General features: G+C 32.4%; 8 protein-coding genes and 1 long non-coding RNA gene across 12 annotated transcripts; 6 read left to right on the top strand and 3 right to left on the bottom strand.

Annotated features, from left to right (window-relative positions):
* Positions 1 to 1962: 1962 nt before the first annotated feature.
* On the top strand, positions 1963 to 3855 carry LOC146901871 (uncharacterized). 2 transcript variants are annotated; one of them, XR_015022369.1, is made up of 3 exons: positions 1963 to 2292; positions 2424 to 2484; positions 3485 to 3855. It is a non-coding gene; the product is annotated as an uncharacterized LOC146901871 (long non-coding RNA). The 2 variants fall into 2 exon arrangements; XR_015022368.1 differs by having other exon boundaries at positions 1963 to 2484.
* A 2062-nt stretch (positions 3856 to 5917) lies between these two features.
* On the top strand, positions 5918 to 14267 carry LOC146901872 (ABC transporter A family member 7-like). Of its 2 annotated transcripts, XM_085738000.1 has the most exons (18): positions 5918 to 6067; positions 6171 to 6495; positions 6943 to 7022; positions 7153 to 7342; positions 8077 to 8175; positions 8257 to 8381; positions 8899 to 9057; positions 9405 to 9567; positions 9642 to 9767; positions 9875 to 9958; positions 10285 to 10646; positions 11298 to 11498; positions 11828 to 11937; positions 12030 to 12114; positions 12613 to 12741; positions 12849 to 12954; positions 13116 to 13204; positions 13842 to 14267. In XM_085738000.1, exons 1-18 carry the CDS (start codon positions 5996 to 5998, stop codon positions 14139 to 14141), a joined length of 2805 nt encoding a protein of 934 aa, XP_085594126.1. In that variant the 5' UTR covers positions 5918 to 5995; the 3' UTR covers positions 14142 to 14267. The 2 variants fall into 2 exon arrangements, with proteins under 2 accessions (XP_085594126.1, XP_085594127.1); XM_085738001.1 differs by lacking the exons at positions 5918 to 6067; positions 6171 to 6495 and adding an exon at positions 6761 to 6830.
* Positions 14268 to 15679: 1412 nt separating this feature from the next.
* LOC146901873 (soyasapogenol B glucuronide galactosyltransferase-like) lies at positions 15680 to 17500 on the top strand. The gene is made up of 2 exons (XM_085738004.1): positions 15680 to 16090; positions 16328 to 17500. The coding sequence occupies exons 1-2, from the start codon at positions 15749 to 15751 to the stop codon at positions 17252 to 17254; spliced, it is 1269 nt and encodes a 422-aa protein (XP_085594130.1). The 5' UTR covers positions 15680 to 15748; the 3' UTR covers positions 17255 to 17500.
* A 3534-nt stretch (positions 17501 to 21034) lies between these two features.
* LOC146901874 (Galactose mutarotase-like superfamily protein) lies at positions 21035 to 23030 on the top strand. Its single transcript, XM_085738005.1, has 5 exons — positions 21035 to 21253; positions 21342 to 21391; positions 21496 to 21619; positions 21735 to 21833; positions 22277 to 23030. The coding sequence occupies exons 1-5, from the start codon at positions 21070 to 21072 to the stop codon at positions 22894 to 22896; spliced, it is 1077 nt and encodes a 358-aa protein (XP_085594131.1). The 5' UTR covers positions 21035 to 21069; the 3' UTR covers positions 22897 to 23030.
* Positions 23031 to 31656: 8626 nt separating this feature from the next.
* On the bottom strand, positions 31657 to 35323 carry LOC146901875 (putative serine/threonine-protein kinase PBL3). Its single transcript, XM_085737471.1, has 6 exons — positions 35128 to 35323; positions 34191 to 34531; positions 33798 to 33936; positions 33222 to 33358; positions 32844 to 32967; positions 31657 to 32247 (listed from the first exon to the last, which is right to left on the bottom strand). Exons 1-6 carry the CDS (start codon positions 35186 to 35188, stop codon positions 31877 to 31879), a joined length of 1173 nt encoding a protein of 390 aa, XP_085593597.1. The 5' UTR covers positions 35189 to 35323; the 3' UTR covers positions 31657 to 31876.
* A 4626-nt stretch (positions 35324 to 39949) lies between these two features.
* LOC146901876 (F-box/kelch-repeat protein At1g74510-like) lies at positions 39950 to 41346 on the top strand. The gene has a single exon (XM_085737472.1). It carries the CDS (start codon positions 40068 to 40070, stop codon positions 41208 to 41210), a length of 1143 nt encoding a protein of 380 aa, XP_085593598.1. The 5' UTR covers positions 39950 to 40067; the 3' UTR covers positions 41211 to 41346.
* A 2662-nt stretch (positions 41347 to 44008) lies between these two features.
* LOC146901877 (small ribosomal subunit protein uS4y) lies at positions 44009 to 46175 on the bottom strand. Its single transcript, XM_085737473.1, has 2 exons — positions 45689 to 46175; positions 44009 to 44503 (listed from the first exon to the last, which is right to left on the bottom strand). Exons 1-2 carry the CDS (start codon positions 46096 to 46098, stop codon positions 44320 to 44322), a joined length of 594 nt encoding a protein of 197 aa, XP_085593599.1. The 5' UTR covers positions 46099 to 46175; the 3' UTR covers positions 44009 to 44319.
* Positions 46176 to 61846: 15671 nt separating this feature from the next.
* LOC146901878 (microtubule-associated protein RP/EB family member 1A-like) lies at positions 61847 to 65908 on the top strand. The gene is made up of 8 exons (XM_085738691.1): positions 61847 to 62044; positions 62167 to 62235; positions 62326 to 62412; positions 63400 to 63506; positions 63745 to 63878; positions 64017 to 64093; positions 64442 to 64555; positions 65450 to 65908. Exons 1-8 carry the CDS (start codon positions 61937 to 61939, stop codon positions 65624 to 65626), a joined length of 873 nt encoding a protein of 290 aa, XP_085594817.1. The 5' UTR covers positions 61847 to 61936; the 3' UTR covers positions 65627 to 65908.
* Positions 65909 to 68380: 2472 nt separating this feature from the next.
* Positions 68381 to 70299, bottom strand: HVA22A (HVA22 homolog A). Of its 2 annotated transcripts, none has more exons than XM_085738694.1 (5): positions 70069 to 70299; positions 69914 to 69940; positions 69678 to 69800; positions 68810 to 69053; positions 68381 to 68728 (listed from the first exon to the last, which is right to left on the bottom strand). In XM_085738694.1, exons 1-5 carry the CDS (start codon positions 70143 to 70145, stop codon positions 68672 to 68674), a joined length of 528 nt encoding a protein of 175 aa, XP_085594820.1. In that variant the 5' UTR covers positions 70146 to 70299; the 3' UTR covers positions 68381 to 68671. The 2 variants fall into 2 exon arrangements, with proteins under 2 accessions (XP_085594820.1, XP_085594819.1); XM_085738693.1 differs by having other exon boundaries at positions 69642 to 69800.
* Between the last annotated feature and the right edge of the window lie 482 nt (positions 70300 to 70781).

Genomic DNA, 70781 nt, shown 5'->3' on the forward strand with positions numbered 1-70781 from the left:
TATTAGTTTTTATTTTTATTTTCTGTGATTGAGCGATCCAGATTAATCTAATCCAACTCAGTTTAATACAAGTGCACGTTTTCTTTTTATAGAGATCGAGTTATAAATCCGATTGATTTGGTTTAATCCGGTTTAGTCATGCAGTTCACCAATGACCCATTGGTTGAACCATCGACTTCGTGACCTAGTGACCTTACCGAGTCGACAACCGATCCTATTAAAACTATATATCTAACACATTATAATCTATACTATATATAAAGAAAACTAACTCATTCAATACTTTTGGGATGGATTTTTCTTTTAAAAAATACCCTTAATTTTCAATACAAATAACACATGTAACAAATAGATAATAATAAATTTAAATATTAAAATAAAAGTGTAACAAACACAAATGTCCACTTTTTTCCTTTATCATTTAAAAAGTGTAACAAACTAGATGAGTGTATTTATACTTACTTTTTCGTTATCACAATTATACCCTTAAGCAACAATTTTTTCTATAATAAAGATTGTTGTTGGTGTCATTAAAAAAAATAAGAATTTATATTATATTTTTTTATATTATTGATTTCATTGAAATAAATAATCATGGTTAGTTTGATTTGTTATAATTTGAAAACAAAAAACATTTATAATTTTACTTTTAATCATAATTAAAATTTCTAAAAAAACACCGTTCATAATTTTCAAACGTTAGCGTATTAAAAAAGAGCGAAAATACGGGCACGTGAGTGTCTGTCTTTTCGCTAGTAATAATAATATAATATAGGAGTATGTTTTATGGGTAGAATTTATAAAATTTGGTAAAAAAAAATTAATGAAATAAAAATAAAAATAAAATATATCTAACACATAATAATAATATAATATAGGAGTATATTTTATGTTTACTAGCGAAAAGACGGACGTTCCCGTCTTTTCGCTCTTTTTATTGCGCCAACGTTTGAAAATTATGAACAATATTTTTTTTCAACAAAATTTTGATTTTGATTAAAACTAAAAATATAAATATTTTTTGCTTTCAAGTTATAAAAAACCAAACTAACGGTGATTATCTACTTCAATGACATCAATATAACAAAAAAAAATTAATCTAGAATATTTTTTGAATGACACAATTCAAGGGTATAATTGGGATAATAAAAAAGTAAGAATAAATATACTCATCTAGTTTGTTACACTTTTTAAATGATAAAGGAAAAAAACCAAACATAAATATATTCATATCGTGTTTGTTACATTTTATTTAATATTTAAATTTATTCTTATCTATTTGTTACACGTGTTGAAATTTGAGCCAATGAATTGAACCTAACGAGCCGAAACAAGTTGTTCGTGAACTTTAAACGAGTTGAACTCTAGTTAAAAAAAGGTTCGTTTCGAACTCGAGTCGAGTTTTGAGCTGAACCAATTCTTATCGAGTCGAGTCGAGCTCAGATAGGTTCGATTCGACTCGACTGATTTCCAGCCCATACACACACACACACTAAAATTAAAAATATTATAAATTCTTTTTATAATATTACAAAAAATATTATAAAAATTACATGGAGAGGTTTATTAAAAATAAATTAAAAAGTTAATAAAAAATCAAAGTATAATTCTTTTGTCGTTTAGTATATAATTTTTTTTGAAGGAGTTGTGAAGTAAACGTCAAAAAAAGAGTAGTTAAGTATAAAATATTATTTTTTTACAAAATTCAGTATATAATATAATATATCTTATAATATGTAAAAAGAGTTTTATATTTTATTTGAATAATATAAAAACTAAAGAAGTCTAGAAAGAGTCCGTCAAAAAAAAAGTCTAGAAAGAGTTCTATATATATATATATTTTTTTTAGATAACTTTATATATTCATTGTTTTTTTTAAAGATCTTTATATATTTATTGTTAAAAACAATGTTTTTATATATTTATATATATTTATTGTTAAAAATTAAGAAAGGATAGAATACATGTACGCGAGAGGACAAAACGACGTCGCGTTCTTCACTTCTATCCATACCCATTTTCCAGTTTGTCCTTCATCCCTCAAAACGACCAAACCCAATCGTTTCGTGTTCGCTGCTCTTCCCCTCAAATCGATTTTGCTTCTGTTGTCCTCCTGCCCCAAATCGATTTCAGATTTTATTGACCTAACGCCCAAATTAATTTCATTTTCTGTTGTATTCACACCCAAATCGGTTTGCCTCCAAACCCTTTGATTTCGTCGTTCACACCCAAAATCATGATAGAAACGAAAATCTAGCTTTGAGAGTCGCTTGCTTGAGTTTGATTTTGCCGGTAAGGCACAAATCATCTGCGACGGTTGCCTCAATTTATTCTCACGATATGAAATCAATTGATTACTTAAATTTTACATCTATTCTCTTAAATTTCTGAGTAGTTCTTTCCAAAATTTCATGTGATATAAGGTATCCGGAGTTGTTCATGACCCTGTCAGAGGAGACATATCTGGTTGTGCAAGGATAATTGGTAAGTGGTGTTTAGTTTGTTGTTTGGATGAGTTGTTTATTCTGCTCTTATAATGTTCTGTTTGCCTTAGTTTTTGGAGGGGAGTTTTGGATTAAGAATTCTGGTGTGATGATTTTGTGTGGGTTTTTAGTGAGTTTTCATGTTGTTATTGGTGAGTTTTATGTTTTCTGGTGTACTGTTGATGTGGTTTAGGTTGAAGACAGTCTTGTTCCTCATGAAATATTAGGAGCATTTCCGTGTATTTCTTTTTACAAAGTATTGCTTATAAATAAGATTAGTTGTTTCAAACAAAAAAGAAAGTATCAGGGACTGCAACAACTCAAGTTTTCCTCTAATTCTAATGGTTGAAGCAACGACAATTTTCTAAAAGAATTTAAGGGTTGGAGTCTTCCCAACAAGTATAAAAAATACGCTAACAAAAGTTGGTGTGTATTATAATTATGTTAGCATGTAAGTGAATCCTCAATCATTCACATTATTTGTTTGTCAAGTGATTTTAATAAAATATTTTTGCTATAGAATACTTTATTTTTACGTTTGTAATTTATATAATTATGTGCTCTTTTCACCACCTTATATGTTAGTGTTAGTATAATTTATATTCGAAAAGGGTGCAGAGAGATAGTCAAAGAGACTTGAATGATCATTTTATCAAACTCATTAGAGACAAACATAAATTGAGTAGTTATGTAATTTTGTAACCTATTTTGACTTAGGCAATTGAAGGGAATTGGGAGGAAAATGCATGGGTAATTTGTTGTACCCTTTTTAATTTTTACTCTATAACTTTGAATAAAGTCTTTATGGTATGTTTTAAGTGTTTTTAAAATAGACGTATGATGAATATATTAATTATTTCACCTTGCACTCATACAATGTTATTTCCCCTTTTATTTGATGATTTTTAGTTTTCAAAAACTGTTATTTTTTACAAATAAGAAGCTACGGTTGAATTTTTAACCAAGTTCAATATTTTTTCTTACAATTTGGCATAGTGCAGGGACTACGTTAATGACGTTATAGTCGGGGGAATTAATGAAGGGGGTCTAGTTGCAGCGGCCATTTTTATGCTTCAGCTGAGTTTAGTCCACTTGTGTATGTGATAGCATAACAACAGCATGACCATTTTGAGGGCAGTTAAGATGCGCTGAAAGTGCAAGTATAGTTCTCTGCATCTTGAAGTCGAGGTCGTAGAAGCAGTGTTTGTATGCGGCATACGTGTAGTTGGTAAAATAAGGATAGACCAACATGAGTATAATTTTCATACTTCTCCTTGTATCTGAGTTGTATTTTGTAACAAATATATAATATGGTACACATTACTTTAATGTTTTATTGTATTCCAATTATAAGGGATATTCATTATAGCTAGCTCTATTTTCTTTTTGACTATTTTTAGTCTGTTTTGTCATTATAAATTTTATAGACTTTCTAAATTGTGAAATATGCTTGACGGGAGAGCTACTGTGATGATATTTTATTTTAAGATTACCTTTTGCTACACTTCAGAAATGTGGTTTATAAGCTATGGGTACGTTTATTCTTGTACTCATACTTTCAGTTTTAGGCCACAATTAAAAAACGTCGCCTCTAGTACACCAGAAAAACGTCCCTTTTTCCAAGACTTTAAGGGACGATCATTGAAAGTGTCGCCGAAAGCGCGAGAAAAGTGTCCCCTTAGACTATAGGCAACGCTCGTATAGGAGACGCCTGAAAAACGTCCCCTATTGTCTTTGGCAACGATTTTCATAGTTTTGGCAACGTTTTTCAAGTGTTGTTAGAGGCAATAAATGGTGTAGTGTATATTTATTGTAGATTCTTTCTCACTAATCTTGATGATTTCTTATGCAAAAGCACTTTGTATTATTTGTCCAATGTATTAGGGCTATTGCTAGTGTTATGCTATTAATTTGAGAGAGTATGGAACTTTTTCGTAAAAATTATTTTTTCTAAGAGGACTAAATATGTTTTTTGTCCCTTTAAATATTTAGAATTTTGTTTTTACTTCCTATAAAATAAAATCGTATTTTTTAGACCTCGTAAAATTCTCATCAATATTTGTAGACGTAGTCCTTATAAAAAAAAAATCATCAACATTTTAAGTCTCTGTAAAAAAATTGTCAGCATTTTTGATCCTATAAGTCCCTGTAAAAAAGAATTGTCAGCATTTTCGATCCTAGAGATACTAAAGGAAAATGTCACATGGAATGAAAAGTGTGATTAATTTCATTTGTAGGGACTAATCAAAATTCTAAATATTTATAAGGACCAAAAATATATTTAACTTTAATTTTAATGTTAGAGACTACTCAGCAATGCGATAGCAATTGGACTCAAGTTTGTTGAACACCTGTAAAAAAAATAATTGCAATCAACAAGGTAAATATCTGCATTTATGGATCTGCATTCGGACAAGCCTGTAAATTTAAATTGATATGGATGCGGGTATGAGTATTGTAGATTCCAAAATTATTTGAAATTTTTAAATAGATCTATTCTATGAACTAAAAACCATTGTAATCAAATCTTTAAACTATCATATTTTTCGCCATTAGGTCCTTTTATTACTTTTTTTTAGGGAGGTCCTTTTATTACACGATGATTAATCGTTGACCAACGATTGACTAACGACTTTGATTACAAATATTTTTAGTTTAGGAATCTATTTTAAAATGTCCAAACTGATCAAGAACCTACAAAATAATTAAATGAGCATTTTATTTATTTATATTTAAATGGAGTATTATATTTAAAATAAATTTCCTAAACTATTGTTTTCTGTATAAATATACATAAATATTAGAGACTATATGGAAGCATTTTATATAGTTCAAACTTCAAACTATCTTTTTTTATAAAGCGAAGATTAATATTCGTAGAAGATTATGATTGAGCTAGAGACCACCCTATCACTCCCCTCGTTAAACACTCGCATTTGAAGCACAAAGTCAACCTTATCACTTAGTTACTAATTACTATGTCAATCTTATAATGTTGGACTTACATATTGAAAATGAAACCCACGTAAAATAGTGGAATATACATTGATTTTATCTAATAAAATAGTAAGTGTTAAAGAGAGTGTTAAAAAAAATGTTTCTAGCATTCCTAGTAAGAAATAAGCTAGTTTTTTTTATCTTACTAAACAAATCCTTAAGATATTTTTTTTTTTTTGATAGAAAATCCTTAAGATATTTATTAACAAGTTTTCTTTTTTGACAAATTTATCAACAAGTATTTTAGAAAGAAAAAAAAAAGAACATTCTGTGTTGAATTTTTTATTTTAGACTTTTTTAAACATTGACTAAATATATTAGAAAACATATTTGTTACAGCGATAATTTAAGAAATTAATTGATAATTTATTACTAGTAGTTGTATGGTTGCGTAAGAAAAAAAATAAAGTGTTTGAGATGGCTGAAAAAGGAAAGTTACAGTGACTGACAAACAGACACACACATACATTAGAAGCGGGTTCTGTCATGCGTGTCCTTCTCCAACTCCAACAATCATGGCAAATCCTGTTCCTGCTAGCTTTTCTACTCGTGCAAACGCTCTTCTCAGGAAGAATTTAACCTTCCAGGTACGGTTATACCTTTTTCTGTTCTTTCTTATCATGTCCTAACACTTTTTTTCTATACTTTCTGTACTTAACTTTTATAATTCAATTATTCACCTCACCGAAGAAACGGAACAAGAAGACCAACATTAGGCTGACTCTATTCCCATTAATCATTTGCATCATCCTGGTTCTCCTTCAAAATTTAGTTGACAATCTATTGGATAAACCAAAATTCAAATGCGGCTGCGTTTGTACAACTAACCAAACTACATGTGGCGACTCCGACAAGGTTTGTGGCGTCAAGTATTCCGATCAGAATCAAGTTTTAGCCTGTGCTATTCCTAATCCACCTGAATGGCCTCCTCTCTTGCAACTTCCGGGCAGCGAGCCGTGGTATCCACCCGTTTATACCATGCTCTTCACAGCCGACGATCACTACTTTGGACAGAGTATAACTTTTTTTAAATTATTATTATATGTTTCAATTTTCAATTCATATAGACATTTGATATGTAGGGGCGCGTCACCACTTGGTGTATCTGAGTTTCGCCAGTAGGATCTTTAGGAAAGCAAAAAAAAAAGGTTTTAAGTTGGTTTTGAGAAGTAAAAATTAGTTTTAATTAAAAATGAGCTAAATGTTAGATGATTTATATATATTTTGATACATTCACATTGAAATTGATTTAAATAATAAATTTCAGGCTAAATGCTAAGTTTAAAGGCTACAGATCTAAATCTAAACTTCAAGTTAGAAACTAGTATGGAGGCAAAATTAATTCTACTGGTAACACAAATATTTAAAAATCCATTTTATGCGCATAGAATTGCTTTGGCCTCATGTATAAGTGAAACCAAACACGAACTTCCTCATGTTTACTTGCCTTTTCTTTGCACAGTTGTGTCTGACAATATATTCCCAAGTAACGTCACTATGGATTATACTGATATCATGGCTAGTTTGGCATCAAATGTGCTGGTCAGTTTTGTTTTTCTTAGTTAGCAACTCGAAAGCATTTATTTCTTTGTCAAGATTTTAAATTTTACTTATTTGATTATTCATTTTTGTGGATTCTGTTATTTGTTGTAAAACTGTGAAAACAATATAGGGATCTGAATCAACGCCTGACACCAACAATTTTCTTGAACCTGCTTTCACTTCGGATCTTCCCATTTATTATCTACAAACTCGTTGCCCTCTGGACAACATTGCTTTCCCAGAAATCTACCAAGGAGGCACTCCGCAGCAGGATATGGAATCATTTACTTACGAGATAGCAGGCTTTACTGTGGATCAAGGTATGGAACATCCTTGTAATGGCAATGTATGATAACATACATGAAATTGAACCAATAGACGTAGTTGTTGCTGTGCATGCATACTGCTATTTTATAATGGAAATCGACTATTCAATGTGTCGTTCTACATGTTGTCACAAGCTGCGTAGACACAAGATATCCTGGATGTATTTATATGGCAAAAAATATATGTTTGGGTTAACATCGAGATAGGCTCAATGCAATCAATCTCGTGTGTTGCTGTTGTGTTCACAAAGCATTGAAATGCATGCTGACAGAAAACTAAATATGCAACTAGTTTGTTAATGAGAAAATTTAGCCGTAGGCTCGTCACGCCCTTTTCAAAACCTTGTCTACTGCTTGTGAGAAAGGGGGTGTTACAGCTAAATTTAGCTTATATCCCCGGATTGACAACCCTAATGCCCTTTTCAATAACATTCTGCAATCTCAGTTTTGGAGTCTGCGGCTCTGCTATCTGGGATTGACAACATAGGTTGACTTGAACCTAAATCTTCATTTGTGTTTTGAACAGCTTGGGATATAAAAATTAATGTTAAAAATTTGGAAGTGCACAAACTTGCAAAATGATAATGATCTTACTGTCAGTTGTTGCCAATAAGTACTCACTGTAGCAGATTGTTTCAATACATTTTCGAATTATGGGGAGTAGAATGATGTTTTTATACAAAACGTGGGGTTTTGTTAATGGTTGAATATATTTCCCCTTGATGTAGAAATCAGATGTGCTGACGGTATAAATTTATGGCGTGACAGTTCTTCTGTGATCAACAATGAGTTATATGAAGGTCATGAAGACAATCCAATAGTTTCAGGTACTTTTATCATTATGTTTCAACATACATAATATTTGGAAGATAATACTCATATTTATATATTGTTTTCACATTCGACAGCTTTTGATTTTCTAAATTCAAATGAGAATGGATTCAACGTCACTGTATGGTACAAGTCAACCAACAAGGGTGTCACTAATTTTGGTCCAACTGCATTGTTGCGAATTCCTCGTTCTATAAATTTGGTATATATCTAACACTTGTTTTAATGGTTGCATCCTCCTTGCTGCTGCCATCCTAAATCCCTAATAATTGATATGTGTGTGTGTGTGTGTACACAGTACACACATACGACTACGAAACAGTAAACTCAATCTTAGCTTAAAAAGAACATGCAACTTGGTAGCCTGTGCTTTGAATCTATCGGTTTTTTAATTTCGTTTTAACTTTAAATCAATAAATGTAATCGATTCATTAGCGATAGGAATTGATTTGGACTAGCAAAATACTTCTCACTCATTAGAACTTACAAAATGCATAATTTGAATGGAAAAATTTAGTGAAACTATGATCTTGATGGACATGCAGCATTGAGCCATTGACTTACTATATTGCAAAATTCAACACTAATTGCATCAGTAAATTTTAATTACAGAACTTAATTGTATAAATATTCTAACTTTTTATTTAAAAAACGTATGGGTCTTTATCTGTATATTGGAAGATAATAGGGACTGATACCTAGCATCATTATGCATGCAGATATCAAATGCCTACCTGCAGTTTCTGCGTGGACTTGGTACCAAAATGTTATTTGAGTTTGTAAAGGAAATGCCAAAATCTGAGACCCCGCTTAGGATTGAGATAGCTTCTCTCATGGGCGTTCTGTTCTTTACATGGGTCGTCCTGCAACTTTTTCCGGTAAGTGCGTAAATATCTGGACAAATATATCAGCAAGAAATAAGTTGTATGTAATAAGAGAAGTTGACAGAACTGACATCGTATTGCAGAATAGGTAGCTATTGGCCGATTTTGATTTTTTAAATAACTTTGATATTCTTACCTGTCCCTAAATCAGATTTATATGTTTGTAAACATGATGTAAGCAAACATTCTTTTTCAATTTTCTTCTCATTGAACAATACATGATCGGATTCAAAGTCAATAATTGTAATTTGTATCTAACACCCAATGCAAACACAGCATAATAGATGTTTTAGTGTATTTTTCTGTTTAACATGAGTAAGCTCTATACACATTTAATGTAGGTTGTGCTGACATCACTGGTTTATGAGAAGCAACAAAAATTGAGAATCATGATGAAAATGCATGGTCTTGGTGATGGGCCATATTGGATGATTACATATGGTTATTTCCTTGCCTTATCAGTGATCTACATGTTGTGCTTTGTGATATTTGGCTCAGTCCTAGGTAAGAATATAACCATTAACTAGTTGTTCTTGGCATTTTCTCGTTCTGTCTAATGCTGCTGACTTCATTTTCAGGATTGAAATTCTTCACCTTGAATGACTATAGCATCCAATTTGTGTTTTATTTCATCTATATAAACTTACAAATTTCAGTGGCAATTCTGTTGGCTTCCTTTTTTTCAAATGTTAAGACTGCTACAGGTTTGTTGATAGCTACTTCAAGTTGTTTACAATAGCGCATTATTATTGTTGATAGCTACTTCAAGTTCTCAGATATCATTACTGACTTGTATTTTTAATATTTGCAGTAACCGCGTATATAGGTGTCTTTGGGACCGGGCTATTAGCTGGATTTCTTCTCCAATTTTTTATTCAAGATTCGTCATTTCCAAGTAAGTTATATGATTGAAGAACGAGACCATTCCAAGTTGTTCATATGGTTTCCACAATGATTAGAAGTTTCATCTACATAAATTTTACACCAGTCTTCTTTATGTAAACTTTGTAAATTCTGTGTGTCTATAATGAGATCACACACCTTGTATTTATAATGGTTTTACAATAAGTGCATTGAATGCTTAATGAGTAAGAACTAGCCTAGGAAGGAGTATACTCTAGGAGTACTAACAATCAATCCAGGAAGTTGTACAATTAAAGGAATATGTAAAGATTCTTAATTTTAACAATATGTATCTTATTTCCTATGCCATTTATTCAGGAGGATGGATCATTTGTATGGAGTTGTATCCCGGATTTGCTTTATATCGTGGTTTGTATGAGTTTGGACAGTCTGCCACCAGCGGCAGTAATATGGGGACTGTTGGTATGCGGTGGCAGGATCTGAGTGATAGCGCCAATGGCATGAAAGAGGTCTTAATTATCATGTTTTCTGAGTGGATCATAGTGCTTTTTGTTGCTTATTACATCGATCAAGTATCGTCAACAGGAAGTGGAAAAAGTACTATTTTCTTCTTGAAAGGATTTCTGAAAAAACCTCTTTCATCATGCAAGAAGCTCAGTATTCAAAGGCAGGAGTCAAATGTTTTAGCTCAGATGGAGAAACCAGATATCGTCCAAGAGGTTATCTTTATATTTATTGAATAAATGTACTCTTGTTATATGTTCAGCTTATTGTGGATTATGAAACTAACTAATGTCTATCAAGGGGGAACGTTTGCCTACTGGTTTTAGAAAGTAATACCATGATGCCACTTCAGTGACGAGTAATGATGTAGTTTACAAAACATCAATATCTTAGGAAAGCTAGGCCAAACTTTAATTAGGTATGAATTCTACTAGAAAGTCAAATAACTTTCCTTTCAGTCACAATCTCTTAGAACTTGGGTTGGACCTAACTCACCCTACAAAACCGGCTTGTAAGGTGATGACTCTCCAAGCTTTACTAATTAGGTCATATATCTAGGAAATGTGGGACTAACCCCACCCAACACAATGAAGGTGTTGGAGGCTGCAATGAAGGCAGCCCAAATGCGTCAATCATATGGCTAGGGAAAGATCGCAATAACGGTGGAATTTCCAACACAAACTTTTCCTTTTTTGAACAGCAGCTTTTTATTATAAAATAAGTTAACACTAATGTATGGGTCTTACTTGAATCAAGCATCTGCAGGTTCTTTTTAAAGTAGATTTTTAGCTTTAAGAACTAGTAGGCTAGTAGGAATGAATTGGTTTGGCAGCATAATGTATTAAATGCTTTCTTTTTGTCTTTAGAAGGAGAAGGTGGAGCAGCTGCTACTTGAACCAACTATTGATCATGCAATTGTTTGTGACGACCTAAAAAAATTCTATCGAGGACGGGATGGAAATCCAGGAAAATTGGCAGTGAGAGAATTGTTCCTAGCTGTGCCTCGAGGGGAATGTTTCGGTATGCTTGGTCCTAATGGGGCCGGGAAGACTTCTTTTATCAGTATGGTCAGTTAAAATTGGATTTTGTTCAATATATTCATATTTTTGGAATATTACATGCACCCCCCACCCACCCACACACACAGACACACACACACACGCGAAAAAAGATTTATAGGAATAAGTTTTGTAACACGTTATGAAGCACATTTTCCTCTGAATGAACAAAAAATTAAAGATGCATGATCCATGCATATAAGGATGTATAGACCTCTGATACATATGCTCACACCAATATGTTATGAAATTCTACTATAATTCAACAAATCATGTTTCTTCCTTTGAATTATTTTCTCCTTAATTTATAAATCTAATCAGCTTATGTGTACTTATAGATGATTGGTCTCACAAAGCCAACATCTGGTGCGGCATATGTTCAAGGCCTGGACATAAGAACTCACATGGATGGAATATATACCAGCATGGGAGTATGCCCACAGCATAAGTGAGAAGTTTCCTCCAATGTTTATGTTTTTCCTGAAATCCAATTTGTTTCGATTGGAAAAGTTTCTAAATTTATTTCTCATGATATTGTAGCTTGCTGTGGGAAAGCTTGACAGGTAGAGAACACCTACTTTTTTATGGTAGACTTAAAAACCTTAAAGGTTCAGTCTTGACTCAAGTAAGTTCATTCTGCAAAAATTCGTGCGCGATAAATAGGTGTTTTTAGGTTAGTTTGAGCAATGAAATTATAAAAAATGGTATTTCATAATTCTTGTGCGATATTTTTAGACAGCAGTGTGTAGAACATTAGTTTTGTCTGAAAACTACTCCCTCTGGTCCTATTTATAAGAGATATTCTGGTCAACAAAAGTTGATGTACCTGGTCCAATTGTTTAACCAGATACATCAAATTTTGTTGACCCAGACGACTCTTGTAAATAGGACCGGAGGGAGCATTACATTACTTTTTATAATAAACTGATTAAAAGACAAAACACATTTTAGGTGCTTTCATAACATGTTTTTCCAATTTTTATTACATATTTTTCTGTTGAGAAGAGTCTGGATCTATCAAAGATGATTGCAGTTTAGATGCAATTTAAACAACTTTCTCTTTTGCTGGCATTTGCTTGAAAGGGAAAATTGTAACTATTTAGCTTCCATTTTATTGTTGCAGGCAGTAGAAGAATCTTTGAAGAATTTAAACCTTTTCCATGGAGGTGTTGCTGATAAGCAAGCAGGAAAATACAGTGGAGGGATGAAGAGGAGGCTTAGTGTAGCAATTTCATTGATTGGGGACCCCAAAGTTAGTTTTTTTATTTCAACCGAATTTGATCTTTTTTTCTTTTTCATTTTTTTAATAAAAAATAAGATTCAAGTTTTCTTATTCTGTACATGCCAATTCAAATTTAGGTTGTTTATATGGATGAGCCAAGTACAGGATTAGACCCTGCTTCAAGGAAATGCCTATGGAATGTTATCAGGCTTGCGAAACAGGATCGTGCAATCATTCTAACCAGTATTCTCTCATTCTTTCATGGATTTTATAGCACTATATTCTGTTTCTTGTTTATGCTTTAGACACATGAGCCTGTTTTATATTTGATTCCATAATAACATGAAGGGGTTCTTTCTTTCTCTATACATATAGATTCATAAATCTTGGTTTTATGTTTTCAGCACATTCTATGGAAGAGGCAGAAGCTTTATGTGATCGATTAGGAATTTTTGTAAATGGTAGCTTGCAGTGCGTAGGAAATCCAAAGGAGGTACATTGCTAAAGTGTTATTCTTTATCAAAAAATGTATTCCAAAATGAAATTGTTAAATGGGTCTGTGAATAATCTGTTGTTAATTTACTGATCCAAATTCCCTATAGTCAGGGATCACATGCATTCATACAGTCAGCAGCTCAGCACTATCAGATCTTGATTGGACGGCTCAGATTTTGATCTCGGTAAATCAGTTTTAAGAACATTTGTAATGCTCACTCGAAATTTGAGCCAATTAATCAAGAACGAGCCCTGCCGTGCTGAATGCGTGAATGCTGGAATCCATTACTGCAGGGAATTAGTATGGGCTTAAAAATAAGTTGCAAAGACACTGTCATTATACATGGTTAACGTACGCAAGTTCGAATGCAACTTTAAAAATGCAAGCTGATTTTTTTTTTGTATAGAGAAATGTGAGTGAAGTTAGTAGTTTTGTTAGATTCTGGGATTGAAGCTGGGACCTCCTCCTTAAAACCCCTTCACGTCGCTTACCTTACCATCCGAACTACCTACATGGTTCAAAATCCTAGTTGATTGCATACCCTTCCAGTGTTTTTTTTAAGTTTATTGCCAAATAGAAAGTGCAAACTTAAACAATGTTTGACTTACTTACTACTTCTGTTGTTTTGTCATAGCTGAAAGCCAGGTATGGAGGGATTTATGTGTTCACAATGACAACATCTTCTGATCACGAGAAGGATGTGGAGAACATTGTGCAACAGCTCACCCCAAATGCCAACAAGATATACCATCTCTCTGGTACTCAGAAATTTGAGCTGCCAAAGGAGGATGTTAAAATAGCAAATGTATTTCAAGCTGTTGAAGTTGCAAAAAGAAACTTCACTGTTTTTGCATGGGGTTTAGCCGACACCACATTAGAAGATGTTTTCATTAAGGTAGCACGCGAGGCTCATGCATTTGATACCTTGTCATAATTTGTACTCACTAGTCACTATGCAAGGTTAAGTATTGTATATGTGTATTGTACAAATCCAAGCATTGGAGTGATTTGCCTCCACTGCAGATGTTATCAGTTAGTATAAAGGGAGAGGATTACAAAATTCATTACTTATATTTTCTTGTTTGAGAGTATTGCTGAAGGAGGAAAAAAAGTTGGGACTTTATTCTCGTATTTTAAAAGAAGTATACTTGGTACTTTATTCTCACCCCCACGTAATAATTTTTTTATTAATATATTTTATTTTAGTTTTTACAAACCTAAAAAATTAAATACTCCCTCCATAGTGGCGGAGCCAGAAATTTTATAGATCCTGGGCGAAAATTTTATCGAAAATTCATATGTGGCATAATATATATAAATAATCATAAATCAAGATAAAAGAGGTTCGTCATTTTTTCAACAAGAGAGATGAAATATAACCTGTCAATACCATGCTAAATAAAATTAGGAGGTAAATGTTGTAACAACGCAAATTATAATTAATGATGAGAAGACAATTAATCATAGTTAGAGATGGTTTAACCAAGACTAATTGGAAAAAGATATATTATTCATTCCAAATGGAAAAGAAGGATATAGGGGTCAATTCACTATTAGTGGCAGTTTTGTAATTAGTATTAAGAGAAGTGGTATTTTCATAACTAAAGGACAGATTTTTTTAGAGAAAGTCCGCCATTCTTCTTTCCTTCTTCTTCCTCGCGTTCTCTTTCTTCTTTGAACTCATCACCACCGGCCCTCATCTACGGCTTCATTTCGGCCGCCACATTCACCAAAATAAAAAAGTAGCACCATTTTCTTTATCCTCTCGACGAGATCTTTCAATTGGTCTAATTATTTTCACAAAAGGAGAAACTTCGCAGTCGACCCTTTTCTTCCTCCGCCGTTGTAAGGGTCTTTCCGGCCAGAAGCTGAGCTTGGGCTAGTGCCCAGGCTTGCTGGGGGGTGGCTCCGCCCCTGCCTCCATTCTAAAATAAATGTTGCTCTACCAAAAAAACAATTGTTCCAAAGAAATTAAAAAAAGAGGTCACATCCCCAACTAGAGTCTAGTTAGAAGTTAATAGAAAAATATCTTGTTATCTTGTGCCATAACGACAAATGTTAAATTTATTAATCTAAAAGTATCAACTTTATACCTCTTTCTTCCTAAATTATAAGTCGCTTTGGATAAAAATTTGTTTTAAATTATAAGTTATTTTACGATATCAATGAAACATTACTATTACTTTTTCTATTATACCTTTAATTATTTAGTACCCTTTCTTATTTTAAATCTTTAATTATCTTTCTCATACCATTTATTAAAAATAATTTTGTAAAACAACATATAGTATCTCTTTTTCATAGAAAATTAATTACATTTCTGTTGAAAAACTTTGATTTTGAATATCCAACTCCTTTTTTAGAGAGAAAATTGTAGGGGGAAATAGTAAAGTATTGAAAGGAGTAGCTGCGTGATTGGTGGACATATAATTGAAAAACATTCTATTTCAGCCATAGACACAGAAACAAGTCAGTCAACGACCCTTATAACTCATCAAGTAACAAAACCACACATCCACCTCCAAGCTCTCAAAACAAACAATGGAGTCTCAACAATCCAATAACCAACTTCATGTAGTTTTTCTTCCATATCCAACTCCTGGCCATATGATTCCCATGATAGACACAGCAAGACTATTTGCAAAGCATGGTGTTAATGTTACCATCATCACTACACATGCCAATGCTTCAACATTCCAAGAATCCATAGACAGTGACTTCAATTCAGGATACTCTATCAAAACTCAGCTTATTCGGTTCCCTTCATCTCAAGTTGGTCTTCCTGATGGAATTGAAAATGTCAAAGATGTTAAAGCTGGAACATCCTCAGAAATGCTTGGTAAAATCAGTCATGGAATGTTAATGCTCAGAGATCCTATTGAGGTAATGTTTCAAGATCTTCAACCAGATTGTATAGTTTCTGATATGATGATTCCTTGGACTGTGGAATCAGCTGCAAAACTAAGCATTCCTAGGCTTTACTATTACAGCTCAAGCTACTTCTCCAATTGTGCATGTTATTTTGTTAGAAAGTATAGACCTCATGATCATTTAGTTTCTGATACACAGAAGTTTACTATTCCTTGTTTGCCTCATACCATTGAGATGGGCCGTCTGCAGCTTCGTGATTGGGTGAGGACTACAAATGCTGCCACAGCCTATTTTGAACCAATTTTTGAATCGGAGGCAAGAAGTTATGGGACAATATGTAATAGTTTTCATGAACTTGAAAGTGATTATGAGAAACTTAGTAAAACTACAATGGGGATTAAGTCTTGGAGTGTAGGACCAGTTTCAACTTGGGCTAACAAGGATGATGAAAGAAAGGCCAATAGGGGACACGCGGAGAAGAACGTTGGAAAAGAGACAGAATTGCTAAATTGGCTCAACCCAAAGCAAAATGAGTCTGTGTTGTATGTAAGTTTTGGAAGCCTTACTAAGCTTTTTCATGCTCAGATTGTAGAAATTGCACATGGGCTTGAAAAGTCAGGTCATAATTTTATCTGGGTTGTAAGGAAAAATGATAGAGACGAGGACGAGGAAGGTTTCCTGCAAGATTTTGAGGAAAGGGTGAAAGAAAGCAACAAGGGCTATATCATATGGAATTGGGCACCACAGCTTCTCATATTGGATCACCCTGCAACAGGAGGAATTGTGACTCACTGTGGTTGGAACTCAACACTTGAAAGCATTAGTGTTGGTTTGCCAATGATCACATGGCCAATGTTTGCCGAACAATTTTACAATGAGAGGTTGCTTGTTGATGTTTTGAAGATAGGGGTCCCAGTGGGAGCAAAAGAAAACAAGTTATGGAATAGCTTTAGTGTAGAGGCAATGGTTAGAAGGGAAGAGATTGCAAAGGCTGCGGAGATTTTGTTGGGAAATGGTCAAGACATCAAAGAAATGAGGATGAGAGCAAAAAAGTTTGGCGATGCTGCCAAGAGGACTATAGAGGAAGGTGGACACTCTTGCAACAACTTGGTTCAGTTGATAGATGAGCTGAAATCATTGAAGAAATCCAAAGCACTTGGTGAGAAAGCAGATTAGATAACTGAAATGAAGATGTAATCTTGCTGCATTAAGAGGTGTAGCTGGTGAAGGCATTAGATATGGTAAAACAATATCCAACTTTTTCTCTCCGGCTATTTTTGCTGTGATTTGGAGTTCAATAAGATGAAACAATCCAATCATTCATGTGCACTGCAATGATGATAAAGGAAGTTAGGTTTTACTAAGCAATTTTCATATTAAGCTAAGAAAAAGATCTATTGATGAATTAAATTTTGTTGTCTACTTTGGTATGCCTTACAATATTTATCATTGGTCATATGAATTCATTATTACATATATTTTATGTGCCATTACACCATGGACTAGAAAAAGATTCTCTGATTAAACATGGAACAAAGAGCTGTAGTCATATTTAAAGAAACACTCGAACATATGTAACTAACTCATATTAACATATGATAAAGCTTCTATATGTTTTGTTGAATATTCCATCTTAATCACAGTCTGCCCCTATTTGAGCTGCCTCATTGCAGTCTCTTGCACCTTCATCGTGTTTATAATTTTGGGCAGTTCATGCCCTATAAGCTGGTTTTGCAAGATTGAGTTAGACCATAAATCAAAATTCTAAGATATTTGTATCATTGTAAAGGTTTTGATAAAAATGGCTCACTACTCAGCTTGCATCTGATGCAAAAGTGGCTGTGAAGTGTTTAAATGGTAAATCTGACCTAGCAACCATTGGTCCAATAATTCTAGAATGTTTAAGTTAGAGTAAATGCTGATATCAAATGAAACTGATGTCCTGCATTGGGTCCAGAATAGAGTTCACGCGCAATTGAGGGCTAACAGCATCAGCACAACACTAATAAAACATAATACCTATCTATTGATTTTGCAATGTTATCGAATACAAGACTTTTAGAACCCTTTTTTCTCTCAACCTAAACGATGTAGATGCAGCAAACTAAATGTCTTAAGCCTTTTCATGGTATTTCTCTGATTGTTCAGCACTGGAATCACGATGCCTGCTTTTTTCTTTCGTTTTGTCCTTGTCTTTGTCTTTGTAACAATGTTTGTGCTTCTTGTGCTCATTGTGTCTGTCTTTGTGCTTTTCAATGCTCTTTGTGCTTTGCCTCTGAACTTTTTAAATTTCCTGCAATTGTTTGTATACATTTCTCTGCCTATAAGGGGAAAAAACAAGGAACGGACAAGATATAAGTCCATCAAGAACACATTATCATTGTTCATGAACATTCAACATAAATTTACAATGATATCGACACTCTTATCAGTAGCAAGATTGATGTTGCAATCTCCACAAAAACAAATTATGAGAAAGAGCTCAAAATTAAAAGTATCAGCATAGTTACTTTTAAATAAAAGTGCTTATGAGGTTAACTAAATAGGGAGAATGTCAGCAACCTATATTGAGTGTCATAAAGTTTACTAAAATATTTTGTAAAAGGTGTAAATCTGATAAGAAGTATCTTTTCAAATTTGATGCATTGCTACTTTATAGAAGTAAACACAGTCAGCTTTCCACATTAATCTTTTAGGACATATCCAACTAAATAAAAACAAAAAGAAATTTCAAAAAAGTAGTGTAGACAAAAAGAATCAACTTGCACAATGTTCAACCAAACTGCAGCAATGATTTGCATCTAGGTCCCCATGCTTTAACTTGGTGGTGGTCAGTACCCCAGATGTTTGAGCAGTGACAAAGTTAATGACTACACAAATTAACAATAAAAATGATAATTGCATATTATCGAAGAATTTGATTCTGTATTATAGAAGGAAAGTACAAAATTTAGCACTTGATCAGTCCATATTAGATTTCTGAAGTTTGTCCATAAATTGTCACACTCTCAGTGCCTCGTAACGATAGAATGTATTAAAAATTAAAATATTTGACATTTTTAAAAAATAATTGTTTAGTTTCAAAAGAAGAATGCTTCTCAAACACTTGTTAGCAAGACCCTTATTTTATTTAATATTTTTTTAAGTAAATTTATTCTTATATTATAAACTTTAATATTTGTTGCAATAGAAAATTTAATTTAATTTTGGTATTATTTAATTATTATGTTAATTATATTAAATATGATTTTTTTAAAGTTACTGGTTTATATATATATATATATATATATATATAGGGGGCTGTTAACTTGCACCCACCTAAAAACACTAAGGTGCAAGTTAACAAGCTGCACCTACTAGTTATTTACCAAAACACCCATGTTTTTCTATTATAAACAAATATTATTTATGCTATTTACAAAAATGTCCTTTTAATTAAAATAAAGTTTAATAGAGACAAAAGGGTGTTTTAGTAAAGTACAAGTAGGTGCAAGTTAACAAGCTGCACCTACTAGTTATTTACCAAAACACCCATGTTTTTCTATTATAAACAAATATTATTTATGCTATTTACAAAAATGTCCTTTTAATTAAAATAAAGTTTAATAGAGACAAAAGGGTGTTTTAGTAAAGTACAAGTAGGTGCAGCTTGTTAACTTGCACCTTAGTGTTTTTAGGTGGGTGCAAGTTAACAGCCCCCATATATATATATATATATATATATATATATATATATATATATATATATATATATATATATATATGGTTTTGTTACAAGCCACCCTTTGGTGGTGTCTTTTAACAAGTCACACCTTAAGGTGTGATTTTCACTTTTTAGTTATAACTTTGCTAAAAGACACCTTCATAAAAGTAAGTTTGTGTCTTTTCGCAAATGCTCATAGAGTAACTTGATAAAAGACACCTTCATAAAAGGTGTCTTCTATCATAACCCATATATATATATATATATATATATATATATATATATATATATATATGGGTTGGGCGTGGAAACCCGACCTGGTCGGGGTAGATGGAGACTTACATTTCAAAAATGAGACCGTATAAGTTTTTTGCAAGACGTCAGGGACTAGATGGGAGAGCCAAAATATTACTCCGACTTATTGTCATGTCTAATGAGACAGAAACTCAGAGCCAAACAATTTATATAAAGAGTAGTGATACATTAACCACTTCATGTGACAAACCCTCCATTCTACATCTATGTGACATGTTTGGTGGAAGAGAGAAAGGAAATGATAAAAATAAAAAAATATGATATATGAGTGGTATAAAAGAGTGTCAATCCATGATTATCCATGTAAATGAGTTGATACTTTTGAATCACCCCTCTAGAGCTGGAGTTGACTCTGTCAATAACAACAACAAAAAAAACCATCAAATTAAAAATATTAAATTTTGAAGCGAGTTGACCGGTCAAATCGGAAAGAAAAAACAAACGAGGACTGCTATTTCACGCGAGAAAATATGTCCCAATTGCTTCACGAAATGCCGTCGTCCAATCAAAAATTGCTTTGGCCAACAATAAAGGAGTCATGGCCCATGGTTGTTAGTTTTGGTCAAACTTGGAATTAGTGTTAATTTCATTCGGGAAATTGTCGGGTTGCTTTTTGTCGCTTTATTAAGCATTTTCCAAAACGAATATGTGTAAGTATCTCGTTCACATAATGTTGGTTGACTCAAATAAAGGAAACATGATGAAGAAATATTTATAAAAAAAGTAAAAAAAATGCTAAAATTATCCATTATCCTTAAACGTAGATATCATGTGATGGCACTGACACATTTGCCAAATATAACAGACATTTCCTTGTTGAAATCCTAAACTTATCCAATAACCTTAAACGTAGATTAGAAAGTTAATCCGAATTTTGTGGGGCCAATTTCCTCCTTCAGTTCTACATATATATCTCTATGGTTTGTGTTCATTTCTTCATTAGAATTTGAGAAAGAGAAATAATTGTTCAACAATGGCTAAGGTATCCTTATTATTTTGTGTCCTCTTGGGGCTCCTGGTTCACACTTATGCACATTCACATAAAAGTGAGAAAAGTGAGAAGATTGGATTTTATGAGTTAAAAAAAGGAAGTATGAGGGTTAATTTGACAAACTATGGTGCTTCAATTGTCGCTGTTTATGTACCTGATAAACATGGTTTGTCTTGTTTTATTTTATTTCATATCTATGATCCCTTATTCCACATTAATATTTATATAACTTTTTTTTTTATTTACTTTTCCAGGGAAAGTGGCTGATGTTGTTCTTGGCTATGATTCCATTGAGCAATATGAGGTATGATTAATTCATTGTTCTTTTCTTTAATTTGATAAATTGAAAATGAAAATGTAAAATATAATTCGAAATAAATAAATATTATTAGAACTCATTTGATGCAGACTGATGGAGTCTACTTCGGTGGTCTTATTGGGCGTGTGGCAAATAGGATTGGAGGAGCTCAATTCACTTTGGATGGTAAAACATACAAATTGCCAGCTAATGATCATGGGAACACACTCCATGGTACGTTAATATTAATATATTTAAGTTTCTGATAAATAATTTACATACACACATTACAAATTCATGCAATGATGCATTATTTACATTTTCTTATTAATCATTGATGAAATTGCAGGTGGCCAGAAAGGGTTCGGTGATAACGTATGGAAAGTAGCAGTTCACAAGGATGATAGTCATGTAACATTTACCTACCACAGTTTTGATGGTGAACAAGGTTTGTACTTTCATTTAATTACTGCCTGCCACATATATAATTTAACTATTCAGAGTCTTTAAAAAAGTTCTTGAATGCAATTTGCAAATTGCAATGTGACATCAAGATTTTGATGTTGCTGCGACTGCGTTTAAGGCCACATCAGCCTCATTTGTATACGATTCTTTGTAATATTAAGGATCACGACACAGACTGTTACCACAATCGAAAACCTTGGTTGTTTGTTTTATCACGACAACATTGATCAAGATTCTCTGATCAAAATACCCTAAATTCACACCGTTAGTGCATCGATGACTGTCAAGATTAAACCGTTTTGATTTTAAATTTTGAAGAAAAAAATTAAAATCTGCATATTTTGTAAAGTATCTGATGCAGCCCCATGTTTGTAGCAATAAAACTAACATTTTGCATTATTTTCTTTGCAAAATAAAACTCAACAGGTTTTCCTGGAAAGCTTGACGTAAGTGTGACATACATGTTGCTTGAAAAGAACATATTGGGTGTGAAAATGACTGCCAAGCCAGTAAACAAACCCACACCAGTAAATCTAGCACAACATGCATACTGGAACCTAGGAGGCCACAACAGTGGTGACATTCTTAATCACACTGTTCAAATCTTTGGTTCATCCATCACACCGGTAGATGATAAACTCATCCCAACAGGCAAACTCGAATCCGTGAAGAACACGCCATATGATTTCCTTAAACCAAAACAAGTTGGAAGTCAAATTAATGACCTTCCTGGTTTATACGACATTAACTATGCAATTGACGTGAATGGTCAAAATCATTTAACCAAAGTTTGTATAGTGAAAGAACCTGTCTCAGGAAGGAAAATGGAGTTGTGGTCAAACCAAGTTGGATTGCAATACTATACTAGTGGAATGTTGACTGATACTAAAGGAAAGGATGGAGCTACATATCACAAGTATGGTGGCATTGCTTTGGAGACACAAGGTTTCCCAGATTCTGTGAATAAGCCTGACTTTCCATCTCAGATTGTGAAGCCTGGAGAGACATACAAGCATATCATGGTTTATCGATTCATGGCTAGCTAGATTTATTTCTGAATCTAGCTCTCACATTTAGCACGATGATTTTCAATCTTTCCTTCTTGTTCATCGTTTAGCTTTGTTTCTTGTGATACATTTGTGTTGCTATGAATGATAACATTGTGTATACTGGTGCCAAACACGATATAATTTTATTCTTTTTTAATAATGATATTTTATATTCATTAATCTCATAAATATATTAAAAAGTTGAAATAATTTTCAATTTGCACATCGTTTTAATTTCTATCGTATTTATGTTAAATAACAAAGGAATTAAGTGTTCGCCCAGCTTTATTTGAGCTTCTCTTCTCCTTTAATGAAGAAGAGGCGCCAAACACATTTTCCATTAAGCTCTTGTTAAAAAAAAGTCGCTTAATATTATTGACGAAAAACTGAAAAAGAAGAAGCCACAAATTTGAACTTTTGAAAAAGCCTATGCACTCAATTTCCATTGCTATTCCATCCAATCCCGCAAGGCACATCTTTATCTTTAATTATTTTTTATTTGTTAAAATTCCATTTTACAATTCAATCTTTTTACACGTTCCAATTGTTCAAAAAAACATTACACATTCCAGTTATTGTTTATTTTTTAAAATAATTGTAGGGGATATCATATATCAATTTTTATCTAATTGAAGACTTGTCATGCCTGATGACATCTCAAAAGATAAATGTTTTCATTTAAAAATATATTTCTAGCAAAATATTTGTTTGTAAATAATAAACTAAATTATATAATATGAAATAAAAACTCATTTAGATTGGTCTATTGGTGTTAACTTGAGACCTTGAATTGTGTTTCTCTTAAGATCTCGGCTTCCATTCTCCGATGCCAATTGTGGTTGGTCCATGAACCAGATACCAATTTTTTTTTAAATATTGAATTTTTTTTATATTCTTTGATATACATATATAAAAAAATGTATAAATAAATCACAAAAGAGAAATGTTTATGTAACAAAAATTAATTTGTAGGACAAATTTTGTAATAAAACATTAAATACATCTTCTCAGGAAAAAAGGGTACAAAATTTATCCAAAAAAAATTAGTTCAAAATCTACTTTCAAGTAAAAAAATTGGAATTACCAAACGACTTTTACTTTATTTTTAAAGTTCTTATTATTACGTTTAAGTTTAAAGTAGCTTTTAATCTTAAAAAAAGCTGGACCAAACAAATGTGTACAAATATAAACTCAAATTTTCTCGTTCTCAAGAAGATTTTGAATAAGTCGTTCTTTTAATATTTTGTGTGAGAATAAACCGTTCTTTTAATATTTTGGCATGGGTGGATCATCAGATCAACTCATAGTTTTGTTACGGTCAAAATTGACATCAACTAATGGATACCGCAAATTATCTCAAAATTAGTAAAACAACAGTTACATATCCATTCTTGTAAAAAAAAAAAAAAAACAGTTACATATCCATTGAAACATGGATCCAAATTATGATTAGATGAACTAATTGGACAAGTTCTAAAGGTCTAATATAGGTTTTTAACTGTTCATATCAATACATCGATTTCAAGTTGTATAAAAATCAAAGTGTATATTATTTTGTTTCAGCATATATTTTGGACTTTTATCACATTATATTATTGTGGCCTTTTTGTCTATGGCTTCCGAGGTTCAAGCCACAGACCTTTCATATATTATGCATTGTCTCTATCAATTGGGTTAAGTTCACGGAGACTTTTAATTGTGCCCTTATTTATTGTTTATGCGTTAATAAAAAATAAAATGATGAGATTATTGATAATTTAAATAAAAAATTGGAGATTACAAAAATTTATACCATTATATACCCAAAAATTTAAAAATACTTCAACATCCGCAAATTATAATTATTCTCTAGGTCTCTTAATATTTTAGAATTATTTTACATTATTAACACTTTTAAAAATATTTTTTTTAAGAAGCACTTTCAAAAATATATTAACCTATATATGTGATCAAATAATTTATTTCTCACATTATTGTGTATTTAATAATGTTTTAGTGGGTGCATCACTTAATTTTTCGTAGAAAACATTGAAATTTATAAAGTATTGATTTATGCATATGATTATTTGGTTCGGAGGTTAAATTTTTTTTTTTTTCATTTTCTATTAAATTAACTTTGAGAACTATGAGAATTGAACACGTCAACAATTTAATTTGAGGAAGGTTGAGAGACCTTGAAAGTCTCGCATTTGAGGAATGATGTTTGATGTGAGTGTGAGTTAAACTTGTTGATGTTGAGCAGCATATAAATGATATGATCCATAAATTAAATGTTTTAAGGTTTTGGGCAAAAATGTGGTGTTTGTGGGGTTGCTCTTAGCGCAATTTACTAATCCAACCTAGTGAGGCTCCCTTTCATGGTCTAACAGTGGTATCAGTATCCATTTCGATCTTATGGGGGAGCATGAGAGATTCACAGGGTTGGGTCAAGGAGGCATGGAGTCTCACACTTGAGGGAGTGATGTTGTAATATGTCAAGTTTGAGTTAATGTCTTACATTGGATCGAAGAGTTGAGTTAAACAACATATAAGTGATAGGGTCCACAAACTCAATGTATTAAAATTTTAGGTGAAGATGTGATTCCAACTCAAACATGTGGTTACTGTTGACCGAATGTGATGATCCAACCCAACGAAGCTTCCCCTCATTGCTCAACAGTGGTATCAGATCTCTCGTTCGAATTGATGGGGGAGAGATTTTTGGTGTTTGGATCACAAACCTGGAGAGTCTTGAGGGAGAGATGTTATGATATGTCAAGTGTGAGTTAAAGCCTCACATTTGATGAAAGTGGTGAGGTCGAACAACATAAGTGACAAATGCCTTAAAGTTTTGAGTAAAGATATGAGTGTTACTTTTCCCACCCTACTGCCTTCTCGCGCGCCCTGCAAAAATTCCAAAAATACCCCTGGTCCGGATTATGCTTTCCGGACCAGATTGTTAGTAACTTCCGGAATATAAAATACGGACCATTTGTTGTGCGTTTTTTGTGTCTTTCTTTGATGTCAAGGGTCTCTGTTGACCGTTATATGAACCCCACACAAGCTAAAATGCTATTGCAGGGTTCATAGGAACGGCCAACAATGACCATGCCACCACCGACACCCCTAAAAAACTAAAAACATTTGAAGAAAATTGCAGAAAAGAGGTGAAGAGAGTTCCGGAAAATATAATCCGAACAAAGACGATATGAATATTTTGTGTCTTTCTTTGATGTCAAAGGTCTCTGTTGACCGTTATATGAACCCCACACAAGCTGAAATGCTATAGCAGGGTTCATAGGAACGGTCAACAATGACCATGACACCACCGACACTCCTACGATACTTAAAAAATTTGAAGAAAATGGAAGGAAAGAGGTGAAGTGAAGAACGAATGTATTTGTTGAAGATGGAAGCCTATTTATAGCCTTAAACAAGTCCTAGGTCATTAATACAGTCAATGAAAACGTGTTAGTAGTTGTAACCGTCCAACCACTAATTGATGGCACTCTTTCAAAAGAAGTCAAGCTCTCTTTCAAAAGAATCCAATGCTGAAGCATTCCAGATTATACATTCCGGAATGTCCTTAGCCCTACAAAGAAGTGCAAATGTTCCCCTCGTTCACCATAAGAGCACCATAATCGCACTAATCCGGAAAATATATTCCGGAACTAAAAGGTGCATTCCGGATTGTATATTCCGGAACGCTTCAGTGCCATGGCCGGTGGTCTGCACCACACGCATTTGTCGGTGGTCAAGTCAAAAAAACGTGTTTTACCACGTTTTTTGACTGCATTAATGGTTTCCCAACCATTTTTCACCCACCCCTCCCTATAAATACCCTTCCAAACCCCACCATTTCTCACACCATCCCTCTCCTCCTCTTCTTCCTTCTACAACCATGGTTTTCCATCGTTGGCCTTTCATAGATAAGGGCCTTGTTGAAAATTTTCAGAGTTTGTATGAACGGTCAATGAGGATGGAACCGCGCTGCAACGAAGGGCGGTTCATCTGAGGGTCATGTGGGTCAGTGTGGTTATTAGCTTCGCCTGTCGGGGCGTAAGTCTGAGCACCCCCCACCTCCCTCAGGGGCATTTGTTTCTTCTTCCCGCCCTCCTCTTCCCTCCTCCTCCGGTTTTCCTCCAATAGCCAAGCTACTGCTATGTCCTATCACATAGCAGTGGTTAGGCTCTTAGGAGATTAGAATTAGGCTCTTAGGAGATTAGAAATAGATTTAGGATGTTATGTAATAAGCTTAAAAAGCTTGAAAATTATTGTAATGTATTGTTCATATATTAATAAAATGAGTTGTTTTTATGTTTGTGTCTTTTTATTTATGTTTTTTATTTTATTCGCATTTTATTTTAAGAATTGTAGAGCTTAAAATTGCAAAAGTTCTGCTAAAATACTAATCCGGATTTTAAAATCCGGAGAAATCTGAAAATTACTAACAATACATTCCGGATTACGAAATCCGGACTAGGGGTAAAATTGGAAAAAAAATAGGGCGCGCGAGGAAAGTCATAGGGTGGGAAAAGTAACACTCTAAAGATATTGTATCTTTCTCATTTGTGTAGTTACTCTTAACTCATTGTGATCATCCAACCTAATGAACTTGATTATTGCTCTTCACCCAGCACGTTTTGCTCGCACCCTGCAAGCCTACCAAAAATACCCTTGTGCAAGTTAACTTGCGCAAGTTAACTAACGCTGCGTGAGTTAACATGCGCAGCGTTAGTTAACTCACGTGGCGTGTTGTCTTAACCATGCAGACCACCTCATTTCCTCATTTCTCATCTAGAATCTCAAAAATCTCTCTCAAATCACCCAACTCCAAAATTCCTTCAAGTTCAAATCAAACAACACTCCAATAACAAGTAAGTTCTCATGATCAAACACCATTAACATTTTAAGTTTGCATGTTAGATTTGTTCTCTTAAATTAGAAATTTTTTAGATTTATAGTTTGTTTAAATTTTGGTGTTTTTGGAAGGAAATCATACAATGTTAGGATGTAAATGACTTGTGTTGCTTAAATGTTTAGATGTTTGCATGTTTATGTTGATTTTGTATAGAAATTTTTTTAGAATTAGGGTTTGTTTAAATTTTGATTTTTTTTGCAAAATATGATACAATGTTACATGCAAATGAGTAATATACATGCAAATGAGTAATATTGCTTAATTATTTAGATGTTTGCATGTTTATGTTGTAGTTATCATTTTTAGGGTTTATGTATAATATGCACACCAAGTGTTTGATTAAATGTTTGAATGAGTTTTTCATTGATTATTTTTAATTTCTATGTGTGTAGATTTGAAGCAATGGCCGGGTGGATCGACGTTCATGCAAAATTCAACGGCGGGGAAACTCAGAGGTTGAAGGTTCGGTGCCTTGATGTAACGTTAAGAGATCTCAAGGATCAACTGAATGAATTCTACCAAGGAGTCAACCCCACAGACACAAGGAGGGTGCAAAATATTCTGTATAAAAGTCCAAAGCTCGACGAGGGGAGCGTATCATTCACTTGGGTGGAGTTAAAGAACGACGAACACGTGACGAGCATGTTTTGGGAGCACACCAAGTTCCAGTGGATCAATATGCGGGTGACGTTGCTGAGATCAACTGAAGATATCATCAACAGCTTGATTCCGCCAGAAGATCGTCATTAGCTAGGGTAAGGTGCATTCAAACTACAACATTTGTCTCACCTCTGAAATGGGGTGATTCAAACTTGCCAAACGGCGAGGACTCAAGCATTTCGCTCCGCGTTCATGTTTTTCCTTTGAAAAGATTAAATTTTTGTTAGGCTTGCTTAGATGATGGTATTAAGTGTCAAGGAATGGACCTCATTTCGTTGGCACTTGAATACCATCATCTAAATCAAGCCTGACAAAAATTTATTCTTTTCAAAGAAAAGCATGAATGCGGAGCGAAATGCTTGAGTCCTGTTGTTTGGCAAGTTTGAATTTACCCCATTTCAGAGGTAAGACAATTGTTGTAGTTGGAATGCACATTCCAACTACAACAATTGTCTTCCTTTGGATGGGGTCATTCAAACTAGTTAAATGGCAGGACACCGGCATTCGTCCGGGAGTGTTTTTGTTCCATTCTAAATGTTAATTTCTTGTTGGCTTCGTTTAAATGATGGTATCAAAGTGTCAAGGTCTGGACCTCATTCCGTTGGCACTTAGATACTGTCATTTTAAACCAAGACCAACAAGAATTTAACATTTGGAATGGAATAAAAGCACTTCTGGACGAATGCTGGAGTCCTGCTGTTTAGCTAGTTTGAATTGACCCCATTCAAAGGTAAGATAATTGTTGTAGTTGGAAGGTACATTTCCGAATGTAATGTAATGATAGTTGACGTACATGTCTTTTACGTAATGTAATGTAATGATACCACAATGTAATGTAACGTAGATGAAATTATATCTAAATAAAATTGTCTAAGAATTAATGTTGTGTACTTATCGAATTTATTTATTCAAAACGCCAATGCAAATATTTATTTGAATTCACGCTGTCGCAATATTTATTTGAATTCACGTTGTCGCAATATTTATTTGAATTCACGCTGTCGCAATATTTGTTCGAATTTTATTGAAATTTATTTTATTGACTTTATTCTTCTAATTTATTTTATTGAATTCACGCTATCGCAATTTTATTGACTTTATTATAAAAAATATATTGCGTTAATTAAGTCACATTGCGTGACTTAACTCACGCATCATATAAGCTGTGCGTGACTTAAGTCACGCACGTTATAAGCACTGCGCAAGTTAACTTGCGTAAATTGGCCGGTTCTAAAAACTGAGGCACAAACGTTTCTTGGATGGTAGTCAATGGTCTTCAATGGTTTTTGCACGTTTTCCTTCACATTTGACCACGTTTTTTGGCTCATTAATTGCTATATACCTCATACCCCCTATAAAAATCCTCACATGCTTCCTCTTTTCCTCACATTTTATCATCCCACTCTTTCTCTTCTTCTTGCTCTGCTTCTTTGTTTCTTATTAGTTTCTAGGGTGGTTATACCGCTTTAGGTATATACCAGTGGCTTCTGGGGGAAGTAGTGGTCGGTCCGGTCGGGAAAAGGGCATCTTGATGTCGTTTTCCCCAACAGGACTGATCACTATTTCCCCCAGGAGCTATTTGGCATATACCGAAGAGGGTATCAAATAAGTTTTGACCTCAAGAGGGCATTAAAAAAAAAGTTAAAAATCAACCTTATTTGCGCGACTTAACTCGCGTAGTGCGTGACTTAAGTCACGCATAAATACAACGTACGTTAGTTAAGTCACGCTACGTGACTTAACTTGCGCAAGGGTATTTTTGGTACGCTTGCAGGGTGCGAGCAAAACGTGCTGGGTGGAGAGCAAAATTCAATGAACTTCCCCTATGGCCAAACAAGTTGTACATAGGATATAGAACTTTTATTTTTCAAAAAAGTTCAAGTAGCATATCTAAACAAAAATTATTCATGCACACTCCTTTTTTCATATACTTACGACACTTAGTTAATCATATGTAAAAATATGATTAATTAATTTCAATAGATGGTTAATTCAATTCATGTTAAATATTGTGATTAAATAATGTAGTTGAAGCCTTTTAAAAAAAAATGTAGTTGGAGTAACCATAAATTTAACCGTAATTAAATTAATTGTCTACTCAATTCAATTAATCATATTTTTTAACATGATTAACCATATGTCGTATAGGTGTAGAAAAAGTGTGTCTTCGTATACCATTTCTAAAACCTTTAAATGATGGCCCTGTTTTTCGTAAATAAAAATGGCTATAAGTTGTGTATTCATAGCGATTTATCATTTTTATTAAAATAGACCAACAAACCTTTTTAGCCGTCCTAATTTGATTTCATTCTCAAATTAAAAAAAGTTAATTGTAACTTAATCGGCTTCTGATAAAGAACTTTAAATTTAAGAAAGTCATACATAAAACATGCTCAATTTATATTTATATTTTTGATTGGAGAAGAAGTCATATATTCTACGCACGACTTGTTTTGTCATTTATTGTAATCCTAATTAACCCGAAGAATTAATATTTATAATTGCGCGGAAAAGATATCTAATTCACACTAAAAAAGCACAACATGCTAGCTTGATGCTTCAACAGACAAACCTTATAAGCAGCTATAAACCCATAAATTGATGTTGATAAAGATAAAGAAATAAATAGGCCTTGAAACCAATTTCCTTATCCAATGGCAACATCTGATTCAATAGTAACCGGGGCTTGTTTTCCTTACTTACTCACAGTATGTAGGGAGAAGACCACAGCCTTCTTCAAATGCTCAATGAAATGCAACCATACTCATCTCCTTCCCTCTCCAATCATGCATATAAGAAACATCAACTCTGGTTATCACAAATATTTTGCAGTATTTCACTCGGTTCTGTTATTAAATTATGCAACAATAGGTGACACGGAATGTGAACTAGTATGGCAGAATTATTTGCATGCAACTAAACTGGAATTCTTGTCGTTAAACTTTTTTCACCAACTAAGAATATTATCCACGAGGTGTGAGCTCAGTGCTAAGACCTTGACTGTGCAACTTTGAGAAAGTTCAAAACACCACAAGGACATTTGTAAAATGGTCATTAGCGCCACAGTATTTATTGACAATTTTTCTCTTCCCAATTTTTTTTTTTTTTTTTAAAAAGAATGTTGTTATGGCAGAATCTAAACAATTCCCCCTGATTGAGAATGTCTAAGATAATGCATTTTAATGCTTGCCAATATCTTTTGATGACAAAAGTTCTGTATGTATATAGGAAAATCAAGAATTCACAAAACTCCGTCATGAGGGCTAATGCTATCACCTAACAAGACCAGAAAACCCAGAAAAGGGAAGGGGGTCCACAGAGGTCTACATGAAGAGAAAATAAACCTGTGTTACGTTGTCCTCTTTTACACCTATGCATATGTACGGATATTTTTCTAGTTTTTCTCAGAATTAGGCTTCAGATTCTTTCTCTTATTGGACCTGGGAACGGTTTCTCCTCGAATCTAGAAGGACTAGCTGAATGTCTGATGACTGGCAAATGTTCCAAAGTAGTCAAAACCTCGGACATTTGTGGTCTAAATTTGGCCTCACTAATACATTGTAATGCAAGAATTGCAGCGGTGTAAGCCGCCCTTTGTGGATACTGCCCTTGTAATCTTGTGTCCATAATCCGAAACAATTTCCTTCTATCACCCAAGTATGGTCTTGCCCAATCTACCAGATTATGTTCCACTCCTGATTTTGTTTTATCGACTGCATTGCGCCCTGATAGTAGTTCCAATAGCACAACGCCGAAGCTATAGACATCGCACCTTGTTGTCAGCCGACCTGATCAAAGTTTTTTTGGTCATCATATTTTGCAAACAAAACACCGCTTTGCTAAGATATCTCAAAAGGATAACAATAATCCATATTTGCATATGAACCAAAGGGTGTGTGATGTATATACACTAGCAAATTGTATATAAAAAAGTTAGCTGCAATATTTTTTGTAAATATCTGGGAATCAAATTCATCAGTTAGTGAAAAAAAGTCATTGATACTTCGGTCAGACACCAAGTAAATACTTAAAAAGTCATTGATATATTTAACAGCATAAGATTTGTGGTGGCTAAATGGTTTATATGACTCGGCAAGATCTACACACCTCTACATTTTCTAGATGAACATGAACAGAAAGCATATGTATACATGGAAAATGTAGATGCTAGATTTCACTTTAAAAGTTGGTTGACCTGTGAAATTTCATTCAGCACACCTAGTTGATTCACAATTTTGAGTGATGTTCATGAAGTCAAGTTTGATTCACTATTAATAATCCAAAGAAAAGATTCTAAAATCATTGAAAATAAGGAAGCTGATAAAAAAAAATTTGATGAACCAAAATACATTAAAAAGAAAAGTTTAAGAGAAAAAACTCCAACCTGTGGCAATATATTCAGGAGCAGCATAACCTTGAGTGCCTAGGACTTGAGTGGAAACATGAGAACGATCACCAGTGGGCCCTGCTTTGGCCAATCCAAAGTCTGACAGTTTTGCATTAAATTCCTGCATTAGTATAATATTTGAACACATTATTAAGATGCCAGAATGCTAGAAAATAATAAAGTTAAAATGAACTTTCCATCAGAAAATTCTAAGTCCACTGATCCATTAAATTAAGGTGTGCATTTCATTTTAAAGCCTTGAAAAATGAAGAAGGGATAAAAATAAAATAGATAAGAGATAAAGAAGATACAGCTAAAAGAAGTTTATAACAACACATTTTGTAAGCTGGCAATGCTGATATTTAATCAACATACCGAGTCTAATAAAATATTAGAAGCCTTGAAATCACGGTAGATAATTTGTTGATTAGAGTCATGAAGGAAGGTGAGACCTCGAGCAGCCCCAATAGCAACTTTGATTCTTGTTGCCCAAGGAAGTAGTTGTGTGCCCTCTGCAATTAACAGTTCCATAGTTCTTATTACACAATTAAGTGGTAAGGTTTGCTTGATTTGCAAAATGTTAAATTTAGTGTACTCAAGAGTATATCTGAAACTTCTATTAGTTACTAAAGGCATCAACATACTGCAAAATAGATTATTTTTCAAGGTTCCTTTGTGCATATGTACTCATAAGCTAGAAGCGCGATTCTGTTAAAGTAGATTGGAGTACTCATTGTGATCCATCTATGAAGCACTAATACCTCTCTAAAGTACCATGTCGGCGTGTCAGACACGTTTCACACCCCGAAACTTATCTGACACGCCTCAGACACATGTTCAGACACCTCTTAACGGTGTCTAATTAATACTAATAACTCTTCTATTAAAAATAATAGTGGACTCAAGTGTATATCGGAAGCCTTATATAATCTACCGAAGGTATCAACATACTTCTACTAAATAGATGTTTTTCCAAGCTTCCATTCGGCATGTACTCATAGACTAGAAGCCTGTTATCCCCATCCAAGCAGTATCCAGTAAGTTTGACAAGATTTGGATGATGAAGTTGGCCAAGATAATTGAGTTCAGACTACAAATAAAGAAAACTATGAGTACAGTTCAATTTATCAGAAAATGAAACATGCACTATCAATGTACTAAAAGTGTTTTACACTAACAACCAACCACAACTTGTCAACCCAACAAAGATGTGACAAATGAAAAAATTGTGATTGGATGTCAATGTAAAATCTTTACACTAACGGTGCATATTCATTAAACTCTTAATTCATTCCAAAATAAGATATACCGAAAAAAAACAGCGGAATTGAATGCCAAACCTACCAGCCACTCCTTATGGCCTTGAAAACCTTCAGGCTTAAGCTTCTTGACAGCTACAACAGTTCCACATCCAGGCCTTGCAGCCTTAAGTGATTGAGCATCAATCCACCCTTTATAAACATAACCAAACCCTCCTTGTCCAATTAAACTATCATTACTGAAATTTTTAGTGGCATTCCTAAGATCCTTAAATGTGAAGGCTTTTAAATGTGGAGAAGAAAGTATGTCCCCTTCAGATCTTGGAGTTGGGAGAATCTCAGGTTTACCTCCATCATTGTGTCCATGTACTATTGCACTTGAGTGAACCAACAATTGAGTGCTTCTAAAAGGAACTTTTATAACCTCTACAAAATGTTTTTCAATTTAGCACAAGATTAAAGACTATTAACAATAAGTCGCTAAAATAGAATATGCAATCACGTATGTTTAGTTTCGCGGTGGAAGAGTCAAAAGTGATTCTAAACACATAAATTTAAAATTGATTTTTTCTCTAGAATTGATTCTAACTTAAAGCTATGATTTGTATTTCTTGATTCAAGATATGATATTTACACTTAAGTTTATTGTTCAACTCATTTATGCAAATATATCCAAACATAAACTATTTCACACTCAAATCAAGTTTACCAAATCAATTCATTCACAATAAATTTTCACACACCACAATCATTTTCTTCATAAACCCATCAAGGGTAACATCAAGACCTTAAACACAAAGTTAACAGAAAATCAAATTCTGCTCAACCTAAGCAGTGAAACAATAAAAATTAACCCTCAAAAAAAAAAAATCCACAATCTCCAAATATTTGTTGCAACCATTGTTTATCGTATATATTGCATTGCATATACATTCTCATGAATTGAAACACATACACATGCACGAAATAATATAATAAGAATATGAATAACAATATGTATTAGGGTGACATAAAAAATGTACCAGAATTGGGTTGGGAGAAAGGTTCATGAACCTTGTAACGACTTCCAAAGCAATTTCCCATCAAAGGAACCAAAGTTCCTTTAGAAAACCTAAAAAGAAAAAAACTATAGGTTTAATCCTCGACATGCATCATGCAACGTGACCTAGAAATGTTTTGTTTCTTGTGGTTCCCTTGCAACAATGTCCTTCTCCCGTGTTACCAGAGAAGAACACCTTTCGTTCTATTATTTTTACGAATTAATACATCATAAACATTTCTCACCAAAAAAAGAACATAAACATTTGGAATACAAAATACAAACAAGGGTGCACTTTTTAATCATGTACTAGGATTTATAAGTATTTTTTTATGTGTGTCCAAATACATTTTATTCGTGGTTGTGTTTATATAAGTATTTCTCTTGTTTAAATATGACTTTAGATATTTTTAACAAATGCTTTTGTTTTTTGTTAACCGTCATGTTACTAGAGGAAGGAGGCCCTAGTAATTTGGAGTTTCAACCATAAGGTAAGTAAAATCCAGTCAAGAATGGTTTTAGTCAATATTCAAATATTTTTAATAATTATAGTTTATGCATAATTTTTATATATTCAGCCACAATAAAAACATTTTTATTTACAAAAACAAAAAAAAAACATTGTATCTTAAAATAAAAATAAAAAGGTTATATCAAGAACCACAAAAAGTTAGTTAATATTTTTTAATCTATTCATAAAGTTCTTTAAACAATTTTATGTGTATAAGTCTAGCCATTAAACTGTTTGATAAAAAAGAAAAGCCACCAATTAAACATTGACAGCTAAGTACACCAAGAATCAATAGAATCATCAGAGTGAAACCAGGCATGGAAGGCAAGTGCCCCTACGCACCAATGGAACATTGACGATAAATCACAGAAAGGATACCAAACATAGAAGCCAGGTGTACCTATACACCATAGAACATTGACAAGCAATACCAATCACCCCAAAAATAATGATGTCATAAACTCAACTCCTAGCTTTGAAACATTAGTTGAAATCAAAAGGTATTCATTCCACTTGGATACATATTCACATTGACATTGCTTGCAAACTTCACTTAGTTTTAAAGGTTGTGACGCTTTTAATTGGCTATAGCTTTCTTGTTGAAAAATAAATAAATTTGTCTATAGCTTTGATGAAACTTAACCAGATATCCATAATTATTTAATTTTAACTCACACTAAATAAAAATATTTTTGTATGATCACTATCTACATTCTACAATATATATTTTTTTTTAATATTCAATTAGTTACAATTGTCAACCTAATTATCATAGTCAAATAAATCTATTGATGAGGTAACATATAATTAATCATTTAACATATGTGGGTGTGGGTAATAAATTAAATTTAATATTTAGTGTTTGTCTTATTTGTAAGGTTAAATATGACTTTTGATCCTTTTTGTTTGACAAAATTTTCAAGTTAATCATTTAAGTTTCAAATAGGTCCTTTTAGTTGATAAATTATTTCATTGTTACCCCTGCTACCAATCTTCATTTAATTAATGTTGATGTGGTCGTTAAGTTGCTGACTTGGATCAAAACACTGAGTTTTAAAGGCTCCATGGTGTCAAAACGCTGCTCTTAAAGGTCACAAATGATCATTTATATGGCTAGAAAGGCAGTTCTTGTTGTCAATAGCTGCCTTTTTAGCCCTATCTTTTATGACCATTAAACGCAGTGTTTTGACTACCTAGAGCCTTCGAAACGCATCATTTTGATCCAATTCAGCAACTTAACGGCCACATCAACATCAGTTAAACGGAGACTGACCGTAAGGGTAATAGGGAAATAGTTTATCAACTAAAAGGACATATTTAAAACCTTTGAAACTTAAAGGACAAATTTGAGAATTCTATCAAACTAAAAGGACTAAAAGATGTATTTGGCCTATTTGTAAACAATATATTTTTATTTTAAAATTATGTCATAAATAAATAGATAAATTATCATCTTTTTTTTGTGGTGTCCGGGGTTCGAACCCCGGAGCGAACCACAGACCTTTGCATATATTATGCATTGTCTTTACCAACTGAGCTAAGCAAACGGGGACAAATAAATTATCATCTGATATAAGGAAAATAAACACTCGAAATGTAAAAATATTATTCAATTAAACAAGTTTTCAAAAAAAATAGAAAAATAATTCCTCATATATAAAAATTTATATAATATATGCATTTTTCAAAATACATTCATATTATTTATGGGCATTTATATCAGTTCCCACTTGCATCAATTTTTTTAATATTTTATGGTCAAAATACATTCATAGTATTAATATATGGTCAAACTTTGCATTAAAATAAAAAGGATGCTAGGATTTTGTTATATATATATATATATATATATATATATATATATATATATATATATATATGATAATTAAATTAAAAAAAATTATAATATAATAATTATAGACATGAAAAGTCATAAATATAATTTAACTTCTAAGACATTAGTAATTTTTATCTCTAATTTTGAAATAATTAGGGTAGTATTTTTCTTACAAAATTCAGGGATATATATTGTTTTAAATAGTATTTTTCATTACTTTTTTCTTTTTCTTTGTTGAATGAGGTCACACAATGTAACCAAAAAAAATAAGGTCACACAATAAATGTACATTTAAAGGTCAAACTGAATTCCCCCTCATAAAAAAAAGTCAAAGTGAATTCAATGTGATAAAGAATAAGAAGAAAAAGATTATTTTTTTATGTCCGTTGTTCAAACATCAGACCTTGAATATATTATGCATTGTCCTTACGAACTTAAGCTCACGCGGGGACATAATAAGAAAAAGCTTATCCCTCTTAAATATATTCCTCAATTATAAAAAAATACTAAAAAATTAAATATTTTGATAAAGAAATATAGTATAGTCACTCATATTTATTAATTAATAATTGAAAAAAGTTTTAAAAAATTAATAAAAATGTATTAAAATAAAATATAAATTTTTTTACAACAAAATAAAATTTAGTGCTAAATATGTTTTTTTCCCTATAAATATATCAATTTTTCATTTTAGTCCCTCTAAAATTTTCCTTCACCTTTTAGTCCTATAAAATTTTCAATCACTACTTTTGGTCTCTATTTTTAAGTTAATTTTTGTATTTTTCTTTCTTAATGAAATTGTGCATATATGTGTAGAATATTGTAAAACTCTCTCCAAAAAAAATTAGAATTTTTTAACAAAACATAAATTAAATATGAATTTTTAATCGCAAAAAATATAAAAATAAATATTTAATTCATGTTATGTTAAAAAAAATTAAAAAAATTTTTGAGAGATTAATATTATACATTTTTTTGAAAATTTTTATTCAAAAATATGAATTCTGCATATGAGTTTACTTTAAAGGATGAACTAAAAGTGAAGATGGAAAACTTTTGGAAACTAAAAGTTGAAGAAAAAATTTAGAGGGATTAAAATGAAAAATTGACATATTTATAAAGACAAAAAAGATACTTAACCCTAGAATTTAGATGTTGGGCTAGACAAACAGAAATGGTGTTAAATACTTCCTCTGGTCACATTTATAAGTAAAAAACAACTTTTTAGGTTCATTGAATAATTAATGTATCTGGTCATAATTATAGGTCAGATACATTAGTTATTCAATGTATCTAAAAAGTTATTTTTGCTTATAATATGACCCGATGGAGTAAAATGAAAGTGGCAGTTATGGTGGAAAAGTAGAAACAATCGATAGAAGAATGAAAGAAAAAACAAAATAAAAAGTTAAAAAAGAGCAGAACTATTTCATGGTGTAACAGGTTCATAACACGTGCAGGTAATGTCACTGGGTTTGAGAGCGTGCTTTTTTATTATTGATAAAATACATTTTTTACTCAATAAGATAACTATTTTATTTTTTGAGCAAAAAAAATAATTATTTTTAGTATTAATAGAATACGTAATTACTTGACCAAAAAAAATAGAATATTTAATAATTATTTTTGTACTATAAATAAATCATAATATCGATGCTTGCACCATAAGTTCTATCAACGGATGTCCAACGCCTAATTTTCACGACGGAAATCTTCACTCACACAGAATGAAGAAATTTTAGGCAGAGAGTTGAAAGAGAATCGAACGTACCCCAAATTAAAAAACAAGCGATCTAACTTCTTTGTTCTGAATCCGTAAGTTTTTCTTCCTCCTATCTATCTTTGTATTTTTATTTTTTTTACTTTTTTTTCCTTCTTTAGGCTTTTTCCTAAAATTTCAAGCATATAAAATGACATAGAAAAAGGGCTTGAGAGATTCATAACAATGCAAATTATAGGTGTTTTTCTTTTTTGATGTGATGTTTCAGTCTTTGAATTTGGGTATGCATGTCACCATAGTTTGATCGAATTTTGTTTGACTGATTGATGCTTAGCAAAAAAAAAACTTTATTGAACTCTTATTACGAGTCGTGTGTTAGTATTTAATTTTAAAAATATAAAGTTTTTTTTGGACGTAAACCACGTATCATTTGCGTGCAATTAACGGTAAACTCTCCATTGTATTAACGCTGTTGTATGTTCAATGCTGGATTCGAACTCAGAATCTTGATTAAAACAGCAAAAACCCGAAAAATATAAAGTTTTTGGACAATGTATATTTTGTTTCTTATTACTGTTTTGATCTTGGTTATTGTTCATAAAGAGCTAGTATTGTTTGTTGGATTCTTATCAATTTGTATGATCTATGTGTGAATGTTATATACCGTAAGAATGTGTGTGTCTGTGCATGTGAGAATTTTCATGAATTTTCATCCCTATATTTGTTAAAGATTCATGAATTTTCATCCCTATATTTGTTAAAGATATTTAATTAACGGGATTTTCTAACTATCTTTGTTGATTGTGGTTTTCCAAAAAAAAACATGATCTCAATGAAGCAAAAGAGTAGAAGGGTATGTCGAGAAAGTCAAGTGAAATTCCAGACGATCCCAAAGAAAGGGAAAAACAGAAGAATCTTGAAAATCATGCAGGTGATTCGACTTTGCTTATTTCTCAGCTCGATCGTGATGCATCAATCCATTGTCTCCTTCGGTTGTCAAGGTCTGATTATGGCTCAATCGCTGCATTAAACCGAAGTTTTCGATCACTTATTACGACTGGAGAATTATATCAACTTAGGCGGAAAATGGGCATAGTGGAACATTGGGTTTACTTTTCTTGTGATGTCCTTAAATGGGAGGCCTATGATCCAAATCGTGATCGGTTGATGCAATTGCCGAAAATGAGTTCCAATATATGTTTTACGCTTTCAGACAAGGAGTCACTAGCTGTTGGTACGGAGCTTCTTGTTTTTGGAAGAGAAATAACGGGCCCTTCCATATATAAGTATAGCATTCTGACAAATTCATGGTTGAAGGGAATGGAAATGAATACTCCTAGATGCTTGTTTGGTTCTGCCAGCCTCGGAGAAATTGCAATATTAGCCGGTGGTTCTGATCAACATGGCAACATATTGAGCTCTTCTGAGCTTTATAACTCGGATACCGGCACATGGGAGGTTCTTCCGGACATGAACACACCAAGGAGAATGTGTTCAGCCGTGTTTATGGATGGAAAGTTTTATGTCCTTGGCGGTGTTGGAGTTGACAAAACAACACAACTAACTTGTGGTGAAGAGTTTGATCTCAAGACGCGGATATGGCGCAAAATACCTAACATGTGTCCACCGCGTAACGGAGGAGATGGTGCAAATGAGACACCTGTCAGTGGCGAGGCACCTCCTTTAATTGCAGTTGTAAAAAATGTATTGTACGCTGCTGATTATTCGCAACAAGAAGTAAAAAGATATGTTAAAGACGAAAACTCATGGGTCACCATTGGAAGCCTCCCTGAGCGAGTAACCTCAGTAAATGGATGGGGAATGGCCTTTAGATCATGTGGAGATAAGCTAGTTGTCATTGGAGGTCCTAGTCTTTATGGTGGAATGGTAACAGAAGTCAATGCTTGGGTAGCAAACGAAGGTGCACCGCAATGGAATTTGCTTGCCATTATCCAATCAGGAAGCTTTGTGTACAATTGTGCTGTGATGAGTTGTTGAGATGCTTGTTTCTGATTTTTGGATAATATCAACAATCTTAATTTTAATGAGATGGATTTTAACATTTGGGGAAATTTCAGATTCTTTGAAAAGCATCAATATAATCTTTAGGGTTTCAAGTTTGAAATTTCATAGATGTTGTCTTCGTTTTCTTTTGGTATATTATAGTTGCATAGGTGAATAATTTGAGATCATGTTACATATTTGATTGTAATGCTCACTTTCGTAAGTTTAATTGAAGCAATGCAGAATCTTAATTGATCTCAATTTAATTTATGTACTTTCGACTTGCTCTTTTAATATTGTCATTTTTTGGGTTATCACGCTATTGTTACAAAGTTTTCACCACTAAATAGTTTTTGTTGAAAATCCTTTGGATATATAAAGTGGGTTCTCATCTCCAAACCTCGGGTACATTCATACAATTTTCTTTTCTTTTTTTTTTTTAAAAAAAAACTTGGAAATGTACTAGATTTTTAAGTTGTGAAAATTTGAGCCTTCCGTAAGAAATCCCTAGACATGTTTTCTTCGTCCTTAATTCTCCATTATATTATCTTTGAATTCATTGTATGATTTCTATTAAAATGGATAGTGTGTTATTACATTCTAAGGAGAGAATCTATAGCTTACAAACTCTCACAATAGACGTGGTCCTTTAATTTTAACATTTTATAATTGGTCCTTTAAGTTTTATTTTTCCCAAGGTAGTCATTTTTATCACGCTCATATGATATTGTCATCCTTTAAGTCACATTTTGTGACTTTGCTAACCACAACTTTTGTTCTACAAATAAAGATGAATAATATTTATTTGTTCATTTACGCCTCGCGTTAGAGATGACGACTTCATTTACGCCTCACGTTAGAGATGACGACTAGTTGTTTAATGTTCGTAAATATGAATCAATGCTCATGAATGAAGACGTTGTTGAAAAAAATAGATACTTTGATTTTAAGGTTTTTGGATTTAGGAATTTAGATTTAAAGAATAAGGAAAGGAAGAAAGGAAATGGAAAAAATCTCACATGTTTAAGTGAGTCTTATCAATATTAATGAAACTTGTCAAAAAGGTTGACAGTGAAAATATGGTGTAACATAATATCTTATCATTCTTCCATGGTTCATGCTCCTGGCCCAACAAATAAATGACATGTGACTCATTAAGTGTGTTGGAATCCTCCACCGAAAGACTTTATTAAAATCAATGTGGACGGATCTTCTTTTGGTAATCCTGGTAATGTAGGCTTTGGACGTCTTTTGAGAAACATTAGGGGGAATTGGATTCATGGTTTTTCTGGATCTTGTGGCAGAGCTACTAATTTGTTGGCTGAACTTTCAGCTATTTGGCGTGGGATCTTGGTTACAGGCCTATAATCATGGAATCTGACTCTCAAACAGCTTTGGATCTTATTGTTGATACTCCCTCCGTCCCATAAAAACTGAGTCATTTACCAAAAAAAATTGTCCCAAAATAACTGAGTCTCAATTCAATATATTACACTTTATATTTATGATAGTGGAGAATCCACCAATACTTAACAAAAACACTTAAAACCATTTTTCTCTCTCATTCATTTATACATTTTTATTAATATGTGTAAAATGAGCTAATGGCTCAGTTAATTCGGGACGGAGGGAGTACTAAACAAAATGATTTTCATCCTCATGCAACTTTGCTTTCTCTCATTAGGAAGCCTTATTCTCTTCCATGGATGGTCTCATTTAGACATACTTTGAGAGAAGAAAACAAAAGTGCTGACTGGTTGGCTAAATTTTGTTCAACTAATATCAACTCCTTGGAGATGTGGACTTCTTCTCCTCCTCAATCAGATATCATCCTGCTTGCGGATACCTCTGGAGTATTTAAGCAGTTGATTGGCTAGTATGTTTTTGTTGTCTTTTAATTTCATCTTCATCAAAAAAAATTGTCATTCCCTGTAATATCACTCTTTTAAATAAAGTAAATTTCTTCTCTATTTTATTCTCGGCCCCTCCCATCAAAGCTCTCTCCTCCTCGTTGAACTCCCAAACAGAACATACAAATCATATAAAAAACTAAAAAGCAAATCAAAGTTAGAGTTCTTTGATAACTGAAAGATTTCTACATACCTTAGAAACTAAATTGATTGTGTATTCTAAGAAAATCTAATCAAGAGGAGCCGAGAGTGTGTAAGATTCGAAGCCAGTACTGATGGGTGTTATCATGGGGGTGACAACCTTGAACCTTGACAGATTGGACGCACACATAAGTGCAACAATTCAAGTACGTATTCATCAGTTTGATGAACAAGGTGAGTAGCATAATCAAAGCATGCGTGCTACTTAGGTAAGGATGCAGAGGGATATTTCCTTTACCAGCGAGAAAATGAAACTTATGTCCTCTCTAACAGACACCATAGGGAGTTGTGGTAAACAAACATGTCACATGAACATGAGCATTTCCCGGATAAACATACACCACAGATTTGATTGAACTAATATTTATATTAATTAAGGAGGGAATCTTGAGCTGGATTTGAGTTTCTACCAACAGTCCCAGGAGGATGAAAAGAATACAATAACAGATAATTCAAAACCAACCTCAATTTGTAACAATGAAAAGTGAATTCATCTCAAAAATGTGCTTCACAATTAAAATGTCATTTGTGTCATTTGTGATTAAAATGTCAGGTGGTGTACAAATCACAAGACTATATCATCCAACTAACTTGTATAAAGATCAAGCAGGTCTTCAATACAAGTTTCACAAATATCAGTTCTGAAAGGCACAGGAAAGACCTACACCATAAGAAGCATAGTTGGATCAAAGTTTCGGTTGGATACATGGGCATACCATCAAAATATGCAATATCAAACAGCTAAATAATATTCTCTTACACACAGCATCAAGTAAAAGGTTTAATTATCACAAAGATCATCAAATGTATTGGATCAAAACTTAATACTTGGAAAAGAAAAGATCAAAAACAACATGTCTCAAGAAAAGATTTCCTCACACAATAAACAAGGATGGGAAAATGGTAAAAGTCATTTGCATGATAGAAAATCTAAAGTCTAGGACAGATATAAAACGGCTAGAGCAAGGATCTAAGCAAAAGAAAATCATAATTTAATCTTCATCCTCCTCATCACCATCACCACCGGAAGCCTTCTTGGCTGCAGCCTTAAGGTTCTTTCGCTTCACACGACCAGGAAGACCACCACCGAAAGGACTTGTGAGTGAAAAGTCAATGTGCTTCTGTGAATCAACCCTAACCATGAAGGATGGGATGTTCACTACCTGCCTCCCAACCCTATGAAACAATAAATGACATTATCATCCATATCCAAACATATTTCATTAATACTAAATAGAAAGGAAAAAAAAAGGATAAAATTAGGGACCCATAAGCATACAGCAAATGAAAAATATAATTGAGGATCCATTCAGAGGTAAGTAAATAGATAATATCTACATTTCTCTTTTATTTCGTTCACACTAACAAGTATAGTGTTAGGTGTAAATAATTTAAAATTACACATTTCCGAACCATGGTAAAGGAGACCTCCATTACTTGATGATCTCTACTTCTTTTGATGCATAGAATATATTGATGAAAATTAATGATACACTAACAGCCACTACAAAAGATGCAAGTAAAGAAAGAGTTACAAGCAGTTATGGGGTAGTATAAGCAAAACATGTATTGAATTAAAGGAAACAAGCAAAGACTTCTTAATCCTGTATACTTCCTTCTAGATATACTTTCCTTTTTTTTTTTTTTGAACTCTCGGAGGATACAAACAATAGATCATTAGACACTGCAAAATAATACATAGAAAGCGTATCCCAACATTGTTACAGACAACCAATGATCTAACCAAGATCTACATCACACAACAACATTAAGTAGAAAAATACTATGCACATTAGAATGTTTTTCAAAATGATACAGGGCCTGTTTGGATTGGCTTATTTGAACATATATTTGGCAAAGTTATGTGACACAATATATGAAAACAGCTTATGAAAATTGTCATTAGTTTTTCAATATAGCTCATAAAAAACAAAAAACAAAAATTCAATGTTATTTTCTCTTTTGCCATCTATGAAGCACCGACACTACACTGGACACATAATAATTTGAGAAAATGAAATAATTCAATGTAATTATAGGTTTAGTGTCGATGTCGGACACCGGGACACACACCTAATCCGAGGAGATTTCGTACTTCATAGTTTGCTATAAAGAAAATTAGCTTGTGGCATATATATAAGCTGCAAATAAGCTGCTTATCCAATCAGGACCAACAGTGCGAAAGCAATTATAATAGGCATATGACAAATCATAAACATTCGTTAAAATAAATAAATTACCAAACTAACAAATAGATCAGCATGATATAAAAGAAAATCAACAAGCCATAAAAAAATCAGATTAATTCATCATTAACGGCAACGAAATCATGATTTATATCAACATCAAAAATCAATATACCTGATGTGCCTCTGCCTGATAAGAACCCTAGCATGGTGAATGGACTTAGCCATGCCAGATTTGAAGACGAGTGTCTGAAGACGACGCTCGAGAAAATTCTCAACAGTAAGAGCCAAAACATAATCGAGCTTGTTCTGTGTCTCATCTAGAAGGCCATGCTTAAACATCCTCCTCAAAAGAGCTTCACCCTCGAAGATCCGACGAGGATTCTTCTCATCCAGTGTCAAAAGCGTTCTAGCATTGTTACGGATACGGCTAAGAGCGTATTGAACCCTCCAAAGCTCGCGCTTGCAGCGAAGACCATACTCTCCGACCAGCTTCAACTCAGCATCCAAACGCTCCTTCTCATATGGACGACGAGGCTTCTTGAATGTTTTGCCGTAGTTTCGATAAAACGCAACGTGCACCATTTTGATCTCTGATTCACAGCCTCTCCTTGCCGCTGCCGCCGGTGTTGCCTACTAGGTTTTTGGTTGTGGGTGAAGATGGTGAAATGCTGCGTTTTAGGCTGCTTTTAAATGATTTAAAACCCTAATTTCTATAGGGCTGGGCTTTTCATTTTAATAAAAGCCCACTTACTACACTATTTCTATTTTTCAAATGTTACTGTTAACACCCTACGTTTTTTATTAACAGTCCATCCATTTTTTCAGTCAAAGGTTGGAACTCTTACTTCTTTCTCTTATAAAATGTATTCCTTTTGTTTAACCATCTTTGAGGGAGGACCAAATTAGATTAAGAACCATTCATTAATGTCGTGGCCTTTGATCTTATCTTTCAATTAGCTTTGGTTTTACCTCCCCTTGATATCCACTTCTCTATATAAGCTTTTTAGAAGCAACGCAAGCGTCGGTTGTGATGCAACAAAGGAAACATCAAATGGATTTTTATTCGTCTTTAGATCATGAACAAGCTTAAAGACTTTTTTATCATTTTTGTAATATTTTTTTGTTAGCTTTCCAACGCGACCAATATTGTAACATTCAATGTAGTGTATCTATTGCGTTTCAAAAGTGCAAATTTCTCCCCATTTTATTCCAAAGTTGATCCCAAACATTCTTAATTGGTTTGGATTTAGTTTGGCTCTGTTAATTATATATAGTCAACTTAGAGTACCTACTTAATCATAATTTACAACTTTCTAATCATTCTTTGCAAGCCCTAGAGTTTTCTCTTTTTCTTCTTCATAGACAACTTAACCCCAAAGCTTAACCTATCAATTTTAAGAGAAAAAAAACTCTATCTTAAACCAATCCATAATTGATATTAACATATTTTTCTCATTTATTTTCATTGAATAATGTTCATCCTTTTATGTTTTGATTTCTAAGAATCATCGTGCATACATTCAAGTGTTATACCACCATTAAGGGGTTGTATCACTTTCTTCATACTCTTTTATTGCTTAATCATGAGCATTGTCCATGTATGTGGGTGAAAAATGATAGTCTTATTATATAGGTTTAAAGAGGAGTGATTATACAGATAAAGTTGCATGATTTTTTGTGTTTCGTTCATTGATAAATACAAAATCAGAAAACCTATTTTTTAGTATAATCGGGTCAGCATTGGTCGAAGCTCGATATCCTATTTGGGATAGTTTGGTCTGGCCAAGAAGTTTCAATGCCTATTTCTTAGAACCCACATCATGCTAAAATGGAAGTCGGTCGTGTCGTCCCAAACAATTGAACTAGTGGGACAAAACTACATGCGGTGGCGGCAAAAAAATTGAAACCTAACCTATGTTAATTAAGGGAAAAATCAATAGACAAAGTTGTACACAAATTGATGAAAATCATATGGTGTGCGCTGCATATGTAATATTCAATGGTGTTGTGACAATTTCTCACGTACCATGTGCGGCCTAATACCAACCTTCTCACATTCTAGCCAACGTCTTTAATTTTTGTCATAAAGATTAATTTTTAGTAAAGATCGTTTCTTAAAAAAGAAAAGAAAAAAAGACATAAACATCACGCTTATTTTTCTTATTTTATCATAAAAAATATTCAACATTCACTTTTATGAGTGCCAAAAAATTGAAATAAATTAAATATTATTTCGATGGCACTTTTAGTAGATAATTTATAGTTGTTGTAATATTGTAAATGATGGGAAATAGTTTTTTTTTAAAAGATAAAATAAAAATAATTTAGGGTGTTTTTGATTTGCTAAAAAGAAAGCACATGACATAACAACCCAACACAGAACACCACAGAAACAACTTTTATTGCATTGAACAAAAAGTTATTCTCGTAAGTTTGACTTAGTTGATAGAGATATTACATATTATATATAGGAGTCGGAGTTCGAACCCCGAACACTTCACTTCTCTAGTTATTCTCGTAAGTTTGACTTAGTTGATAGAGATATTACATATTATATATAGGAGTCGGAGTTCGAACCCCGAACACTTCACTTCTCTATATTTAGAATGTGTGAGCTCTAACCACTAGATCAAACGATCAATACATGTCGAATTGCCGAATGTGCCGTAGAAACTCTCTTTCATCAAACTAGTATGTATGGATGCACATTTACTCTTATTATCGTATATATCACATCAAGTGAGAGAAGGGTCTTGCACAGAGAGATAAGATGATTAAACATTGATCATCAAATCGAAATGAACAGTTGAAATGCAATTCCAATTTTAAAATGCAAGCTAATTCACTTCGTAAATTCCTCCATTCGTTTCCCCCTACTCTTTTATCGTCCCAATTCTATGTTTTTGTTAAATTTTTATCGATTAATCCGAGTTCTAAAACCCAAAATATAAGTTTTGTGTTCATGACAAAAGAGAGAGGGTATTTTCTATAATTTATTAATGTCATTAGATTTTGACAACTTTGTTTTGAAACATATTCCTTCTGTCCCAAATGTAAGTAAAAAAAAAACTTAATTTCTTTATTCTAAAATGTAAAGAAAAAAAAAACAAACTTTTATCTTAATTAATTTGTTTATTTTTTTAAAAATATCTTTTTCAAAAAAAACTTTTGTTTATTCTCATGACATTAAATGCAAATTACATTTAATTTTCTCTCTCTCTCCCATTTTCTTTATAACCAATAGCTAATGAAAATTGTTTTTACATCTTCCTATAAAACTTATTCTAAAGAAAACACAAAAAATTATGCTTTAATTTTTTATGTTTTAATTTTCTTAATAAATATGGTTTGAGATTTTTTACTAATAATTTAGGACAGAATGAGTATAAATTTTGACAACTAGTTGAACAAATTGTGTGAATCTCGTCATCACATGACCATGGATCCACACTTGGTCACCATAAACGAAATCAGTTTGTGCATTCTTAAAGTTGGCACAACCCTTTTACATCCACCGTCTGAATCAATTTAAATTTGGAACATGGCTTTTCTATATTTGATTGAAAAAATTGGTGTATGAGTGATACAATGAATTAGGTGTGGGAATGAAACATAGACAAATAAGAAATGTAATTTATTACTAAAATGGGAAAATGAATATGATGGTTTGCTTTCCCAAACCGAATTGTCAATGTGCACTAGGAAAGGAGAGATTGAAGAGATAGAGACTAGAGAGAATGCCCATGATCACTGTTTAATCCTCTCAATACAGGACACTTTTATCACTTGATAGAACCCACACACGTGCACAATCAAAGAAAATTTATTTTACCTCATTCAATAAAGATAGTTAGCATTATCTAACATTGTTAAATTACTAAAAAAAAAGTTTAATTACATTTTGAACATAGAGTATTGTGTTTGTGCGATTTTGACCCCTTACATTTGTTCCTATTATAACTTGGCAGCCCCTTCCAATTTTCTCCAAAATTTATGTTGAGATGACTCTTTTTATTGACTGTGACATCCCTCTCCATATCTATTGTGACTTTTCTTTAAAAATTTGAAACTAAAAATACTATTATAAAGAAAAACTAAATAATGCCAAAAGGTTTTGTGCCCGATTAAGAATTTCATTCACTCTCTCATATGCAGCGACAGATCCAAAAATTTTGAAAAGTAGGGACACTTTATATGGGAACCTTATATATAAAAGAGAAAGGATTTGTAATATGTGTGGGTTATATATAATCAAAATATCATTTTTTTACTATATTATACTACTATAAAAACAGAAATTAAGAACTTAGTGCAGGCACAAGCCTACATAGGCTGAAGCCTGCACCCTTCCCTGCTCACATGTAGGATCTCATTTATGACGTTTCTTATTTTTAATTTAAACAAAAGGGCTACACCAACTATGATAATTAGATGCTTGTTCAATGAACGATGTCGTTTCAAAGTAAAATTTTGGAGGATACTTAAGGGTAAAATGTTCAATTAAGCCTAAAAAACAATTGTATTTTCTAAGTTACCCCTCATGAAAACTTATATCACAAAAACATAAATAAAAATGATTGAAAAATAATATTTAGATTAAATAAAATATTTTTTTAGGAATAATGACATTAACAATGGTATAATCAGTTGAGTTTGACTTGTATTTTAAATTTAAGTCATCAAATAATTTTATTGCCGCTTACATTTGAAATTGTATGAAGTATTTTTATGTCATTTAAAATGAATGTATATCTTAACAAAAAAAAAAACAAATGAATGTATATTGTTGTATGTAGACAAAGTGACAAACACTACCTAAATTCTTACGTATAAAATATAAATTAGAGATTTAAACTTGAATCGCCACAAAATACATCTAACCTAATAATCTTGATATTCTTGATTGAACTATGCCTTAATTACCGACATAATAATAAATGCATTCTACCTATTTGTACGTGGGGGGTGGGGACAAGCTCTTCCCTCAATGGACACACAATTAAATGATTCACCAACTTTATTTTTTATGAAAAAAAATCTTATACTCCCTCAGTCCTTTACACTATGTTTGGTAGAGGAGAAATAGAGAAGAGAGAATGAAGGAAGAGAGAAGTTGAAGAGAGATAGTGAAGTTACCATGTTTGGTAGTGAAGAGAAACATGGATGAGAGACTAAAAACATATGGGTCTCACGTAAGATTCTTTCTCCCCAAAATTGAGAAGAAACACAAGAGAGCACTAATATCCTTTTGTTTTCCTATTATACCCTTCTGTCAATCCTTTTGTTTTCCTATTATACCCTTCTGTCAATTTAGTTAATTTTGTTTGTGACATTTTAGTTTTTTTTTCCACCGTCAACTTTAATCTGAAAGTGATATTTTTTTTCAAAAAAATCTGAAAGTGAGTTTTTTTAAAAAATGCAGTGTTAGTTTTTTTTTTTTTGTATTCGCAGCCTTTTTTTTTTTGTATACGTATCATATTTTATAGACCGTATTTTGCTATTTTTGAAATTATGTCCATGCTGATTTACAATTTTTTTTATATATTTCATTGTTTCCTTTATAAAAAAAAAGATATAAATTCTATATTTAATTTAAAACAAGTAGTTGAATTAATTAATTAAATGTATTTAAATAAAATAATTAAATTAATTTGGTTGAAAATGTTATTCAACACAGGGCCATTATAGTACTTTTCAAAAAAGTGGTACTTCTCTCTTCTCTATTTCTTATCTCTTTCTCTTATACCAAACAACCCCTCAAATCTACTCTATTTCTCACTTATTTCTCTCTTCTCATACTCTCTCTCTCTCTCACCTATTTCTCTCTTCACAACTTCTCTTCTAAACCAAACACACCCTATGTAACCTCCCTTTGCTTTTTTCACATTTCTTAAGAAAAGCTGACAATGTAATTATTATGTCTGTTTTATGTGTTAATATTACCATATTGTCCTTTGTTTGTATATTTATTAAATTTGACTTTTTAAATTTCAAAACAAGTTACTCCCTCCGTCTCACAATAATTGTCTCTTTACCAATTTTTTTTTTCTTATAATAATTGTCACTTTAGAATACCAATGCAGCATTTATTATTATTTTCCATTGTTATACCCTTGTTTATTGAATTTCATCCAACTTAACTACTCCACTAACTACAGTTAATAAGGGTGTTTTAGTAAATGACACTACTTTTACCATCAAAATCAACACAATTAATCATTTCCTTAATAACCGTGCATAAACCTTAAACGACTATTATTTAGAGACGGAGGGAGTAGTAGTATTAAGTAGGGGTATGTTTAGGAAAAAAATAATAAATGCATCCAATAATTTGAAAAGGGGTTTAGATTTAGGGACAAAAATAAAGTCAAACGAGTGGTTAGATATAGGGACGGAGGGAGTATTTTTATATTAGACTAGTATGGAAACCCGTGCCAAGCACGGGCTAGAATTTCGTCATACTTAAGAGAGTGGATGTTGTGATATATCAAAAGTAGTTCAAGCTCAATATATACAACAAATAAATGAAAAAACTCATACTTAAGTTTTAATATTTTGAACGAAAATGTGGTATCGTTCTCACACGTGTGGTTGAACTTTCTCAAATGTGTCGATTCACACCAGTGGTTGGTCCTTCAGAAGGCCTAACAGTTGTATGATATCTCAATTTAACATTGTGAGAGAGTGCACGGGCGTGGTTCTTTGTGGTGGATCACGAACACATATAGTCTGACATTTAACAAAGAGATGTCAATGTATCAAGTGAGTTAAAATTACAGTGTATGTAGGAGTAGATGTTGAACTACATATAAATGATATGACACATACACCTAATGTCTTAAAATTTTGGGTGAAGATGTGATGTCAATCTCAATTGTGTAGTTGTTTTTAGCCTAAAATGATTCAATTGTGGAGTTGCTATTAGCCTAATATGATTATGCAACCCAATAGTCTCTAACGGAACTCTCTGCATTATGATAAATTATTTTGTTAGTTTTTGGGATTTGTTTAAATTTTAGTTTCTGGATGTCATTCGCTTTCATGCAAAAATATATAATCTCTGTTATTTCAAATTGCTTCACTTTTGTTCTTTGGTAGGATCTGACAATGGAAAAGTGTAAATGTGTTCTACTGAGTTGACAAAATACATGTTTATTTTACAATTTGAATTGATGTGGCATTTTTCTTTAATAAGTATACTATTTTGGTAGCATAAATACCAATAATCTCCAACTCCTTCAACAAATCTGTAAAATTACCAACAACTCCCTATTTCCTATACTCTCGCGAATGAAACTAACATTCCTTAATTTTTTATCCTTTCTCTCTCATGTTCTAATTTCTTTTTATTGTTCTTTCATTTTTTTTAATTTACTTTCTATCTTTTCATGAAATAAATGAACAAATCCTTAAAAAAAAAATTAACAAAAACATTTATCTATGAAACCGCTCTTTATTTGACTTTATTTGGATGCAATAGTAGATGTTGAGAAATGTATGAATGATATGATCAATATAACTAATGTCTTAAGGTTTTAGGTGACGATGTGGTGTAAATCTCATTTGTGTGGTTGCTCTTAACCTATTGTGATGATACAATCTATTGTAGGCTCCCTCAGAACTCTGAACGTTACGATGAACAGTTTGGTTAGTTTTTAGATTTCATTTGTTTAATTTTTATATCCAATTTAATTTTTTGGGTGCCATCCGTTTTAATGCAGCATTTTTTTTAACCAATTTCTATTATTTCAAATTCTTTCGATTCTGATCTTTGTTAGAATTTAACCAAATAAAAATGTTGATGCGTTATGCTGAGTTGACAAAATACGCGTTTATTAGACATTTTTAAATGTTCAAACATTTTTTTAATTGTGTCTAATTTTTTGGTAAATTAATAACCCATAAATCTTCAACTCCTTCAACATACCCATAAAATCACCAACAATTCACTCAATCTAAAGTTTCTTTTTCATTAGACATATTTCTCAATCTCAAATATATTTTTCATCTTCTTTCTTTTTCTAGTTTTCATTTTCTCTTTTCACGAAAGAAGAGAACATAAATTTCCCTCCATTCGATTACAATCAAATCACCTTTTTGACCATGTTGTGCCTTCGTTTAACCTTATTTAACTATGTCACATAATTAAAGACGCGGAGAGTCACACACTTGAGGGTGAGATATTAATGTGTCAAATTTGAGTAAAACTTATACAATGGATGAAAGAGTAGATGTTGAATAATATATAAGTGATATTATCCACATACATGGATCTAAAGAATTTAAATGAAAATGTGGTGTCAATATGAAATTTGACAAAATATGTGTTATGTTGAGTTGATAAAATACATGCTTATTAAACATTTACAATTGATGTGACATTTTCTTAATGAGTCTAATTTTATGGTAGCATAATTATTCAATAATCTTTAACTCCTTCAACAAACTCATAAAATTACCGGTAACTTACTATCTTCCCTCATCATTTATTTCGTCTTCTTTCTTTTTTGTAATTTACTATCTCTTCCCTCGTCATTTATTTCCCTCATAAAAGAAAAGAGCAAAACATCTTTTGTAACTTACTATCTTCCCTCATCATTTCTTTCGTCTTCTTACTTTTTTACCATGTTGTACTGACACCTTATTCGGCTATTTCACTATATCATAGACACAAAGAGTCTCACATTTAAGGGAGAGATATTAATTTGTCATGTGTGAGTTAAAATTTTACATTAGATGCAAGAGTAGATATTGAGCAACATGTAAGTAAGATGACCAATATACCTAATGTCTTAAGTTTTTTGATGAAGATGTGCTATCAATATCATTTTTTAGGGTTTCTTTTAACCGAATATAATGATCAAACAAACCCACCGCAGACTCCATTATAACTCTGAACTTTATGATGAACTGGCCTATTAGTTTTTTGATTCCATTTGCTTATTTTTTTTAATAAATATAAAAATTCAAAAATTAGAGTAATTTAAAAAGTGAAAATAAAATTACATTCATAATATACATATTGATGCATCCATGAGAACCGTATCTAGATAGAACGGATGTTTGTCACAGATGACATCATGAACGAACCAAACATGAATGACACGAAGAAATAATTAAGAAAAAAAATTATAAACATACGTTTTCTTTAGCTATACGTTTTCCATGACACGAAGAAATAATTAATACTATTTAGAAATTTAAGATGACATGTGTATTCTTGAAATATGAAAAGGCTATTGTTAATAGATAGATTAGTTGTTAGATTAATTTTTTTCTTTATAAAAAAAAATAATTTTTTTCTTCTTTGTCCGAGTTTGTACCAACAACCTCTAACATCATGGAAAAAACACAATCAAAGAAAACCAATAAATACGTTGAATTAGACAGCTGATATTACAATTAAATGCTAACATGATTTTGCATCTTTTGTAAAACAATAAAATGAGACTACTCATAACATTATAATTAATTCAATTGTATAATGAATAATCTGACAAAGTTTTAGGATCCGTTTTTTTTTTAAACAAATTGACCATAAATAATTTGAATTAATTCAATTTTATAAGCAATTCAATGGTCCTTGCAATGACATATACTCATATTCAATGCTCGTTGCAATGACATCAATTGTACATTTCTTATTTGAGAAAATAAAAAAAATGGAAATTAAAGATCAAAGAAAAATGTCACGTCAACATGCTATGTTATTGTTGAAAGTCGAGAGGAAAAGCATTTAACATTTTGCTTGTAAGGAAGTTATATTTATTCTACCAACAAAATTTACATTTGGCTCACTTCATTTGATTGGTTGAGAAATCAAAAAATGATGATAAGTTGATGGCTGCCATTGAAACATGATTAATAAGTAATCGAAAATTCATTTAGTTTTGTCAATTATAAGACTTTTACAAATTTCCGCTTATAAATAAGGTAATTAATAAAAATATTAATGCATGTTTTTGTTTTGGTAGTGACCGGGGTTCGAACCCCGGACCTTTGTCCAACCAACTGAGCTAAGCTCACGAGGACATATTAATGCATGTTTACACAGACACATTATCTTGTCAAATATATCACATGTGTAAACTTTTTTATGAGGTGTATTAGTGTTTAATGCTCTTTAGAATGTGAAGATGTCAGATGTACTTTTAATTTTTAGGAAGACATTTGCATATAATAGAAATGTCTTCTTGTGGTCTGTCAAAAAAGTTCTCAAATAAGAAACTAAAATATTACATGATAAAAAAAAATAACTGAGGAAGTGAGATATTAGGCTGCAATTCAACACAAACAAAATACAAAATCAAATTGTTGGTAGCATGAACCAAAAAACCATCATTAAATAGAATCAAATTTGCAGTACATACCTTTGCAATATCATTTTTGAAAAAAGGAATTGGTGTAAAATATGATGGAATATTTAATCTGATTATTCTTAGAAAAGTAATAATGCACGTTTAGTGGAAATTTTATTGTTTGATTATTTATAGGAAAAAGGATAATGAGTATTTATTCCCTAAAAAAAATTGGTATTTATGTGTCTTGATATTTTTATTGTGTGTGTTAACCCTACAGTTTCTAGGAGAAATGAACTTTACTAATTAAAATTTCAACCGCGAAGTAACTAAAATTCAGATTCTCTCAAAAAATTATATATTTGATGGAGTTAATAGACAACTTGAGCCAAAATACCTGATTTTCATTTTATTAAATTATAGTAATTACAATTTCAAAATCAATCAATTTAATTTTTCAAGTTTGTAGAAGTGTTGTGAAAGAATTGTTTTTTTGTAGAGATGATGGATGAAGCAAAGATTATGGAAAGAGTTAAATATGAAGTCGGTTTGTGATTATTAGTTTTAATGATAGAATGAATGCATTGAATACAAAAATATGGATTTGAATAAAACAATTAATATTTTTCTCTAAAAAACATAATAATTTAATAATCTTTAATTATGATATGAATTTTAATAATTGTATGAATTCATTTATATATTTAATTTGGATAAAGAAATAAAACATAAATGATTACTGGGTTTATTATTTTTTAAAATGCACTTAAAATTTTAGGATAGTACCTTGCTCCCTTTTAGTTAAAGAAAAATGAACTTTTTACCGAAAAAAATAAATTAAAGATGCCTTAAAAACGATTTTCTTTTTTGACATATACAGAAAAGTATCATTTTCCTCTAAAAAAAAAATCATTTGGAAGATGTCACTCCAAAGTTATCAATTCAACCTGCTTTGTGAAAATAAGATGCATTTCTTCTTGTCTATCTGGTTTCCATCTCAAGTATAAAGTAAGAAAAATAGAGAAAAATCAAATATAATCACCAATGTAAAATATAAAAGAGCAAATTATCAAAAGTAAAATAAAAACGTAAGAAATATAAGAAAAGTTAAACAAAGAAAAATAAATAGATAGAAAAGGCTGCGAGTATCAAGAGATTAAAATAAAACAAAAGGGTTATAAAAATCCTCGATATATTTTTTGATTGATATGTGATGCATTTCTTCTTTTCTCTTGATTGACTTCCATGTCCAAACTAAAGATCCGGTCAAAAACAAAAAACTTATAAACACAAAAAAAAAATTGAAAAGAGAGAATATAAATAAGAAAACAACAACATAAGAAATCACAATACAAAGTAACATAAGAATAAGAAATGTTAAAAAAATTAACCAATAAAACGATAAAAAATAAGAAATAAATAAATAAAATAAATTGAAAGCAATGATTTTTTTATGGAAGAAAGAGGTAGATGAAAATAATGAAAATCAAATTGTCTATATATAGGAAAGAAAATATGTCATAATCAACTTTGATTGGTTGATGAAAATTAAATGAGTCATATGATTCATTTTGATTGGCTAATAGAAAATGAATGAGTAAAGATCCATTTTGATTGGTTGATGAAAAAACATTAAATGAGATGGAGAATATGAAGACGCCTTGTGTACTATTGCTTATAGATGTATGCTTTTATATTATATAAAGATTTAATTAATCCTTGCATGTATTTCTTGTAAGATGGGAGCTACATCCACCTATAATATACATGTTCTTGTTAGATCTCATATGATGTTGAATTCTTATCACACTCCTTTCAGACTCAAGACTGGACGTCTAGAGCGTTACCGAAGTGGCCTAATAACTGGTCGCCCATCAAATCTTGGATAAGCTGTCATGATATCATCTTAGAATTTGAGTTGTGGCTAACTACTTAATCTATATTGTTAGATATATACACGTGGTTGAACAACCTCATCTCACGAGTTTAAGAATGAAAGTCACACTTATTTAACTCATGTTTCACCTTTACCGTCGTTTCTTTAGATACAAGGTTGATCAACCAAACACGACATTTGTTTTTTCTTTTTCATATTAATACTAATATATTTTGAGAGATTGTATAGGATTTAGGGTGCATTGAGCTGTCAACATAATCGAAATGTCAATGTGCTATCATTCTCCAATCTGTATAAAAAAAGAACTTATTTAACTATTTGTAAAATTTATGTTGGTTTTATTTGTTAACAATTATAAAATAGAGTGTTGGAATAAAGAATTGTCTTACATTTTCGAAGACAATGAAAATGTAAAAAAAAAAAAATCATTATTTTGTGGAATGCATCATACTTAGCTTGCACTTCATCTCCAACACAAATACACAATGACTCAGTTTAGACGTTATTTTTTTGATGTTATGAAGTAAACCTAATACAAATTTTAAAAATTAAAATAGAAAATGTTTTTGTCAAATAATAGACTCCTAATTTTTGCCTTAGAAAAAAATAAACTCCTAATTTTCGACCAATTAATAAACAACATTTTTAACGATGAAAATGAAACAACTAATGGTTGCTTTTTTGTAACCCTAGCTCTTTTTTTGCTGTTGAGGGAAACTTAAACTAAAATTGTCTATTTAATTTCGACTCTTAAGCAAAGACTGCTAGCATTGTCCCCTAAACATGTCTAAAGTCTAAACTTCCTATGATGTATTGCCAACGTAAAAAAATGATACATCCCCTTTAAAGAAAAATGATATATTGCTGATGTAAGCATTTTTCTACGGTCAACCGTTTTCTTTCAACAAAAAATCAAATGAAATATATTTTGTTGGTTTGATTTTGTGCTTGGTCCGTAAAATACAAGGTTTCTTTGGGTTTTTAGTTTCTTTGATCTTGTTAATGGTAACAGGTATTTGTTTAAAGATGTCTATTATTTGTCAACTCAAGGGTCGCCGTGAGGGTGGGCAGCTCATGGCATCATTTGTTTAGGGGCAGCAAAATTATTATTATTACTTAGTAGTTAGTACTTGAAAATATATTTTTAGATAACTTTGATTATAAATGAATTTTTTGCTGTAAAAAATACAAGAGAAAAATATTGAAATAATTAAAAGTGCACGATTTTAATGTTTCGTTTAGGGCACTAAAAATCATAGCGTCGACCCTGTGTTAACTCATGTGGAGTTAGAGGTGTCATCTTCACTTATGTATATTATATAAAATAAGGTATCTCTGTTGAAGGCGGCAGTGTTTGTTTGACGTCTTTTTCACACTAAAATCCTAATTAAGGACAATTGTGTTCGCTGTGGAATTTTACATGATAGTTCTCGTCTCTATTTGGGAGGTTGTGGAATTTGTTTACCATTTGTTTTAGTTGTGATTAGGTTGGTAAAATTTGAGTTCTAATTTTAAATTTGGTACGGTTTTGTGCTTAAAAAATAGAATCAATTCTTCATCTTATTTCAGTTTTTTCAAAATAAGGAGCTTTTGATTCAACAAGTGTTTTATACAGTGAAATTTTTAGTCTTTTGGTGGCTAAAATGTAAATTTTGAAATGAACAATGATATTTTGACATCCAATTTTCAACAACTTTTAGTGACAACTTTTTTCCTCTTTTTTTATTGGACAATAACAATAGAGAGAAAAAGAAAGAGAATAAAAGTACAATAAGGGTATGAGAGAGAGTTGTCATAAAAATTGTTAGAAAATGAATGTTCAAATATCATTTCTCTTTTGAAATTTATCATTTGATTTGCAAATTTAGTAGGTAAATCTTTTAGTTTGTCTTGGGATGTCTACTTAACGATTCAGTTCTTTTGATAACTGGCCTGACTTTGTGATACATTTATATGATTTTTTTGTTACGATTCTATTCTATGCACATCTTATGCTAATATGATATATATTTATTTATGTTAATTCCATTCAGCTTCTTTAAAAAAGTGTAAAAAAAATAGAATACATCGTATGTACAAAAAATATAAAAGAAAAAAAATTAAATCTACATAAACTAGAATATAAAAACATAACAAATTAAAATTGAATACAAACAAAATTTAACAGGCAAGTAAGAAAAAGTAAACATGAGTAAAGCAAAGGAATCAAGTAACCAAAAGAAAAAGTTAAGTTAGAATATAAAACATCAAAATGCAAATTATATCGGGCAAGATAGGGAAAGAAAATAAAAAACAGCACAAGAAAGAGTACACAAGCAAGCAATTTTTTCCTCTCAAAAGCGCAAAGCATAAGGACAGTTTTGAAATTTCTGCATACATCAAATGACCTTCCAACACCTTAATGCCCCTACTTAGGTCACAAACTTGCGCTACCAAGCTCGGCGGACAGTTTTGAAATTTAAAAAGGAAATTGACGATAATATTGAGAATGTAATAAAACTGTAATGAATATATCTCTCCTTCCCCTCTAAATCCTCCAATTTCAGAAAAGCAAAACATAATAATTTATTTTGTTAGCAAAAAAAAAAGATAATTTACCTTCTTTTTTTCTTCATTTTTTTTCCTAAAAAATGAACCAAACACATATAATTAAAAAAAAAAACTCTCAATCAAACAATCGGTTAATGAGCTTCACCAAAGACGAAACATTCAGAAGAACGCAAATTCAATTTTTAAGCGGAGCAATTTTTGACCAAACTATCATTACCTCATAGTCGAACTCGAGATTACCAGGACCCTTTTCCACAGGGTTAACACAGAGAATAATAATAATCATTTTCTCCTCCTCTTCTCTCCTATCCTCATTCTACCTACAACCAAACCCGCCTTAAAGGTTAAGAAAGTAATAAAGAAATTTGAGTTTTATAAATTTGGATTTTTGGTGGATTTTCACTCTTTACAAACACATAAATTTAACAAGCTAATAATGAGAGTTGCTGTGTTATAATATTTTTTTCCTATAACCCATCATAATTTGAATATTATCTCTTAGTAGACGCCGCAAAGTATTTCGACAATTTTGACTCGTTGTGAGACTAATCTTTTAAGTCGTCATCACATCATCTAATTTAATTTTAGAAGTCGTCAAATTTTTGTTGGTTTTTCACTTATTTATCTAATCTAATGGTTATAATTGATCTACTGTTGCTGCCAACACTTGCAGACGTAAATTTAAAACAAAAATACTTGCACACGTAATGACCATATGTAAAAAAGGAAATTATTACAAAAAAACTTTTGGTGCCGTAGAAAAGTTGCGAAAATACTAGGAGAAGAGAGAAAGTACACAAACTAAGAAAAAAACATTAATTAACTTAGAACAGAAGTGGGTGGAATCCTCAAATAAAAAAAGCAAAAGTAGATGGAAAAAAATAAAATAAAAAAGATAGAGACGGACCACAAAAATATTATTTTTTCCTAGTAAAATGGAAAGAAACCGGCAAAAGTTGACCTAATTGACAATAAGACATCCATCAACTTTAGATTATAATTCCTTAAAAAAAACTTTAGATTATAATATTAGCTTTAAAATTGCCAAATGGCATCAAATATTAACATGAGGTTAGCAAATATAAAAAAGACATTCCCCCTTCTAAAAGCTACGAAAGGAAAATTATGATATACTATCAAATTTTGAATAGAATAATTTTTGTCGGACTTTATCTATCTCGTGAGAAGATTAACATCAAAAGACTAAGAGTGGAGCGTATAGATAAGATGATCAGGCGTTTTTAGTTTTAAATTCAAATCTGAATACATGTATAAAACTACGTTAAAACTCTACTAAAAGTTTTTCCTTTTTTGTGGTGGCCGAGGTTTGAACCCGAATCAACTGAGGTAAATTCAATAAGATTTATTTGCAATTGAGTGCAAATGATATACAATGTGTTTGAAAAAAAAATAGTTTTTTTTAAGGAAAATTGATAAAAAATTGTTAGAATTTTAAATTGAACTAATTATTAAAAAAATGGCTTCGCACCATTTACCAAGAACGTTACGCGTTATTGTGTTAGAGAGAGTTGAAGAGTGAGAGTAACTACTACAAATTCAGAATACCACCACAATACCATACTTCACACATTCGATTTCTTCAAAACACTCTCATTTTCTTCTTCCTCTTCTTCTTGTTCTCTTCAATCTCAATTTTCTCTTTCTTTCTGCGAAAATGGCGACGAATATAGGCATAATGGATAGTGCATACTTTGTCGGCAGGAACGAGATTCTGAATTGGATCAACAACCTACTTCAGCTCAATCTCTCACGCATTGAAGATGTAACCAAACCCCTAACCCTAATCCTTTTTGCATGTTTTTGCTAATAAATTCATAGCAGCTTCTAATGTACTTTATCTATAATATTGTATTCAATGTTGATCTTGTTTATGATATTGGTTAGGCTGCATCTGGTGCTGTACAATGCCAAATGATGGATGTGACGCATCAAGGAGTTGTTCCAATGCACAAGGTGGCTGTTACATTGTTATGCTTTATTTTTCTTTTGGGGTTTTTTGTGATTTTTTTTTTTTATAATTTTGCATTGTGGGTTTTATTATAGGTTAATTTTGATGCAAAGACTGAGTATGATAAGATCCAGAATTACAAACTTCTGCAGGATGTGTTCAACAAGCTGAAAATTGACAAGGTAACTGTTTCTTCTTTAGTCAACTTTGTTGAGATCTCTGCTTTAGTAAATAAGAAAGAAAGAATGTTGGGATGATTATTGTAAATTTTTATTCTTTAGCATAGCGGTAATCTACATTTCTTTATTTTAGGTTTCAATGGAATGATTGAACACTTGGGTCATGTAACACGGGATAAAATAAAGTCAAAACTGTTTTTGTATAATCTATCATGGAGAGCTTATTGAATTAAGATAAAAATACCTTATGAATATGTCATAAGCTATTTTCATAAGTTCTCCCAAAGAGTGTCACAAGTGCTTATGCCAGAGGATAAACTCAAATAAGCCAATCGAAACAAGCGTTTAATATCACATCAAAGGCTTTTATTTCTTCTTTATTATAATTAGGAGACTGACTTTGTACAGTTTTATTTTATTCTGATTTTATTATCTTGAATCTCATCTCATTAGTTAGGACAAATTATGCTTGCCTATAACATACCACTATGCTTCCTCTTTTTTCAACTCGGTATCCGATTGCTCTGATTTGGGGACATGTGAAGTATGGGCCAGCCATGCTTCCATCGTCAATAGTGTGTTTCTCAAGGCCTATAAATTCTATTGATGCATAATTTGACGGCATTTCATTACAATTCTGATATACTGTTCTTTATTAATGCTTCCTTGTTCCACAACCTCGTTCATGCAGCCCTAATATTTATCATGCATCACCAGCATACTCTAATATTGGGGAATTATCTCTTTAGGCAAGTTGGCTAAGGCTACAATAGGAATTTAGAGAAGGGAATTTTTTATGTGTAATATGGTTTTCATGCTCAATCTCATTTTGATTGGTAGGATAAGTTTTATGCTGAAATGTGAGCTTTTTTTCTTAACGGTAAATGTATTCTAGATAACTTGAGATTAAAAACTGGCAGAAGAATGTGCAACTAATAGTTTTTGTTTATATATAGTGTCTCTTGGCTTAACGTGACTATCATTTGGCAGCATATTGAAGTTAGCAGGCTTGTTAAAGGCAGACCTTTGGACAACTTGGAGTTCCTCCAATGGCTGAAACGTTACTGTGATTCTATTAATGGCGGCATTATGAATGAGTATGCTACTTGCTCTGAGTATCTTTGTCATCATTTGAAAAGCTCCAATTATTAACGTGTCTACATATCTTGTATGAATATATGTAATTGTAGTATCAGTTCTATAATACGTGTCCATTCACATATCTTTTAAAATAATTAGAAATGCAATATTATGCCATGCATTCATATTTCTCAGTGTACTGTGTAGTTAATATTGTCAAAATATTTTCATTTTATTTTTATTTTTATTTTGTAGGAACTATAATCCTGTTGAGCGAAGAGTTAAGGTCGGCAAGGACCGAAGTTCCCTGAAAAAATCAAAATCACTGCAAACCAATATTATGAATAATTCTGGCTCAGGCAACACACTGGGTCCTAATAGAACCTCTGGTTAGCTTCTAGTTCTTGGTGGTTTCAATTCCAAGATGTTCAACATTTTGCCTAATGGTTTTACAACATGAATCCTTTCCTTTTCTCATCTCTTTTCTTTATTTCCTTCTCTTTTTGGTTGTTTTCTTTTGAGTATAGTGGCCAAGCCATTCAGGTCAAGTGGGGGGGCAGGTGGGGATAATTCTTCAGCAGAGATTCAGACTTTGTCCAAAGAGGTATATACGTTAGGTTCCATATGCTTATAACAATTTTTGGAACTGCATACATAACCTAAGAAGTCCATGAAGTGTTACCAAACGGTGCAAATTCTGTTTCCAGTTATTTGTATATAATTTTATATCAGGTCATTTTCTTCATGTATTTAAACTTTATTAATTTCCCTGATGCTCCCCTGTGGTATACAATATGTCAGTGCTCTCACATTCTTATTCACCTGAAAAATTGCTTGTTCTTTTATGGGTATTGCCACTAAAACTGTACCACCTGATATTTTTATCGGGAAATTTTTACCTCATTGTTTGTCCGTTATTCCCTTCTTTACTCTTTCGTCTCCTGTTTCACAGATTACTGATCTCAAATTTACAGTGGACCGCCTTGAGAAAGAGAGAGACTTTTACTTCGCAAAACTACGGGATGTAGAAATCATATGTCAGACTCCAGAAGTGGAGGATATCCCTGTAAGAAATCTAATAAAGGCGTGCATTGAAGTTGAAATCATATGTTTTAGTATGCTTGTCGTCATGCCTAATTTGACTCTTGTTCCGTGTGATGTAATCTCTGATTCTGATCATTTAGCCAATAGTGTTGAGCCGACCCCACTTAGTGGGATAAGTCTTGGTTGTTGTTGTCGATCATTTAGCCAATAACAAATTTTCTTTTATCTGAATTTCGTAATTTCTTTATGGTTGACTGGGGATGGGACGGGACTATAGTCACCGCCAGAGTTTTTGCTCAAAAAGTTGATGGTTCTGACATTGACATGGATCTTGTTAAGTGGATGGGATGGGGAATGGTTAACCTGAAACTTGAACTATAATTATTTTTTTTGGTAGACTGAATTATAAATTTTAGGGTGAGCGATTTTGCAGTAGCATTTGTTTTGATTAGTTGGAGGATAGCAGAATAATTGAACATAGAGGAAGACTTAGAAATTAGAAAAACTCACTGAAACCAGTACACATTATCTAGATCTAATTTTTAGTCTGTTTGAAGTTTTTTTTTTTGACAAGTGATAATAATGTCATTGGATCTATATAGTTGCAATTGGAAAAGGCTTTGGTGACTTTTGTTTTCTTTGGTGACTTTTGTTTATTCTGTTTCTTTAACCATCACAAGGATTGTAACTCTGGCTACATTTCTCAAGCATAATTAAAATGTATTAGTGTTTGAAACTGCTTACTGCTATATTTTTTACAAATAAATTCATTCTTAAACCTGGGTTGGTAACCCAAAATACCTTCAGAACGTGGTCAGTCATAAAGTATTTGCCCATCAGTGTAAAAGTCAAGCTGAACTTTCTTTCTAAGAATAAAAAAATAAATGTAATCAATTGTTACATGTTCTCTATGCAGGTTACTGTAGCAATTAAGAAGATTTTGTATGCCACTGATGCAAAGGAATCAGCACTGGATGAAGCTCAAGATTATCTTAATCAAGCAATGAATGTTGAAGAAGCTCAAGACTACCCAAGTCAAACTATGAATGCTGTTGAAGCTGAAGCAGAAATTGAAGTTGATTCCCAAAACTAGCTCCTTGCTGGTATGCCAAGACATTTGCTAGCCTCTTTTTAAGCAAATTCAATTCTGTCTTGCAAGTCGGGTGGTGATCTGCACTCTCCTATGGGCATAGAACACCATGTAATGAAAATTGTCATATATTGTGTTTGTTTCCTTGTAGCCTGGATGGATAATCACATGATAAATGACTGGTCTTTACAATGATAGATTTCATCTAATTGTCTTTTCATCATTATTATATAAATAACTTCTCTAACGAAGATTGCTCAAGAAATGGAAGTTTCCTAGCCAAAATATATTAACTGTTTTGTTTGTCTGTAGTTTGAAATTAGCCGCCAAGCTTTCTGAATATATATGATCTCAGATAATCGTCATTCAAAACCACTCAGGTGTTTTATGTGTCCAATATCGATTTTATGCGAATTATTCAGTTCATCTGGCAAGCCCCTACCACATCTCTGTTTCTACATCTTTTGTTTCATTTGATTTGGGCTGTCACTTGCTTCTTGTCGTCTATGAAGAATCATACCACTGATCGAACTTCTTAACCATTTACGGTCGTGCTAGCTGTTAACTAACCGTGTGATGAATAACCACACTCGTAGTCTAAGTCTATTAATAATAATATGTTGACCATTAACATCTAGTAATGCCAATGTACTGCAGAATTTATCTACGTAGTTGAGATTTTCTCAGTGTTCTCCAATGATGATGACTTGCATGGAATGACTTTAGGTTTAAATGGAAAAGGTTGAGGATACAGCCTAGATTGTCAAGGTTTTAACACTTGTCTGATGGTTCTATTGTAACCATTCAAAGTGAAAATACGTGTATATGTTCAGCTATTACTGATACTGAATCAATTGATCACAATTCGTAACTTTCATTCTCTTATGGGCATCAAATCTTCAATTCCTTCGTGCCTTCACACTTAATTAGGATGGCATCGGAGGTAAAGCTTAAGTTGCATCTCTGTTTCTTTCTGTCTCTGCAACTCCAACTTGCCTTGCATCCCATTTGGTTTCAGTGCTGCTCTTCACATTTGAAGACCCTCTCAATCCTTACTTCTAGTTTCTGCACCCCTCAAACAGTCCAGGATAGAGAGGTGGGAGCAAATTTAAGGCACTCACATAAAGGAGTTAGTTGGGGGAAGACAGTTTGATTTCTCCATCCATGTGTTTACTATGCAATTCTGATTTGTAAGATGAAGGTAACAATCTGAACATTTGATTTGATGTGAAAATGTTGGTGGAATGAAACTAGACAAAACGGAAATCCTAACTTCGTGGAAGCTAAATTGGACTTCTATAGTGGATGGTTTCAAACTGTCCTTGAAAGCTCGCTGATGATTTAGAATTATACTGGAAATCCATGTGAAGGAGGAGCAAATCTTTTGTTTGGGAAAGTATGGCCGGGACAAAATTACAATTTTTGGTTAGAACTTAGAAGTATTATACATGCTACTAATCTGGGTTCAAGGACTATATGACTTCAAGCCCCACCCAAACAAACAACTTTCGAATTTCTAGTTTCTAGATATTAAAAATGTGATGCTGACAGCTGACCTATTCCGTTCTTTTTTCTATTTCCAGACAGCCTCTAGCAAGTCATATTCATATTCAACATCAAACACATCGTTTTCCTCTCATCGCTTAACTTTGTTTCTTCAACAATTAAGCTCTTCTACTTTCTTTGACAAACCACATGCTCACACTCACAACCATCATCATCGATCAACTTTGTCAATCTATCCACCAGTTTAGTTTTGAACTTTCGATTTTCCATCAACAACCAACACATATCTCTGAAACTGAGCCACACCAACAAGAAGAATCACCACAGCCAGGCCTGATCTCGATCTAGTAGAAAACGTGCACCGACACATCCTGATTCGTTCATGTACAACCTCCACAAAAATGGGGACTGGTAGGCAAGTAAATAAGTACTCGGTGAGAATAAGGGGGCTAACGGTGAATAGGCAAAACGAGTCTTAACCACTTCAATTCGTCCTTCTTTGCACAGTCCTCTCTTCTTGTCCAAGGCTAGAGAGTGACGTAGAAGATCTTTTAAGAAAATTTCTATTCTGTTTGCAGGATCGATTTTGCCACTAGTGGCATTAGGGATTGGCTAAGCAATCATTATAATTGGCGAAGCAGTCATTATTGGTTGAACGTACTGCACTGAGTTATGGAAGATTCTTCTATAAATTTGTGACACTTGGCTTGGAGAATTTCATTTCGTACATGACATTTGCTATGGATTATGGAAGGAGAAGTTTGGCTAAACAGAGAAAATAAAGGGGGCAGTTTTTTCAACATAGGATGACCTATTTTGCATTTTGTGAGTGCACCACTTCGTATGATTAGTCATTTCTCTTTGTTGAAATAACAATCCTTAATTTTTATTACTTTACAGTTCACTCACTTTAAAGATCACAAATCCTAACATATAATAATTTAAACATGTGTTCAGTGTATATTTATCACAAGAACTTCTGTATAAACTAACAAAACTAAAATAAGGATAGACACTAGATAATCGATTTTTATGAACTATCTTGCAAGCTAATAAAAGTAAAAGCTATAAATAACTTGTGAACATGTTATAAGCTATTTTTTGAAACTCTTCCAAACACTATTGTATTTTTTTGTTGTTGTTGCTGCAAAAGACAATACTCATAAGTATTCTTAAAAACTCTTCCAAATACTTACAAGAGTGTTTATGACTTTATAGTTTATGTCATGTGAATAAACTCTTTCAAATGAATTATTCCAAACACACCCATACTTTAATAACGATGACTTTGTTCCAGTAAAACACGAGAAAATCAACAAGTTTCCACTGTTGTACCAACATCATCTATATATCATATGCTTCATAAGTCATACGCATTAAACACAACATAGATGACTAATCCTATGATAGTTACACGACAAAAAATAAAGGGTGACAAAAACCTTAAATATCTCTCCTTGGAAAACATAAACTAAATAAGTAACATGCTAACATGTACACGAACCCCCTTATCCACAAGAGGCAGAAGCTACAAGATTGCATTCAATAGGTCTCATCATACATTGTATGGTGACTACCGCCCCATTTAGATTTATCAGCCTGCAGAATGATGGCACAGTTAGTACAACAGAATCAAAGCATAATAATTCTATAATAACCAAGTGTTACAGATGGAAATACCCTATGGATCAGATTCTCAAATGCTTCTGTTCCATTCTCTTGGATGTACTTCTCTGCAGCAGTTATAATGTCATCTGGTTTAGTGAAGACGTCCTTTTTCCTTGGAACATACCAGATGTTAATGGTCTGAGGATTGGCCAAGAAGGGTCTTACATAATGCTCATAAACGTAAGCAGCACCAGTAAAATAAGGAAGGACCAACCAGCAGGTTAGAATAAACTTTGCATATGGCCATATAGGGATCCTGAAATATATATTGTGAAAATTCAACCGAAAGTTTAATGCTTTCCCAGCCCTTCTAAACATACTCATAAAAAAGAACTCATATAGAGCTTGATGCAATGCAGAAAATGCTTTACATTACATCCAGTTAAATTATAAAGTATATTTTATATTGAACATTATACGACTATTCTACAATATTAGTAAATCACAACGGAAAGGACAAAGCATTAATCTTGTAGCTCAAAATCACAAATAGAAAGAAAACCTAAATGAAACATGCATTCAGGTTCATTCATGTCACTACAAGCACATCCAAAGGGCCAATGCAGATATACAAAAGTTACTCAGCGTAAAACATAAATAATGATTGATAAATATTTGGACACGATATTGATCAGAAACTAGAATAACCCTGCAGATTGGCAGGTAACCAAAGCCAGCTTACACACGCAGATGATACCCAACTTCCCAAAAGAAAATTCATTAAAAAACAAATATCCTTAACCACATTTTCTTAAGATGATATCTAAATAACATCCACAACATGATACAACCAACAAAGCGTAAAATTTAAACTCTTAAATGTATCATCAAATTCAGCAAGTACCCTGAATAAGTGAAAATCATAAAAGGGTTGGTATACCATTCAAGAATTTTGGCAAAAGTAAGTTCAAAAAGAGTGATCAATGAATACAAAACCCAATAGGTTAGCCACTGTTGATCATCCACGGGAGACTTGCTCTCAATTGCCCTAACCGAAGCATATCTGGAGTACAGTACAAAAACCCACATAACTATAAATCATTCCATTCTCATCACTAAACAATGAAGCAAAAGCACTAATTGTCACATATTAAAGGGAATAGAGAGTGTGCTTACAAAGGATAAACAAGACTAATCACAGGCCTGCAATAGAAACAACAACAACATAAGCACAAGTTAAAAAGAAGCACATTGGTCTCAATTGGAAAAAAAAAAAAAATCTTAAGAGGAAAGAAAGGCACATTAGGGTTGTAAAAAAAAAAAAGACATACCCAGCAAGTACATCAAAATTTCTGAGAAGAACCATGAGAAAACTACCGGCACCAGATCCAGATCCAGATCCACCCATCTTTTGATCTTGTGTTATGTATTTCTAAATTTGTATGTGGCTTCGATCGAACACTCACTCACGACACAACAGAGATGTTTTGGGAAAGACAGATAAAGTGAGAGAGTGTAGTGTGAGTTGTGCTTGTTGGGCTTGACTCTTGAGTGAAAGGAATAAGAAAAAAAGTGGACTGTTGTTGGAAAAATAAAGTAGAAAGAATATGTGTGTTTGTGTGCAGTGGAGATTAGGGTGAGTGATTTGAAGAATATACACCGTAGATTGGGGGAAGGAGATTTTGATTTGAAAGATGAATGGGATGGATTGCTGGACCACTGTGGTCTTCAGGTAGTCAAGCTTTTGGACAGGTGAGGTTCTAGTGGGTTCGGTCACCGACCCAAAATTTGTGGACCAACCAAATTACTGCTGCCGACTTCAATTTGTCCTTTTTTTTTTTTTTTATATTTTTTACTGGGTTTGTTTATCTTTTACGAAAATAATTCTGATCATAGAGATATGCCACGTTTAAGAGGAAAAAAAACACATTTTGATGTGAGAAGAACATTTTTCCTTCATGTATATAATGATCTTACGTGATCAAGATGAGATTAATGTTGAAAGGTAGCATTTTAAGCATCTTAACGTTCAAGTCGGTCAGAG

Source organism: Medicago sativa, chromosome 8 (genome assembly GCF_051527215.1).
Source record: "Medicago sativa cultivar Bolivia chromosome 8, Bolivia_mono, whole genome shotgun sequence".
NCBI classification, from domain to species: domain Eukaryota; kingdom Viridiplantae; phylum Streptophyta; class Magnoliopsida; order Fabales; family Fabaceae; genus Medicago; species Medicago sativa.

Bases quoted from the DNA above. Each gene is read 5' to 3' on its own strand.
- LOC146901877 (XM_085737473.1), bottom strand. From the start codon at position 46,098: ATGGTGCACGTTGCGTTTTATCGAAACTACGGCAAAACATTCAAGAAG. The intron at 44,504-45,688 runs GTATATTGATTT...ATTGTTTCATAG, and splicing joins ATCAGGCAGAGGCACATCAG to GGTTGGGAGGCAGGTAGTGA.
- LOC146901872 (XM_085738000.1), top strand. From the start codon at position 5,996: ATGGCAAATCCTGTTCCTGCTAGCTTTTCTACTCGTGCAAACGCTCTT. The intron at 11,499-11,827 runs GTCAGTTAAAAT...GTGTACTTATAG, and splicing joins AGACTTCTTTTATCAGTATG to ATGATTGGTCTCACAAAGCC. The intron at 13,205-13,841 runs GTACATTGCTAA...GTTTTGTCATAG, and splicing joins GCGTAGGAAATCCAAAGGAG to CTGAAAGCCAGGTATGGAGG.
- LOC146901876 (XM_085737472.1), top strand. From the start codon at position 40,068: ATGTCGAGAAAGTCAAGTGAAATTCCAGACGATCCCAAAGAAAGGGAA.
- LOC146901874 (XM_085738005.1), top strand. From the start codon at position 21,070: ATGGCTAAGGTATCCTTATTATTTTGTGTCCTCTTGGGGCTCCTGGTT. The intron at 21,254-21,341 runs GTTTGTCTTGTT...TTACTTTTCCAG, and splicing joins TTATGTACCTGATAAACATG to GGAAAGTGGCTGATGTTGTT. The intron at 21,392-21,495 runs GTATGATTAATT...CATTTGATGCAG, and splicing joins ATTCCATTGAGCAATATGAG to ACTGATGGAGTCTACTTCGG.
- LOC146901878 (XM_085738691.1), top strand. From the start codon at position 61,937: ATGGCGACGAATATAGGCATAATGGATAGTGCATACTTTGTCGGCAGG. The intron at 62,413-63,399 runs GTAACTGTTTCT...ATCATTTGGCAG, and splicing joins ACAAGCTGAAAATTGACAAG to CATATTGAAGTTAGCAGGCT. The intron at 64,556-65,449 runs GTAAGAAATCTA...TTCTCTATGCAG, and splicing joins CAGAAGTGGAGGATATCCCT to GTTACTGTAGCAATTAAGAA.
- LOC146901873 (XM_085738004.1), top strand. From the start codon at position 15,749: ATGGAGTCTCAACAATCCAATAACCAACTTCATGTAGTTTTTCTTCCA. The intron at 16,091-16,327 runs GTAATGTTTCAA...GGCCGTCTGCAG, and splicing joins TGCTCAGAGATCCTATTGAG to CTTCGTGATTGGGTGAGGAC.
- LOC146901875 (XM_085737471.1), bottom strand. From the start codon at position 35,188: ATGGGAAATTGCTTTGGAAGTCGTTACAAGGTTCATGAACCTTTCTCC. The intron at 32,968-33,221 runs GTATGTTGATTA...ATACTAATGCAG, and splicing joins CTAATATTTTATTAGACTCG to GAATTTAATGCAAAACTGTC. The intron at 32,248-32,843 runs GTTGGAGTTTTT...AACTTTGATCAG, and splicing joins TCCTGAATATATTGCCACAG to GTCGGCTGACAACAAGGTGC.
- HVA22A (XM_085738693.1), bottom strand. From the start codon at position 70,145: ATGGGTGGATCTGGATCTGGATCTGGTGCCGGTAGTTTTCTCATGGTT. The intron at 69,054-69,641 runs GTACTTGCTGAA...TATATATTTCAG, and splicing joins ATGATTTTCACTTATTCAGG to GATCCCTATATGGCCATATG. The intron at 68,729-68,809 runs GTATTTCCATCT...ATCATTCTGCAG, and splicing joins TTGAGAATCTGATCCATAGG to GCTGATAAATCTAAATGGGG.